The 72,089-nt window shown below is 36.6% G+C and overlaps 1 protein-coding gene across 1 annotated transcript; it reads left to right on the top strand.

Moving 5' to 3' along the window:
• The first annotated feature begins 29,378 nt into the window (after nucleotides 1-29,378).
• Nucleotides 29,379-38,307, top strand: LOC130614454 (uncharacterized). The gene is made up of 3 exons (XM_057435883.1): nucleotides 29,379-29,411; nucleotides 36,910-37,772; nucleotides 37,914-38,307. Exons 1-3 carry the CDS (start codon nucleotides 29,379-29,381, stop codon nucleotides 38,305-38,307), a joined length of 1,290 nt encoding a protein of 429 aa, XP_057291866.1.
• Nucleotides 38,308-72,089: the final 33,782 nt, after the last annotated feature.

The following is a 72,089-nucleotide window of genomic DNA, read 5'->3' as shown; positions in this document are numbered from 1 at the left end:
GCTGTGGTAGCGCTTTATATAAACGTTTAGATAAATAAGTCATTTTGTACTGTGGGAACAATCCTAGCCGTTAGCACGCGCTGAAGAAATAGAAACATTTTCAAAAACTACATTTCATTGACTTTCTAACGGTGTCAATCCGTTTGAGTTACAACAGTTGCGTCACGTATTCGTACCAACATGTACTTAGTGATTTTTTTCCGATACTACTAAGTTGTATCGCTTTTAACAATGAAACGATTGACTGTGGGACTTAATTGAAGTGATTCTGGACTGTGACCTTATAAATGTGATAAATGAGCGAATTGAACTCCAAGGAATAACATTCTTCTTAATTTGACATGATTGCCGGAACTCAGCGATTACACTGGGCGTTGTGGTAGCACTTCATTTAAAAATTTATTTAAAATAAGTTTTTTTTAATGTGGGCCCATTCCTGGCCGTTATCGCGCGCTAAAGAAATAGAGACAGTTTTAAAAACTACATTTCAATGACTTTCTAACGGTACCAATCCGCTTGAGTTACAACGGTTGCGTCACATATTCGTACCAACATGTATTTAGTGATTTTTTTCCGATATTACTAAGTTGTATCGCTTTTAACAGTGAAACGATTGACTCTGGGACTTAATTGAAGTAACTTTTGACTGTGACCTCATAAATGTGATAAGTGAGCCAAATGGACCCCAAGAAATAACATTCTTCTTAATTTGACATAATTGCCGGAACTCAGCGATTACACTGGGCGTTGTGGTAGCACTTCATTTAAAAATTTTTATAAAATAAGTCATTTTTTACTGTGGGACCAATCCCGGCCGTTATAGCACGCTAAAGAAATAGAGACAGTTTTAAAAGCTACATTTCAATGACTTTCTAACGGTATCAATCTGCTTGAGTTACAACGGTTGCGTCACATATTCGTACCAACATGTATAAAGTGATATTTTTCTGGTAACACTAGGTTGTATCGCTTTTAACAGTGAAACGATTGACTGTGGGACTTAATTGAACCGATTTTGGACTGTGACTTTATAAATGTGATAAGTGAGAAAATTGGACCCAAGAAATAACATTCTTCTTCATTCGACATGATTGCTGGAATTTACTGATTTCACTGGGCGCTGTGGTAGCGCTTTATATAAAAGTTTAGATAAATAAGTCATTTTGTACTGTGGGAACAATCCTAGCCGTTAGCACGCGCTGAAGAAATAGAAACATTTTCAAAAACTACATTTCATTGACTTTCTAACGGTGTCAATCCGTTTGAGTTACAACAGTTGCGTCACGTATTCGTACCAACATGTACTTAGTGATTTTTTTCCGATACTACTAAGTTGTATCGCTTTTAACAGTGAAACGATTGACTGTGGGACTTAATTGAAGTGATCCTGGACTGTGACCTTATAAATGTGATAAATGAGCGAATTGAACTCCAAGGAATAACATTCTTCTTAATTTGACATGATTGCCGGAACTCAGCGATTACACTGGGCGTTGTGGTAGCACTTCATTTAAAAATTTATTTAAAATAAGTCATTTTTTAATGTGGGACCAATCCTGGCCGTTATCGCGCGCTAAAGAAGTAGAGACAGTTTTAAAAACTACATTTCAATGACTTTCTAACGGTACCAATCCGCTTGAGTTACAACGGTTGCGTCACATATTCGTACCAACATGTATTTAGTGATTTTTTTCCGATATTACTAAGTTGTATCGCTTTTAACAGTGAAACGATTGACTCTGGGACTTAATTGAAGTAACTTTTGACTGTGACCTCATAAATGTGATAAGTGAGCCAAATGGACCCCAAGAAATAACATTCTTCTTAATTTGACATAATTGCCGGAACTCAGCGATTACACTGGGCGTTGTGGTAGCACTTCATTTAAAAATTTTTATAAAATAAGTCATTTTTTACTGTGTGACCAATTCCGGCCGGTAAAGCGCGCTAAAGAAATAGAGACAGTTTTAAAAGCTACATTTCAATGACTTTCTAACGGTATCAATCTGCTTGAGTTACAACAGTTGCGTCACATATTCGTACCAACATATATAAAGTGATATTTTTCTGGTAATACTAGGTTGTATCGCTTTTAATAGTGAAACGATTGACTGTGGGACTTAATTGAACTGATTTTTGACTGTGACTTTATAAATGTGATAAGTGAGACAATTGGACCCAAGAAATAACATTCTTTTTAATTAGACATGATTGCTGGAATTTACTGATTTCACTGGGCGCTGTGGTAGCGCTTTATTTAAAAGTTTAGATAAATAAGTCATTTCTTAATGTAGGACCAATCCTGGCCGTTAGCGCGCGTTGAAGAAATAGAAGCAGTTTCAAAAGCTACATTTCAATGACTTTCTAACGGTGTCAATCGGTTTGAGTTACAACAGTTGCGTCACGTATTCGTACCATCATGTACTTAGTGATTTTTTTCCGATATTACTAAGTTGTATCGCTTTTAACAGTGAAACGATTGACTGTGGGACTTAATTGAGGTGATTCTGGACTGTGATCTTATAAATGTGATAAATGAGCCAATTGAACTCCAAGAAATAACATTCTTCTTAATTTGACATGATTGCCGGAACTCAGCGATTACACTGGGCGTTGTGGTAGCACTTTATTTAAAAAATTATATAAAATAAGTCATTTTTTACTGTGGGACCAATCCTGGCCGTTATAGCGCGCTAAAGAAATAGAGACAGTTTTAAAAACTACATTTCAATGACTTTCTAACGGTATCAATCTCCTTGAGTTACAACTGTTGCGTCACATATATGTACCAACATGTATTTAGTGATTTTTTTCCGATATTACTAAGTTGTATCGCTTTTAACAGTGAAACGATTGACTCTGGGAATTAATTGAAGTAACTTTGGACTGTGATCTTATAAATGTGATAAGTGAGCCAAATTGATCCCAAGAAATAACATTCTTCTTAATTTGACGTGATTGCCGGAACTCAGCGATTACACTGGTCGCTGTTTGGAGCGCTTCATTTAAAAATTTAGATAAATAAGTCATTTCTTACTTCTTTGAAAATTTAGATGAAAAAGTAATTTTGTACTGTGGGATAAAATCCTAGCCGTTATCGCGCGCTGAAGAAATAGAGACAGTTTCAAAAACTCCATTTAATTGACTTTTTATCGGTATCAGTCCGTTTCAATTACAACAGTTCCCTCACATATTCGTACCATCATGAACTTAAAGATGTTTTTCCGATGTTACCAGGTTGCATCGCTTTTAACAGTAAAACGATTGACTGTGGGACTTTATTGAACTGATTTTTGACTCATTTTTACTGTGGGACAAATCCTAGCCGTTAGCGCGCGCCGGAGAAATAGAGACAGTTTCAAAAACTCCATTTTATTGACTTTCTAACGGTGTCAGTCCGTTTAAGTTACAACGGTTGGGTCACATTTTGGACCAACATGTATTTAGCGATATTTTTCTGATGTTACTAGGTTGCATCGCTTTTAACAGTGAAATGATTAAATGTGGGACTCAATTGATCTGATTTTTGACTTTGATCTGATAAATGGTATAAATGAGACAATTGGACTCCAAGAAAAAACATTCTTCTTCACTCGACATGATTCTCGGAACTCAGCGATTACACTGGACCCTGTGGTAGCGCTTCATTTGAAAACTTAGATAAATAAGTCAATTTTTACTGTGGGACCAATCGTAGCTGTCAGGACGCGCTGAAGAAATAGAGACAGTTTTAAAAACTACACTTCAATGACTTTCTAATAGTATCAGTTTGTTTGAGTAACAACGGTTACGTCACATAGTCGTACCAACATTTACCTAGCGACATTTTTCTGATATAACTTGGTTGCATTGCTTTTAACAGTAAAACGATTGACTGTGGGACTTAATTGAAGTGATTCTGGACTGTGACCTTATAAATGTGATAAATGAGCCAATTGAACTCCAAGAAATAACATTCCTCTTAATTTTACATGATTGCTTGAACTCAGCAGTTACACTGGGCGCTGTGGCAGCGCTTCATTTAAAAATTTAGATATAAAAGTCATTTTTGTACTGTGGGACCAATCCTAGCCGCTATCGCGCGCTGAAGAAATAGAGACAGTTTCAAAAACTGCATTTAATTGACTTTCGACGGTATCAGTCCGTTTCAACTACAACGGTTCCGTCACATATTCGTACGATCATGCACTTAACGATGTTTTTCCGGCGTTACCAGGTTGCATCGCTTTTAACAGTAAAACGATCGACTGTGGGACTTAACTGAACTGATTTTTGACTTTGATCTGGTAAATGTGATAATGCGACATTTTGACTCCAAGAAATAACATTCTTCTTAACTCGACATGATTGTCGCAACACAGCGATTTCATTGGCCCCGGTGGTAGCGCTTCATATAAAAATTTAGATAAAAATGTCATTTTTACTGTGGGACAAATCCTAGCCGTTAGCGCGCGCTGAAGAAATAGAGACAGTTTCAAAAACTCCATTTCATTGAATTTCTAACGGTGTTAATCCGTTTGAGTTACAACGGTTGCGTCACACATTCGTACAAACATGTATTTAGTGATTTCTTTCCGATGTTACTAAGTTGTATCGCTGTTAACAGTGAAACGATTGACTGTGGGACTTAATTGAAGTGATTTTGGACTTTGGCCTCCTTAATGTGATAAGTGAGACAATTGGACCCAAGAAATAACATTTTTCTTAATTTGACATGATTGCTGGAATTTACCGATTTCACTGGGCGCTGTGGTAGCGCTTTATTTAAAAGTTTAGATAAAAAAGTCATTTTGTACTGTGGGACTAATCCTAGCCGTTAGCACGCGCTGAAGAAATAGAAACATTTTTAAAAACTACATTTCATTGACTTTCTAACGGTGTCAATACGCCCAAGTTACATCGGTTGGGTCACGTATTCGTACCAACATGTACTTAGTGATTTTTTTCCGATATTACTAAGTTGTATTACTTTTGACAGTGAAACGATTGACTCTGGGAATTAATTGAAGTAACTTTGGACTGTGATCTTATAAATGTGATAAGTGAGCCAAATGGATCCCAAGAAATAACATTCTTCTTAATTTGACGTAATTGCCGGAACTCAGCGATTACACTGGTCGCTGTTTGGAGCGCTTCATTTAAAAATTTAGATAAATAAGTCATTTCTTACTGTCGGACCAATCCTGGCCGTTAGCGCGCGTTGAAGAAATAGAGGCAGTTTCAAAAACTACATTTTAATGTCTTTCTAACGGTATCAGTCCCTTTGAGTTACAACGGTTGCGTCACGTATTCGTACCAACATGTACTTAGTTATTTTTTTCCGATATTACTAAGTTGTATTACTTTTGACAGTGAAACGATTGACTGTGGGACTAAATTGAAGTGATTCTGTACTGTGACCTTATAAATGTGATAAATGAGCCAATTGGACTCCAAGGAATAACATTCTTCTTAATTTGACATGATTGCTTGAACTCAGCAGTTACACTGGGCGCTATGGCAGCGCTTTCTTTGAAAATTTAGATGAAAAATTAATTTTGTACTGTGGGATAAAATCCTAGCCGTTATCGCGCGCTGAAGAAATAGAGACAGTTTCAAAAACTCCATTTAATTGACTTTTTATCGGTATCAGTCCGTTTCAATTACAACAGTTCCCTCACATATTCGTACCATCATGAACTTAAAGATGTTTTTCCGATGTTACCAGGTTGCATCGCTTTTAACAGTAAAACGATTGACTGTGGGACTTTATTGAACTGATTTTTGACTTTGATCTGATAAATGTAATAAATGAGACAATTGGACTCCAAGAAAAAACATTCTTCTTAACTCGTCATGATTGTCGGAACTCAGCAATTACACTGAACCCTGTGGTAGCGCTTTATTAAAAAATTTAGATAAATAAGTCATTTTTACTGTGTGACAAATCCTAGCCGTTAGCGCGCGCCGGAGAAATAGAGACAGTTTCAAAAACTCCATTTTATTGACTTTCTAACGGTGTCAGTCCGTTTAAGTTACAACGGTTGGGTCACATATTTGGACCAACATGTATTTAGCGATATTTTTCTGATGTTACTAGGTTGCATCGCTTTTAACAGTGAAATGATTAAATGTGGGACTCAATTGATCTGATTTTTGACTTTGATCTGATAAATGGTATAAATGAGACAATTGGACTCCAAGAAAAAACATTCTTCTTCACTCGACATGATTGTCGGAACTCAGCGATTACACTGGACCCTGTGGTAGCGCTTCATTTGAAAACTTAGATAAATAAGTCAATTTTTACTGTGGGACCAATCGTAGCCGTCAGGACGCGCTGAAGAAATAGAGACAGTTTTAAAAACTACACTTCAATGACTTTCTAATAGTATCAGTTTGTTTGAGTAACAACGGTTACGTCACATAGTCGTACCAACATTTACCTAGCGACATTTTTCTGATATAACTTGGTTGCATTGCTTTTAACAGTGAAACGATTGTCTGTGGGACTTAATTGAAGTGATTCTGGACTGTGACCTTATAAATGTGATAAATGAGCCAATTGAACTCCAAGAAATAACATTTTTCTTAATTTGACATGATTGCTGGAATTTACCGATTTCACTGGGCGCTGTGGTAGCGCTTTATTTAAAAGTTTAGATAAAAAAGTCATTTTGTACTGTGGGACTAATCCTAGCCGTTAGCACGCGCTGAAGAAATAGAAACATTTTTAAAAACTACATTTCATTGACTTTCTAACGGTGTCAATACGCCCAAGTTACATCGGTTGGGTCACGTATTCGTACCAACATGTACTTAGTGATTTTTTTCCGATATTACTAAGTTGTATTACTTTTGACAGTGAAACGATTGACTCTGGGAATTAATTGAAGTAACTTTGGACTGTGATCTTATAAATGTGATAAGTGAGCCAAATGGATCCCAAGAAATAACATTCTTCTTAATTTGACGTAATTGCCGGAACTCAGCGATTACACTGGTCGCTGTTTGGAGCGCTTCATTTAAAAATTTAGATAAATAAGTCATTTCTTACTGTCGGACCAATCCTGGCCGTTAGCGCGCGTTGAAGAAATAGAGGCAGTTTCAAAAACTACATTTTAATGTCTTTCTAACGGTATCAGTCCCTTTGAGTTACAACGGTTGCGTCACGTATTCGTACCAACATGTACTTAGTTATTTTTTTCCGATATTACTAAGTTGTATTACTTTTGACAGTGAAACGATTGACTGTGGGACTAAATTGAAGTGATTCTGTACTGTGACCTTATAAATGTGATAAATGAGCCAATTGGACTCCAAGGAATAACATTCTTCTTAATTTGACATGATTGCTTGAACTCAGCAGTTACACTGGGCGCTATGGCAGCGCTTTCTTTGAAAATTTAGATGAAAAATTAATTTTGTACTGTGGGATAAAATCCTAGCCGTTATCGCGCGCTGAAGAAATAGAGACAGTTTCAAAAACTCCATTTAATTGACTTTTTATCGGTATCAGTCCGTTTCAATTACAACAGTTCCCTCACATATTCGTACCATCATGAACTTAAAGATGTTTTTCCGATGTTACCAGGTTGCATCGCTTTTAACAGTAAAACGATTGACTGTGGGACTTTATTGAACTGATTTTTGACTTTGATCTGATAAATGTAATAAATGAGACAATTGGACTCCAAGAAAAAACATTCTTCTTAACTCGTCATGATTGTCGGAACTCAGCAATTACACTGAACCCTGTGGTAGCGCTTTATTAAAAAATTTAGATAAATAAGTCATTTTTACTGTGTGACAAATCCTAGCCGTTAGCGCGCGCCGGAGAAATAGAGACAGTTTCAAAAACTCCATTTTATTGACTTTCTAACGGTGTCAGTCCGTTTAAGTTACAACGGTTGGGTCACATATTTGGACCAACATGTATTTAGCGATATTTTTCTGATGTTACTAGGTTGCATCGCTTTTAACAGTGAAATGATTAAATGTGGGACTCAATTGATCTGATTTTTGACTTTGATCTGATAAATGGTATAAATGAGACAATTGGACTCCAAGAAAAAACATTCTTCTTCACTCGACATGATTGTCGGAACTCAGCGATTACACTGGACCCTGTGGTAGCGCTTCATTTGAAAACTTAGATAAATAAGTCAATTTTTACTGTGGGACCAATCGTAGCCGTCAGGACGCGCTGAAGAAATAGAGACAGTTTTAAAAACTACACTTCAATGACTTTCTAATAGTATCAGTTTGTTTGAGTAACAACGGTTACGTCACATAGTCGTACCAACATTTACCTAGCGACATTTTTCTGATATAACTTGGTTGCATTGCTTTTAACAGTGAAACGATTGTCTGTGGGACTTAATTGAAGTGATTCTGGACTGTGACCTTATAAATGTGATAAATGAGCCAATTGAACTCCAAGAAATAACATTCCTCTTAATTTTACATGATTGCTTGAACTCAGCAGTTACACTGGGCGCTGTGGCAGCGCTTTATTTAAAAATTTAGATATAAAAGTCATTTTTGTACTGTGGGACCAATCCTAGCCGCTATCGCGCGCTGAAGAAATAGAGACAGTTTCAAAAACTGCATTTAATTGACTTTCGACGGTATCAGTCCGTTTCAACTACAACGGTTCCGTCACATATTCGTACGATCATGCACTTAACGATGTTTTTCCGGCGTTACCAGGTTGCATCGCTTTTAACAGTAAAACGATCGACTGTGGGACTTAACTGAACTGATTTTTGACTTTGATCTGGAAAATGTGATAATGCGACATTTTGACTCCAAGAAATAACATTCTTCTTAACTCGACATGATTGTCGCAACACAGCGATTTCATTGGCCCCGGTGGTAGCGCTTCATATAAAAATTTAGATAAAAATGTCATTTTTACTGTGGGACAAATCCTAGCCGTTAGCGCGCGCTGAAGAAAAAGAGACAGTTTCAAAAACTCCATTTCATTGAATTTCTAACGGTGTTAATCCGTTTGAGTTACAACGGTTGCGTCACACATTCGTACAAACATGTATTTAGTGATTTCTTTCCGATGTTACTAAGTTGTATCGCTGTTAACAGTGAAACGATTGACTGTGGGACTTAATTGAAGTGATTTTGGACTTTGACCTCCTTAATGTGATAAGTGAGACAATTGGACCCAAGAAATAACATTTTTCTTAATTTGACATGATTGCTGGAATTTACCGATTTCACTGGGCGCTGTGGTAGCGCTTTATTTAAAAGTTTAGATAAAAAAGTCATTTTGTACTGTGGGACTAATCCTAGCCGTTAGCACGCGCTGAAGAAATAGAAACATTTTTAAAAACTACATTTCATTGACTTTCTAACGGTGTCAATACGCCCAAGTTACATCGGTTGGGTCACGAATTCGTACCAACATGTACTTAGTGATTTTTTTCCGATATTACTAAGTTGTATTACTTTTGACAGTGAAACGATTGACTGTGGGACTAAATTGAAGTGATTCTGTACTGTGACCTTATAAATCTGATAAATGAGCCAATTGGACTCCAAGGAATAACATTCTTCTTAATTTGACATGATTGTTGGAATTTACCGATTTCACTGGGCGCTGTGGTAGTACTTCGTTTAAAAATTTAGATATATAAGTCATTTCTTACTGTGGGACCAATCCTGACCGTTAGCGCGCGTTGAAGAAATAGAGGCAGTTTGAAAAACTACATTTCAATGACTTTCTGACGGTATCAGTCCGCTTAAGTTACATCGGTTGCGCCACGTATTCCTACCAACATGTACATAGTGATTTTTTTCCGATATTACTAAGTTGTATTGCTTTTGACAGTGAAACGATTGACTGTGGGACTTAATTGAAGTGATTCTGAACTGTGACCTTATAAATGTGATAAATGAGCCAATTGGACTCCAAGGAATAACATTCTTCTTAGCTTGACATGATTGCTGGAATTCAGCGATTACACTCGGCCCTATGGTAGCGCTTCACTTAAAAATTTATATAAAATAAGTCATTTTCTACTGTGGGACCAATCCTGGCCGTTATCACGCGCTGAATAAATAGGAACAGTTTCAAAGACTACATTTCATTAACTTTCTGGCGGTATAAATCCGTTTGAGTTACAACGGTTGCGTCACATATTCGGACCAACATTTATTTAGCGGTAGAATTCGGATATTACTAGGCTGCATCGTTTTTAACAGTGAAACGATTGACGGTGGGACTTAATTGAACTGATTTTGGACTGTGACTTTCTAAATGTGATAAGTGAGACAATTGGACCCAGGAAATAACATTCTTCTTAATTTGACATGATTGCTGGAATTTACCGATTTCACTGGGCGCTGTGGTAGCGCTTTATTTAAAAGTTTAGATAAAAAAGTCATTTTGTACTGTGGGGCTAATCCTAGCCGTTAGCACGCGCTGAAGAAATAGAAATATTTTTAAAAACTACATTTTAATGACTTCCTAACGGTGTCAATCCGCTTAAGTTACATCGGTTGCGTCACGTATTCGTACCAACTTGTACTTAGTGATTTTTTTCCGATATTACTAAGTTGTATTACTTTTGACAGTGAAACGATTGACTGTGGGACTAAATTGAAGTGATTCTGTACTGTGACCTTATAAATGTGATAAATGAGCCAATTGGACTCCAAGGAATAACATTCTTCTTAATTTGATATGATTGTTGGAATTTACCGATTTCACTGGGCGCTGTGGTAGTACTTCATTTAAAAATTTAGATATATAAGTCATTTCTTACTGTGCGACCAATCCTGACCGTTAGCGCGCGTTGAAGAAATAGAGGCAGTTTGAAAAACTACATTTCAATGACTTTCTGACGGTATCAGTCCGCTTAAGTTACATCGTTTGCGTCACGTATTCGTACCAACATGTACTTAGTGATTTTTTTCCGATATTTCTAAGTTGTATTGCTTTTGACAGTGAAACGATTGACTGTGGGACTTAATTGAAGTGATTCTGCACTGTGACCTTATAAATGTGATAAATGAGCCAATTGGACTCCCAGGAATAACATTCTTCTTAGCTTGACATGATTGCTGGAATTCAGCGATTACACTCGGCCCTATGGTAGCGCTTCACTTAAAAATTTATATAAAATAAGTCATTTTTTACTGTGGGACCAATCCCGGCCGTTAGCACGCGCTGAATAAATAGGAACAGTTTGAAAAACTACATTTCAATGACTTTCTGACGGTATCAGTCCGCTTAAGTTACATCGTTTGCGTCACGTATTCGTACCAACATGTACTTAGTGATTTTTTCCGATATTACTAAGTTGTATTGCTTTTGCCAGTGAAACAATTGACTGTGGGACTTAATTGAAGTGATTCTGTACTGTGACCTTATAAATGTGATAAATGAGAAAATTGGACCCAAGAAATAACATTCTTCTTTATTCTACATGATTGCTGGAATTTACCGATTTCACTGGGCGCTGTGGTAGCGCTTTACATAAAAGTTTAGATAAATAATTCATTTTGTACTGTGGGACCAATCCTAGCCGTTAGCACGCGCTGAAGAAATAGAAACAATTTCAAAAACTACATTTCATTGACTTTCTAACGGTGTCAATCCGCTTAAGTTACATCGGTTGCGTCACGTATTCGTACCAACATGTATTTAGTGATTTATTTCCGATATTACTAAGTTCTATTGCTTTTGACAGTGAAACTATTTACTGTGGGACTTAATTGAAGTGATTCTGTACTGTGACCTTTAAATGTGATAAATGGGCCAAATGGACTCCAAGGAATAACATTCTTCTTAATTTGACATGATTGCTGGAATTCAGCGATTACACTCGGCCCTATGGTAGCGCTTCACTTAAAAATTTATACAAAATAAGTCAATTTTTACTGTGGGACCAATCCTGGCCGTTAGCACGCGTTGAAGAAATAGAAGCAGTTTCAAAAATTGCATTTCAATGACTTTCTAACGGTGTCAATCCGCTTAAGTTACATCGGTTGCGTCACGTATTCGTACCAACATGTATTTAGCGGTGGTATTCGGATATCACTAGGTTGCATCGCTTTTAACAGTGAAACGATTGACTGTGGAACTTAATTGAACTGATTTTGGACTGTGACTTTCTAAATGTGACAAGTGAGACAATTGGACCCAAGAAATAACATTCTTCTTAATTTGGCATGATTGCTGGATATTACCGATTTCACTAGGCGCTGTGGTAGCGCTTTATATAAAAGTTTAGATAAATAAGTCATTTCCTACTGTGGGACCAATCCTGGCCGTTAGCGCGCGTTGAAGAAATAGAAGCAGTTTCAAAAACGACATTTCAATGACTTTCTAACGGTGTCAATCCGTTTGAGTTACAACAGTTGCGTCACGTATTCGTACCATCATGTACTTAGTGATTTTTTTTCGATATTACTAAGTTGTATCGCTTTTAACAGTGAAACGATTGACTCTGGGAATTAATTGAACTGATTTTGGACTGTGACTTTATAAATGTGATAAGTGAGAGAATCGGACCCAAAGAATAACATTCTTCTTAATTTGACATGATTGCCGGAACTCAGCGATTACACTGGTCGCTGTTTGGAGCGCTTCATTTAAAAATTTTGATAAATAAGTCTTTTTTTACTGTGGGACCAATCCTTGCCGTTAGTGCGCCCTGAAGAAATAGAGACATTTTCAAATACTATATTTCATTGACTTTCTAACGGTATCAGTCCGTTTCAACTGCAACGGTTGCGTCACATATTCGTACCAACATGTACTTAGTGATTTTTTTCCGATATTACTAAGTTGTATCGCCTTTAACAGTTAAACGATTGACTGTGGGACTTAACTGAACTGATTTTGGACCGTGACCTTATAAATGTGATAAGTGAGACAATTGGACTGCAAGAAATAACATTCTTCTTAATTTGACATGATTGCAGGATCTCAGCAGTTACACTGGGCGCTGTGGTAGCACTTCATTTAAAAATTTAGATAAAAAAGTCATTTTTTACTGTAGGACCAATCCTAGATGTTATCGCGCGCTGAAGAAATAGAGACAGTTTAAAAAACTACATTTCAATGACTTTCTGACGGTATCAGTCCGTTAAGTTACATCGGTTGCGTCACGTATTCGTACCAACATATACTTAGTGATTTTTTTCCGATATTACTAAGTTGTATTGCTTTTGACAGTGAAACGATTGACTGTGGGACTTAATTGAAGTGATTCTGTACTGTGACCTTATAAATGTGATAAATGAGCCAATTGGACTCCAAGGAATAACATTCTTCTTAGCTTGACATGATTGCTGGAATTCAGCGATTACACTCGGCCCTATGGTAGCGCTTCACTTAAAAATTTATATAAAATAAGTCATTTTCTACTGTGGGACCAATCCTGGCCGTTAGCACGCGCTGAATAAGTAGGAACAGTTTCAAAGACTACATTTCATCAACTTTCTGGCGGTATAAATCCGTTTGAGTTACAACGGTTGCGTCACATATTCGGACCAACATGTATTTAGCGGTAGAATTCGGATATTACTAGGCTGCATCGTTTTTAACAGTGAAACGATTGACTGTGCGACTAAATTGAAGTGATTCTGTACTGTGATCTTATAAATGTGATAAATGAGCCAATTGGACTCCAAGGAATATCATTCTTCTTTATTTGACATGATTGTTGGAATTTACCGATTTCACTGGGCGCTGTGGTAGTACTTCATTTAAAAAATTATATATATAAGTCATTTCTTACTGTGGGACCAATCCTGACCGTTAGCGCGCGTTGAAGAAATAGAGGCAGTTTGAAAAACTACATTTTAATGACTTTCTGACGGTATCAGTCCGCTTAAGTTACATCTTTTGCGTCACGTATTCGTACCAACATGTACTTAGTGATTTTTTTCCGATATTACTAAGTTTATATTGCTTTTGACAGTGAAACGATTGACTGTGGGACTTAATTGAAGTGATTCTGTACTGTGACCTTATAAATATGATAAATGAGCCAATTGGACTCCAAGGAATAACATTTTTCTTAGCTTGACATGATTGCTGGAATTCAGCGATTACACTCGGCCCTATGGTAGCGCTTCACTTAAAAATTTATATAAAATAAGTCATTTTTTACTGTGGGACCAATCCCAGCCGTTAGCACGCGCTGAATAAATAGGAACAGTTTGAAAAACTACATTTCAATGACTTTCTGACGGTATCAGTCCGCTTAAGTTACATCGTTTGCGTCATGTATTCGTACCAACATGTACTTAGTGATTTTTTGCCGATATTACTAAGTTGTATTGCTTTTGACAGTGAAACAATTGACTGTGGGACTTAATTGAAGTGATTCTGTACTGTGACCTTTTAAATGTGATAAATGAGAAAATTGGACCCAAGAAATAACATTCTTCTTTATTCGACATGATTGCTGGAATTTACCGATTTCACTGGGCGCTGTGGTAGCGCTTTACATAAAAGTTTAGATAAATAATTCATTTTGTACTGTGGGACCAATCCTGGCCGTTAGTGCGCCCTGAAGAAATAGAGACATTTTCAAATACTATATTTCATTGACTTTCTAACGGTATCAGTCCGTTTCAACTGCAACGGTTGCGTCACATATTCGTACCAACATGTACTTAGTGATTTTTTTCCGATATTACTAAGTTGTATCGCCTTTAACAGTTAAACGATTGACTGTGGGACTTAACTGAACTGATTTTGGACCGTGACCTTATAAATGTGATAAGTGAGACAATTGGACTGCAAGAAATAACATTCTTCTTAATTTGACATGATTGCAGGATCTCAGCAGTTACACTGGGCGCTGTGGTAGCACTTCATTTAAAAATTTAGATAAAAAAGTCATTTTTTACTGTAGGACCAATCCTAGATGTTATCGCGCGCTGAAGAAATAGAGACAGTTTAAAAAACTACATTTCAATGACTTTCTGACGGTATCAGTCCGTTAAGTTACATCGGTTGCGTCACGTATTCGTACCAACATATACTTAGTGATTTTTTTCCGATATTACTAAGTTGTATTGCTTTTGACAGTGAAACGATTGACTGTGGGACTTAATTGAAGTGATTCTGTACTGTGACCTTATAAATGTGATAAATGAGCCAATTGGACTCCAAGGAATAACATTCTTCTTAGCTTGACATGATTGCTGGAATTCAGCGATTACACTCGGCCCTATGGTAGCGCTTCACTTAAAAATTTATATAAAATAAGTCATTTTCTACTGTGGGACCAATCCTGGCCGTTAGCACGCGCTGAATAAGTAGGAACAGTTTCAAAGACTACATTTCATCAACTTTCTGGCGGTATAAATCCGTTTGAGTTACAACGGTTGCGTCACATATTCGGACCAACATGTATTTAGCGGTAGAATTCGGATATTACTAGGCTGCATCGTTTTTAACAGTGAAACGATTGACTGTGCGACTAAATTGAAGTGATTCTGTACTGTGATCTTATAAATGTGATAAATGAGCCAATTGGACTCCAAGGAATATCATTCTTCTTTATTTGACATGATTGTTGGAATTTACCGATTTCACTGGGCGCTGTGGTAGTACTTCATTTAAAAAATTATATATATAAGTCATTTCTTACTGTGGGACCAATCCTGACCGTTAGCGCGCGTTGAAGAAATAGAGGCAGTTTGAAAAACTACATTTTAATGACTTTCTGACGGTATCAGTCCGCTTAAGTTACATCTTTTGCGTCACGTATTCGTACCAACATGTACTTAGTGATTTTTTTCCGATATTACTAAGTTTATATTGCTTTTGACAGTGAAACGATTGACTGTGGGACTTAATTGAAGTGATTCTGTACTGTGACCTTATAAATATGATAAATGAGCCAATTGGACTCCAAGGAATAACATTTTTCTTAGCTTGACATGATTGTTGGAATTTACCGATTTCACTGGGCGCTGTGGTAGCGCTTTACATAAAAGTTTAGATAAATAATTCATTTTGTACTGTGGGACCAATCCTGGCCGTTAGCGCGCGTTGAAGAAATAGAGGCAGTTTCAAAAACTACATTTTAATGTCTTTCTAACGGTATCAGTCCGTTTGAGTTACAACGGTTGCGTCACATATTCGTACTAACATGTATTAAGTGATTTTTTTCTGGTAATATTAGGTTGTATCGCTTTTAACAGTGAAACAATTGACTGTGGGACTTAATTGAAGTAACTTTGGACTGTGACCTTATAAATGTGATAAGTGAGCCAAATGGACCCCAAGAAATAACATTCTTCTTAATTTGACATGATTGCCGGAACTCAGCGATTGCACTGGTCGCTGTTTGGAGCGCTTCATTTAAAAATTTTGATAAATAAGTCTTTTTTACTGTGGGACCAATCCTGGCCGGTAGCGCGCGTTGAAGAAATAGAGGCAGTTTCAAAAACTACATTTCAATGACTTTCTAACGGTATCAGTCCGTTTGGCTTACAACGGTTGCGTCACATATTCGTACCAACATGTAATAAGTGATATTTTTCTGGTAATACTAGGTTGTATCGCTTTTAACAGTGAAACGATTGACTGTGGGACTTAATTGAACTGATTTTGGACTGTGACTTCATAAATGTGATAAGTGAGAAAATTGGACCCAAGAAATAACATTCTTCTTAATTTGACATGATTGCTGGAATTTACCTATTTCAGTGGGCGCTGTGGTAGCGCTTTATATAAAAGTTTAGATAAATAAGTCATTTGTACTGTGGGACCAATCCTAGCCGTTAGCACGCGCTGAAGAAATAGACACATTTTTAAAAACTACCTTTCATTGACTTTCTAACGCTGTCAATCCGCTTAAGTTACATCGGTTGCGTCACGTATTCGTACCAACATGTACTTAGTGATTTTTTCCGATATTAATAAGTTGCATCGCTTTCAACAGTGAAACGATTGATTGTGGGACTGAATTGAACTGATTCATGACTGTGACCTTATAAATGCGATAATTGAGCGAGTTGGACTCCAAGGAAAACCAATCTTCTTAATTTGAAATGATTGCTGGAATTCAGCGATTACACTGGGCGTTGTGGTAATGCTTTACTTAAAAATTTGGATAAATTAGTTATTTTTTATTGTGGGACCAATCCTGGCCGTTAGCACGCGCTGAATAAATTGGAACAGTTTCAAGAACTACATTTCATTGACTTTCTAGCGGTATAAATGCGTGTGAGTTACAACGGTTGCGTCACATATTCGTACCAACATGTATTTAGCCAGGTTATTCGGATATTACTAGGTTGTATCGCGTTTAACAGTAAAACGATTTACTGTGGGACTTAATATGACTGATTTTCGAGTTTGACTTTATTAATGTGATAAATGAGACAATTGGACTCCAAGAAAAAACATTCTTCTTAACTCGTCATGATTGTCGGAACTCAGCAATTACACTGGACCCTGTGGTAGCGCTTTATTAAAAAATTTAGATAAATAAGTCATTTTTACTGTGGGACAAATCCTAGCCGTTAGCGCGCGCCGGAGAAATAGAGACAGTTTCAAAAACTCCATTTTATTGACTTTCTAACGGTGTCAGTCCGTTTAAGTTACAACGGTTGGGTCACATATTTGGACCAACATGTATTTAGCGATATTTTTCTGATGTTACTAGGTTGCATCGCTTTTAACAGTGAAATGATTAACTGTGGGACTCAATTGATGTGATTCTGGACTGTGACCTTATAAATGTGATAAATGAGCCAATTGAACTCCAAGAAATTACATTCCTCTTAATTTTACATGATTGCTTGAACTCAGCAGTTACACTGGGCGCTGTGGCAGCGCTTTATTTAAAAATTTAGATATAAAAGTCATTTTTGTACTGTGGGACCAATCCTAGCCGTTATCGCGCGCTGAAGAAATAGAGACAGTTTCAAAAACTGCATTTAATTGACTTTCGAACGGTATCAGTCCGTTTCAACTACAACGGTTCCGTCACATATTCGTACGATCATGCACTTAACGATGTTTTTCCGGCGTTACCAGGTTGCATCGCTTTTAACAGTAAAACGATCGACTGTGGGACTTAACTGAACTGATTTTTGACTTTGATCTGGTAAATGTGATAATGTGACAATTTGACTCCAATAAATAACATTCTTCTTAACTCGACATGATTGTCGCAACACAGCGATTTCATTGGCCCCGGCGGTAGCGCTTCATATAAAAATTTAGATAAAAATGTCATTTTTACTGTGGGACAAATCCTAGCCGTTAGCGCGCGCTGAAGAAATAGAGACAGTTTCAAAACCTCCATTTCATTGAATTTCTAACGGTGTTAATCCGTTTGAGTTACAACGGTTGCGTCACACATTCGTACAAACATGTATTTAGTGATTTCTTTCCGATGTTACTAAGTTGTATCGCTGTTAACAGTGAAACGATTGACTGTGGGACTTAATTGAAGTGATTTTGGACTTTGACCTCCTTAATGTGATAAGTAAGATAATTGGACCCAAGAAATAACATTCTTCTTAATTTGATATGATTGCTGGAATTTACCGATTTCACTGGGCGCTGTGGTAGCGCTTTATTTAAAAGTTTAGATAAAAAAGTCATTTTGTTCTGTGGGACTAATCCTAGCCGTTAGCACGCGCTGAAGAAATAGAAACATTTTTAAAAACTACATTTCATTGACTTTCTAACGGTGTAAATACGCCCAAGTTACATCGGTTGCGTCACGTATTCGTACCAACATGTACTTAGTGATTTTTTTCCGATATTACTAAGTTGTATTACTTTTGACAGTGAAACGATTGACTGTGGGACTAAATTGAAGTGATTCTGTACTGTGACCTTATAAATGTGATAAATGAGCCAATTGGACTCCAAGGAATAACATTCTTCCTAATTTGACATGATTGCTTGAACTCAGCAGTTACACTGGGCGCTATGGCAGCGCTTTCTTTGAAAATTTAGATGAAAAAGTAATTTTTGTACTGTGGGATAAAATCCTAGCCGTTATCGCGCGCTGAAGAAATAGAGACAGTTTCAAAAACTCCATTTAATTGACTTTTTAACGGTATCAGTCCGTTTCAATTACAACAGTTCCCTCACATATTCGTACCATCATGAACTTAAAGATGTTTTTCCGATGTTACCAGGTTGCATCGCTTTTAACAGTAAAACGATTGACTGTGGGACTTTATTGAACTGATTTTTGACTTTGATCTGATAAATGTAATAAATGAGACAATTGGACTCCAAGAAAAAACATTCTTCTTAACTCGTCATGATTGTCGGAACTCAGCAATTACACTGAACCCTGTGGTAGCGCTTTATTAAAAAATTTAGATAAATAAGTCATTTTTACTGTGGGACAAATCCTAGCCGTTAGCGCGCGCCGGAGAAATAGAGACAGTTTCAAAAACTCCATTTTATTGACTTTCTGACGGTATCAGTCCGCTTAAGTTACATCGGTTGCGTCACGTATTCGTACCAACATGTACTTAGTGATTTTTTTCCGATATTACTAAGTTGTATTACTTTTGACAGTGAAACGATTGACTGTGCGACTAAATTGAAGTGATTCTGTACTGTGATCTTATAAATGTGATAAATGAGCCAATTGGACTCCAAGGAATAACATTCTTCTTTATTTGACATGATTGTTGGAATTTACCGATTTCACTGGGCGCTGTGGTAGTACTTCATTTAAAAATTTATATATATAAGTCATTTCTTACTGTGGGACCAATCCTGACCGTTAGCGCGCGTTGAAGAAATAGAGGCAGTTTGAAAAACTACATTTTAATGACTTTGTGACGGTATCAGTCCGCTTAAGTTACATCGTTTGCGTCACGTATTCGCACCAATATGTACTTAGTGATTTTTTTCCGATATTACTAAGTTGTATTGCTTTTGACAGTGAAACGATTGACTGTGGGACTTAATTGAAGTGATTCTGTACTGTGACCTTATAAATATGATAAATGAGCCAATTGGACTCCAAGGAATAACATTCTTCTTAGCTTGACATGATTGCTGGAATTCAGCGATTACACTCGGCCCTATGGTAGCGCTTCACTTAAAAATTTATATAAAATAAGTCATTTTTTACTGTGGGACCAATCCCAGCCGTTAGCACGCGCTGAATAAATAGGAAAAGTTTGAAAAACTACATTTCAATGACTTTCTGACGGTATCAGTCCGCTTAAGTTACATCGTTTGCGTCACGTATTCGCACCAATATGTACTTAGTGATTTTTTTCCGATATTACTAAGTTGTATTGCTTTTGACAGTGAAACGATTGACTGTGGGACTTAATTGAAGTGATTCTGTACTGTGACCTTTTAAATGTGATAAATGAGAAAATTGGACCCAAGAAATAACATTCTTCTTTATTCGACATGATTGCTGGAATTTACCGATTTCACTGGGCGCTGTGGTAGTGCTTTACAAAAAAGTTTAGATAAATAATTCATTTTGTACTGTGGGACCAATCCTGGCCGTTAGCACGCGTTGAAGAAATAAAAGCAGTTTCAAAAACTACATTTCAATGACTTTCTAACGGTGTCAATCCGCTTAAGTTACATCGGTTGCGTCACGTATTCGTACCAACATGTATTTAGCGGTAGTATTCGGATATCACTAGGTTGCATCGCTTTTAACAGTGAAACGATTGACTGTGGAACTTAATTGAACTGATTTTGGACTGTGACTTTCTAAATGTGATAAGTGAGACAATTGGACACAAGAAATAACATTCTTCTTAATTTGACATGATTGCTGGAATTTACCGATTTCACTGGGAGCTGTGGTAGCGCTTTATATAAAAGTTTAGATAAATAAGTCATTTCTTACTGTGGGACCAATCTTGGCCTTTAGCACGCGCTGAAGAAATAGAAACATTTTCAAAAACTACATTTCATTGACTTTCTAACGGTGACAATCCGCTTAAGTTACATCGGTTGCGTCACGTATTCGTACCATCATGTACTTAGTGATTTTTTTCCGATATTACTAAGTTGTATCGCTTTTAACAGTGAAACGATTGACTCTGGGAATTAATTGAAGTAACTTTGGACTGTGACCTTATAAATGTGCTAAGTGAGCCAAATGGATCCCAAGAAATAACATTCTTCTTAATTTGACGTGATTGCCGGAACTCAGCGATTACACTGGTCGCTGTTTGGAGCGCTTCATTTAAAAATTTTGATAAATAAGTCTTTTTTTATTGTGGGAACAATCCTGGCCGGTAGCGCACGTTGAAGAAATAAAGGCAGTTTCAAAAACTACATTTCAATGACTTTCTAACGGTGTCAATCCGCTTAAGTTACATCGGTTGCGTCACGTATTCGTACCAACATGTATTTAGCGGTAGTATTCGGATATCACTAGGTTGCATCGCTTTTAACAGTGAAACGATTGACTGTGGAACTTAATTGAACTGATTTTGGACTGTGACTTTCTAAATGTGATAAGTGAGACAATTGGACCCAAGAAATAACATTCTTCTTAATTTGACATGATTGCTGGAATTTACCGATTTCACTGGGAGCTGTGGTAGCGCTTTATATAAAAGTTTAGATAAATAAGTCATTTCTTACTGTGGGACCAATCTTGGCCTTTAGCACGCGCTGAAGAAATAGAAACATTTTCAAAAACTAAATTTCATTGACTTTCTAACGGTGACAATCCGCTTAAGTTACATCGGTTGCGTCACGTATTCGTACCATCATGTACTTAGTGATTTTTTTCCGATATTACTAAGTTGTATCGCTTTTAACAGTGAAACGATTGACTCTGGGAATTAATTGAAGTAACTTTGGACTGTGACCTTTTAAATGTGATAAATGAGAAAATTGGACCCAAGAAATAACATTCTTCTTTATTCGACATGATTGCTGGAATTTACCGATTTCACTGGGCGCTGTGGTAGTGCTTTACATAAAAGTTTAGATAAATAATTCATTTTGTACTGTGGGACCAATCCTGGCCGTTAGCACGCGTTGAAGAAATAAAAGCAGTTTCAAAAACTACATTTCAATGACTTTCTAACGGTGTCAATCCGCTTAAGTTACATCGGTTGCGTCACGTATTCGTACCAACATGTATTTAGCGGTAGTATTCGGATTCTTCTTCTTCTTCTTAATTTATTTAACGTCGGAGAAATAACTATGTACATATAGCTTCTTGATATAAAAAAATCAATAAATACATACTTATAAATATACAGGAAACTAATCAAATCCGACAAAAATTTGTTTATGGTTTTATGAAAAATGTATAAAAATTAAGAAAAAATATTTAAATAGACCGAGTGACTGAAATCATACTCCTTTAGTTTCGTTTTAAATTTTTTAAGGCTGTTACAACTTTTCAATTCGGAAGGTAAAGTATTCCAAATTTTAGGCCCCAATGAGCGAAGACATTTTTCCCCAAAATTTTTTGTATTAAAGTTCAATGTTTTAAGATTATTTAAATATTGACTTCGTACTGGCCTGTTTGTTTCGCTGCGTTGAAAGATGTCTAACATAAATGGCGGATTTAAATTATTAAGAGATTTAAAAATCTCTATACATAGATTTCGTATTCGCATAATTTTCATGTAGTTACTTTTGTTCTTGGTAGAAATGTACCTTTCTTTTCTCTCTGAATATCCGCTATCTACAAATTTTAGGGCTCGCTTATGGAGTTTTTCGACCCTAGAAAGTGATTTTGAAGATGAGAAATTCCAAATAAGTGGACAGTAGTTAAAGTTTGAATACACAAAACTTTCTGCTAAGACACTCTTAGCTTTAAAAGGAAGTATGTTTTTAAATCTATACAAAGCATTTAGTTGCGCAGATGCTTTCTTGCAAACCTCATTTAAGTGCTGATCAAATCTAAGGTTATTGTCAATTTTAACTCCTAACAGTTTGACTGTGTCTTGCGAATATATGTTTTTATCTCCGATTCTTATCAGTTTACTACTTGTGTTTTCTATCCTATCTTTGCTGATTATAATGCATTGAAATTTGTCAGGGTTAGCAATCATTTTATTTTCATGTAGCCATGCTAACGCCTGCTCAGACTCACCTTCTAAAATTTTAATGAGGTTTGGAATTGAATTGGAAAAGCTTGACAATGTATTATCATCAGCATAGTTGTGTAGGTCACTTCTGGTTATAAAAAGAAAAATATCGTTAAGAAAAATATTAAAAATTATCGGGCCTAAGATTGATCCTTGCGGCACGCCTGAAAGAATCATTTGGAAAAGACTGTAGTGTCCGTTTATACGAGTAGATTGTTCTCTATTTGTTAGGTATGACAGGACAAATTTCAGGGCATTAATTTCAAATCCATATGCCTCAAGTTTAGCGATTAGTAAATCATGTGGCACACAATCGAATGCTTTTGATAGATCCATTAAGACTGCACCAACCACGTAATTCTTATCAAGTTTTTTTTTCCATTCTTCTAGTAAACGAATTAAGACATGCTGTGTGTTATAGTTTTTCCGATAGGCTGACAAAAATATTGAAAGTTTCGATTCTATGAAAGACATGATTTGATCCTTCAGTATGTTTTCATAGAATTTTGAAAATACATTCAACACACTGACAGGTCTAAAATTTTTAATGCTATGTTTGTCTTTGCCTCCTTTGTCAAGAGGTGCTACCGTTGCACGTTTGGCTCCATCGGGAAAAATATTCAATTTTATGCTGCTGTTTATAGCATTTTTCAATGGGCCAATCAGATATTCACTAGCTAACTTCACAAGCTTTGGGGGTATTTTGTCTCTACCTGGAGAGGAATTTATGTTTAAATTAGTAAAAAGTTTTTTGATTGTGTTGTCATCTACCTCCTCAAAGTTAAAAAAATTTATATTTTCGTTGCAGGCTTTAATTTTGACAATACTCGGATGACTCTCGTATGTTTTAATTATCTCATTAATTAGTCTCTCTTTGTCTAAGGAATTTCGATAATCAATTGATATTGGCTTGGTTCCACTACTTTTTTCTACAATGTTAATATAGTGTTCATTAAATAATTCAGCAAGCTCACTGTCATTGGTTATCTGAGCACCATCTTTGATAATCATAATGTTATCATTGTTCAAACCACTTTTATTGGTTATAAACGGCTTAATAGTTTTCCAAAAAGTTTTATTTTCTACAATCCCAGAATCTATAACATTTTTAAAATACATTTTTATGGCTTTCTTTCTGAGTCCAACACACTTATTTCGTTGTTTTTTATAGTTAATCTTGTTTTCTTCAGTAGGATCTTTATTGTATCGGTTTTTAAATCTTGACCTGGTATAAATGGCTTGCCTAAGTTCTTTATTCATAAAAGGTGCTTCATTTCCCCTGAGCAGTTTCTGTTTTAACGGGGCATGCTTTTCAATAATAGAACTAAACGTTTTTGTCAAGTGGTCGTAATTTGAAGCAGGGTCATTTTCATTAAAATCAAAACGTGTATTCCTAACATCAGAAAGAAACTTTCTCTTATCAAACTTTCTGTTACTTCTATAAACAATTAGTTTTGGTTTCAATCTTACCAGATGAGATCTTAGGAAAGTTGTAATCATCAGATGATGGTCACTGAGTCCAGTCTCAGTAACCATAGTGTTTTGAAAAGACCTTTGTTTATTTGTTAAAATAACATCAATTGATGTTCCTTGTTCACTTGCAAAACATGTTTTGTCTTTGACTAAGTTTTTTAGGTCAAAAGTATCGCAAAGAGAAGTTATGTAATGATAATTTATTATTTCATTTTTATTATGAGTATCAATGTTTATGTCCCCCATCACAATGATGTTATCACAAAATGAGAGTGTTTTGTTTAGAATTTTCTCCAAATCTTCAAAGAAACTTTGAAGATTAGAATGACGTGGTGGACGATAAAGGGTGATAATAGTCCATTTTTTGTTTCTGACGTTTAGCTCAGAACATATAATTTCATTACTTGTAAGGTTAGCTATGTTTATTTGCTTACAAACCACTCCCTTTTTTACATACTCAATTAGCCCACCCCCATTTTTATCCCGATCTTTTCTAGATCTTAATTCATAATCATCAATAGTAAATTGACTATTTGGAAAAGTACTATCTAATTTTGTTTCAGATAATACAAAATAATCTGGAGCAAATTTCACAAAGATTTCCCTTAAGTCAATTATTTTTTTCCTTAAACTATTTATATTCAAATATCCTATCAATAGATTGAAAGGATTTTTGATTCTAATATCACAGACATTTTTCAGAGAATTTTGTAAATTATATGTAGAATCATGTGATTGGTCAGTCTCAAATTGATCATTTAATTCCTTATTGCATTCAGAAGAAGTAACCCCATATGGATGTGTTACACCCTGGGAGCAGGATGCCGTAAGTTCAGTGCTTATCCTATCAGAAATCAGTATACATTCGTTTCTATAAAATCCAGACCTAAAAAATTATTTATATAAAATAAGAAATTATTAGCTAACAAAACTTTACCACTTTCCATTAGATGTAATCCATCTTTCCATAAATTAGATTCCATAATATTACTATTGTCGATAAAAATATAGCCATATTTCTTTGCCTCGTTCTCAAGTATATGATTTAACGATTTGATAAACTCAAAATCAATACGAGTACAGATAATAACACTTGAAATAAAAACTTTTTCGACGCCATGATCGATGTATACGCGTGATAGTTTGATTATTTTTTCTGCAATTTCATTAACTGATGATTTATTTCTCTTTATATCCAGCAAGTCGTTTATTCCAACATGCACAACTACTATTTCTGGATTCTCATCTACTAAGGTTGGTAGAGAGTAATGACCCAAATTTTTAATATTTGAACCAGGAAAAACTTTAAATCTTGCATCACCGTTTCTCAAATGATTATTGAATTCTCGAGTATTTATGCCTTTTGCGATGCTATCACTGATAATTCTAATCTTCTTTTTATTTTTACGGGTTTCAGATGATTTGATGTTATGTTGTAAAAGATCTCTTTCTGGAGAAAGGTTAATAACGGGATTTGGTCTTCTTATAGATTTATTTGGTTGTGGTGGTGCGTAACTTTGATTATTCGTAAGTGGTTGTGCGTCATAGTGATTATTGTTGTTTTGTTCGTTCTGAAGTGTACTAAACCGATTTGAAAGACTGAATCTATTATTATATCGTTTCTCTATTTTTCCCGAGGGACCTTTCTTTACTTCGTTCCAATCATTGGTTTCTGATTTGTTTTTAATTTTTTCATAATTATTTATGTTTATGTCTTGTAACAAAACGTCCCTCAACAAACTTTGAGATTCTTTTATCTCGTTTTTTAAAAAATCGTTTTCTTCCTTCAAGTGAACAACCAAATCATTTACCATATTTCTTCTTAATTTACCGACTTCATACGAGACGTATTCTTTCAGGTCCGATACCATTTTAACTATTTCTTTTAAAACTTCAAAGTTTTTAACCTGTTGTAGTTCCTGAGCGAGAAGATCGAGGTGGTCTACTTTTTCATCTGGTTCTTGGATATCATCTTCTCCTTCTTCCCTATCAACACTCGTAATTTTGCCAGTAAAAATGTTTTTACTTATCCTATAGCTAGGTAATCCTCGTCTGTTTATGAGAAAAAGTTTATCAGTATCGCAAAGTCGTTGAACAGTATATTTTACCTTTTCTGGACTGAATTCTTTCGACTCAACAATAATACTGTCCATATCTGCACGTTTCTTTCTTCCATGAATATTTTTAATAGATTGCAAAACGCTTTCTTCTAATGTTTCCATATCCTCGGTGTAATTTACTAAGATATCTTTAGCCGCCATCTTTCAACCACAGTGGGATATCACTAGGTTGCATCGCTTTTAACAGTGAAACGATTGACTGTGGAACTTAATTTAACTGATTTTGGACTGTGACTTTCTAAATGTGATAAGTGAGACAATTGGACCCAAGAAATAACATTCTTCTTAATTTGACATGATTGCTGGAATTTACCGATTTCACTGGGAGCTGTGGTAGCGCTTTATATAAAAGTTTAGATAAATAAGTCATTTCTTACTGTGGGACCAATCTTGGCCTTTAGCACGCGCTGAAGAAATAGAAACATTTTCAAAAACTACATTTCATTGACTTTCTAACGGTGACAATCCGCTTAAGTTACATCGGTTGCGTCACGTATTCGTACCATCATGTACTTAGTGATTTTTTTCCGATATTACTAAGTTGTATCGCTTTTAACAGTGAAACGATTGACTCTGGGAATTAATTGAAGTAACTTTGGACTGTGACCTTATAAATGTGCTAAGTGAGCCAAATGGATCCCAAGAAATAACATTCTTCTTAATTTGACGTGATTGCCGGAACTCAGCGATTACACTGGTCGCTGTTTGGAGCGCTTCATTTAAAAATTTTGATAAATAAGTCTTTTTTTATTGTGGGAACAATCCTGGCCGGTAGCGCACGTTGAAGAAATAAAGGCAGTTTCAAAAACTACATTTCAGTGACTTTCTAACGGTATCAGTCCGTTTGAGTTACAACTGTTGCTTCACATATTCGTACCAACATGTATTTTGCGGTAGTATTCGGATAATACTAGGTTGCATCGCTTTTAACAGTGAAACGATTGACTGTGGGACTTAATTGAGCTGATTTTGGTCTTTGACCTCATAAATGTGATAAATGAGACAACTGGATCCAAGGACAACATTCTTCGTAATTTGGCATGATTGTTGGAATTTACCGATTTCACTGAGCGCTGTGGTGGTACTTCATTTAAAAATTTAGATAAATAAGTCATTTCTTACTGTGGGACCAATCCTGGCCGTTAGCGCGCGTTGAAGAAATAGAGGCAGTTTCAAAAACTACATTTTAATGTCTTTCTAACGGTATCAGTCCGTTTGAGTTACAACGGTTGCGTCATATATTCGTACCAACATGTATTAAGTGATTTTTTTCTGGTAATACTAGGTTGTATCGCTTTTAACAGTGAAACGATTGACTGTGGGACTTAATTGAAGTAACTTTGGACTGTGACCTTATAAATGTGATAAGTGAGCCAAATGGACCCCAAGAAATAACATTCTTCTTAATTTGACATGATTGCCGGAACTCAGCGATTACACTGATCGCTGTTTGGAGCGCTTCATTTAAAAATTTTGATAAATAAGTCTTTTTTACTGTGGGACCAATCCTGGCCGGTAGCGCGCGTTGAAGAAAGAGAGGTAGTTTCAAAAACTTCATTTCAATGACTTTCTAACGGTATCAGTCCGTTTGGCTTACAACGGTTGCGTCACATATTCGTACCAACATGTAATAAGTGATATTTTTCTGGTAATACTAGGTTGTATCGCTTTTAACAGTGAAACGATTGACTGTGGGACTTAATTGAACTGATTTTGGACTGTGACTTCATAAATGTGATAAGTGAGAAAATTGGACCCAAGAAATAACATTCTTCTTAATTTGACATGATTGCTGGAATTTACCTATTTCAGTGGGCGCTGTGGTAGCGCTTTATATAAAAGTTTAGATAAATAAGTCATTTTGTACTGTGGGATTAATCCTAGCCGTTAGCACGCGCTGAAGAAATAGACACATTTTTAAAAACTACCTTTCATTGACTTTCTAACGCTGTCAATCCGCTTAAGTTACATCGGTTGTGTCACGTATTCGTACCAACATGTACTTAGTGATTTTTTTCCGATATTACTAAGTTGTATTGCTTTTGACAGTGAAACGATTGACTGTGGGACTTAATTGAAGTGATTCTGTACTGTGACCTTATAAATGTGATAATTGAGCGAGTTGGACTCCAAGGAAAACCATTCTTCTTAATTTGAAATGATTGCTGGAATTCAGCGATTACACTGGGCGTTGTGGTAATGCTTTACTTAAAAATTTGGATAAATTAGTTATTTTTTACTGTGGGACCAATCCTGGCAGTTAGCACGGGCTGAATAAATAGGAACAGTTTCAAAAACTACATTTCATTGACTTTCTAGCGGTATAAATGCGTGTGAGTTACAACGGTTGCGTCACATATTCGTACCAACATGTATTTAGCCAGGTTATTCTGATGTTACTAGGTTGCATCGCTTTTAACAGTGAAATGATTAAATGTGGGACTAAATTGAAGTGATTCTGTACTGTGACCTTATAAATGTAATAAATGAGCCAATTGGACTCCAAGGAATAACATTCTTCTTAATTTGACATGATTACTTGAACTCAGCAGTTACACTGGGCGCTATGGCAGCGCTTTCTTTGAAAATTTAGATGAAAAAGTAATTTTTGTACTGTGGGATAAAATCCTAGCCGTTATCGCGCGCTGAAGAAATAGAGACAGTTTCAAAAACTCCATTTAATTGACTTTTTAACGGTATCAGTCCGTTTCAATTACAACAGTTCCCTCACATATTCGTACCATCATGAACTTAAAGATGTTTTTCCGATGTTACCAGGTTGCATCGCTTTTAACAGTAAAACGATTGACTGTGGGACTTTATTGAACTGATTTTTGACTTTGATCTGATAAATGTAATAAATGAGACAATTGGACTCCAAGAAAAAACATTCTTCTTAACTCGTCATGATTGTCGGAACTCAGCAATTACACTGAACCCTGTGGTAGCGCTTTATTAAAAAATTTAGATAAATAAGTCATTTTTACTGTGGGACAAATCCTAGCCGTTAGCGCGCGCCGGAGAAATAGAGACAGTTTCAAAAACTCCATTTTATTGACTTTCTGACGGTATCAGTCCGCTTAAGTTACATCGGTTGCGTCACGTATTCGTACCAACATGTACTTAGTGATTTTTTTCCGATATTACTAAGTTGTATTGCTTTTGACAGTGAAACGATTGACTGTGGGACTTAATTGAAGTGATTCTGTACTGTGACCTTATAAATGTGATAAATGAGCCAATTGGACTCCAAGGAATAACATTCTTCTTAGCTTGACATGATTGCTGGAATTCAGCGATTACACTCGGCCCTATGGTAGCGCTTCACTTAAAAATTTATATAAAATAAGTCATTTTCTACTGTGGGACCAATCCTGGCCGTTAGCACGCGCTGAATAAATAGAAACAGTTTCAAAGACTACATTTCATTAACTTTCTGGCGGTATAAATCCGTTTAAGTTACAACGGTTGCGTCACATATTCGGACCAACATGTATTTAGCAGTAGAATTCGGATATTACAAGGCTGCATTGTTTTTAACAGTGAAACGATTGACTGTGGGACTTAATTGAACTGATTTTAGACTGTGATGTTCTAAATGTGATAAGTGAGACAATTGGACCCAAGAAATAACATTCTTCTTAATTTGACATGATTGCTGGAATTTACCGATTTCACTGGGCGCTGTGGTAGCGCTTTATTTAAAAGTTTAGATAAAAAAGTCATTTTGTACTGTGGTACTAATCCTAGCCGTTAGCACGCGCTGAAGAAATAGAAACATTTTTAAAAACTACATTTTAATGACTTCCTAACGGTGTCAATCCGCTTAAGTTACATCGGTTGCGTCACGTATTCGTACCAACTTGTACTTAGTGATTTTTTTCCGATATTACTAAGTTGTATTACTTTTGACAGTGAAACGATTGACTGTGCGACTAAATTGAAGTGATTCTGTACTGTGATCTTATAAATGTGATAAATGAGCCAATTGGACTCCAAGGAATAAAATTCTTCTTTATTTGACATGATTGTTGGAATTTACCGATTTCACTGGGCGCTGTGGTAGTACTTCATTTAAAAATTTATATATATAAGTCATTTCGTACTGTGGGACCAATCCTCACCGTTAGCGCGCGTTGAAGAAATAGAGGCAGTTTGAAAAACTACATTTTAATGACTTTCTGACGGTATCAGTCCGCTTAAGTTACATCGTTTGCGTCACGTATTCGTACCAACATGTACTTAGTGATTTTTTTCCGATATTACTAAGTTGTGTTGCTTTTGACAGTGAAACGATTGACTGTGGGACTTAATTGAAGTGATTCTGTACTGTGACCTTATAAATATGATAAATGAGCCAATTGGACTCCAAGGAATAACATTCTTCTTAGCTTGACATGATTGTTGGAACTCAGCGATTACACTCGGCCCTATGGTAGCGCTTCACTTAAAAATTTATATAAAATAAGTCATTTTTTACTGTGGGACCAATCCCAGCCGTTAGCACGCGCTGAATAAATAGGAAAAGTTTAAAAACTACATTTCAATGACTTTCTGACGGTATCAGTCCGCTTAAGTTACATCGTTTGCGTCATGTATTCGTACCAACATGTACTTAGTGATTTTTTGCCGATATTACTAAGTTGTATTGCTTTTGACAGTGAAACAATTGACTGTGGGACTTAATTGAAGTGATTCTGTACTGTGACCTTTTAAATGTGATAAATGAGAAAATTGGACCCAAGAAATAACATTCTTCTTTATTCGACATGATTGCTGGAATTTACCGATTTCACTGGGCGCTGTGGTAGCGCTTTACATAAAAGTTTAGATAAATAATTCATTTTGTACTGTGGGACCAATCCTGGCCGTTAGCACGCGTTGAAGAAATAGAAGCAGTTTCAAAAACTACATTTCAATGACTTTCTAACGGTGTCTATCCGCTTAAGTTACATCGGTTGCGTCACGTATTCGTACCAACATGTATTTAGCGGTAGTATTCGGATAATACTAGGTTGCATCGCTTTTAACAGTGAAACGATTGACTGTGGGACTTAATTGAGCTGATTTTGGTCTTTGACCTCATAAATGTGATAAATGAGACAACTGGATCCAAGGACAACATTCTTCGTAATTTGACATGATTGTTGGAATTTACCGATTTCACTGAGCGCTGTGGTGGTACTTCATTTAAAAATTTAGATAAATAAGTCATTTCTTACTGTGGGACCAATCCTGGCCGTTAGCGCGCGTTGAAGAAATAGAGGCAGTTTCAAAAACTACATTTTAATGTCTTTCTAACGGTATCAGTCCGTTTGAGTTACAACGGTTGCGTCACATATTCGTACCAACATGTATTAAGTGATTTTTTTCTGGTAATACTAGGTTGTATCGCTTTTAACAGTGAAACGATTGACTGTGGGACTTAATTGAAGTAACTTTGGACTGTGACCTTATAAATGTGATAAGTGAGCCAAATGGACCCCAAGAAATAACATTCTTCTTAATTTGACATGATTGCCGGAACTCAGCGATTACACTGGTCGCTGTTTGGAGCACTTCATTTAAAAATTTTGATAAATAAGTCTTTTTTACTGTGGGACCAATCCTGGCCGGTAGCGCGCGTTGAAGAAATAGAGGCAGTTTCAAAAACTACATTTCAATGACTTTCTAACGGTATCAGTCCGTTTGGCTTACAACGGTTGCGTCACATATTCGTACCAACATGTAATAAGTGATATTTTTCTGGTAATACTAGGTTGTATCGCTTTTAACAGTGAAACGATTGACTGTGGGACTTAATTGAACTGATTTTGGACTGTGACTTCATAAATGTGATAAGTGAGAAAATTGGACCCAAGAAATAACATTCTTCTTAATTTGACATGATTGCTGGAATTTACCTATTTCAGTGGGCGCTGTGGTAGCGCTTTATATAAAAGTTTAGATAAATAAGTCATTTTGTACTGTGGGACCAATCCTAGCCGTTAGCACGCGCTGAAGAAATAGACACATTTTTAAAAACTACCTTTCATTGACTTTCTAACGCTGTCAATCCGCTTAAGTTACATCGGTTGCGTCACGTATTCGTACCAACATGTACTTAGTGATTTTTTCCGATATTACTAAGTTGCATCGCTTTCAACAGTGAAACGATTGATTGTGGGACTGAATTGAACTGATTCATGACTGTGACCTTATAAATGCGATAATTGAGCGAGTTGGACTCCAAGGAAAACCATTCTTCTTAATTTGAAATGATTTCTGGAATTCAGCGATTACACTGGGCGTTGTGGTAATGCTTTACTTAAAAATTTGGATAAATTAGTTATTTTTTACTGTGGGACCAATCCTGGCCGTTAGCACGCGCTGAATAAATAGGAACAGTTTCAAAAACTACATTTCATTGACTTTCTAGCGGTATAAATGCGTGTGAGTTACAACGGTTGCGTCACATATTCGTACCAACATGTATTTAGCCAGGTTATTCGGATATTACTAGGTTGTATCGCGTTTAACAGTAAAACGATTTACTGTGGGACTTAATATAACTGATTTTCGAGTTTGACTTTATGAATGTGATAAATGAGACAATTGGACTCCAAGAAAAAACATTCTTCTTAACTCGTCATGATTGTCGGAACTCAGCAATTACACTGGACCCTGTGGTAGCGCTTTATTAAAAAATTTAGATAAATAAGTCATTTTTACTGTGGGACAAATCCTAGCCGTTAGCGCGCGCCGGAGAAATAGAGACAGTTTCAAAAACTCCATTTTATTGACTTCCTAACGGTGTCAGTCCGTTTAAGTTACAACGGTTGGGTCACATATTTGGACCAACATGTATTTAGCGATATTTTTCTGATGTTACTAGGTTGCATCGCTTTTAACAGTGAAATGATTAAATGTGGGACTCAATTGAAGTGATTCTGGACTGTGACCTTATAAATGTGATAAATGAGCCAATTGAACTCCAAGAAATTACATTCCTCTTAGTTTTACATGATTGCTTGAACTCAGCAGTTACACTGGTCGCTGTTTGGAGCGCTTCATTTAAAAACTTAGATATAAAAGTCATTTTCGTACTGTGGGACCAATCCTAGCCGTTATCGCGCGCTGAAGAAATAGAGACAGTTTCAAAAACTGCGTTTAATTGACTTTCGAACGGTATTAGTCCGTTTCAACTACAACGGTTGCGTCACATATTCGTACGATCATGCACTTAACGATGTTTTTCCGGCGTTACCAGGTTGCATCGCTTTTAACAGTACAACGATCGACTGTGGAACTTAACTGAACTGATTTTTGACTTTGATCTGGTAAATGTGATAATGTGACAATTTGACTCCAGAAAATAACATTCTTCTTAACTCGACATGATTGTCGCAACACAGCGATTTCATTGGCCCCGGTGGTAGCGCTTCATATAAAAATTTAGATAAAAATGTCATTTTTACTGTGGGACAAATCCTAGCCGTTAGCGCGCGCTGAAGAAATAGAGACAGTTTCAAAACCTCCATTTCATTGAATTTCTAACGGTGTTAATCCGTTTGAGTTACAACGGTTGCGTCACACATTCGTACAAACATGTATTTAGTGATTTCTTTCCGATGTTACTAAGTTGTATCGCTGTTAACAGTGAAACGATTGACTGTGGGACATAATTGAAGTGATTTTGGACTTTGACCTCCTTAATGTGATAAGTAAGATAATTGGACCCAAGAAATAACATTCTTCTTAATTTGATATGATTGCTGGAATTTACCGATTTCACTGGGCGCTGTGGTAGCGCTTTATTTAAAAGTTTAGATAAAAAAGTCATTTTGTACTGTGGGACTAATCCTAGCCGTTAGCACGCGCTGAAGAAATAGAAACATTTTTAAAAACTACATTTCATTGACTTTCTAACGGTATCAATACGCCCAAGTTACATCGGTTGCGTCACGTATTCGTACCAACATGTACTTAGTGATTTTTTTCCGATATTACTAAGTTGTATTACTTTTGACAGTGAAACGATTGACTGTGGGACTAAATTGAAGTGATTCTGTACTGTGACCTTATAAATGTGATAAATGAGCCAATTGGACTCCAAGGGATAACATTCTTCTTAATTTGACATGATTGCTTGAACTCAGCAATTACACTGAACCCTGTGGTAGCGCTTTATTAAAAAATTTAGATAAATAAGTCATTTTTTCTGTGGGACAAATCCTAGCCGTTAGCGCGCGCCGGAGAAATAGAGACAGTTTCAAAAACTCCATTTTATTGACTTTCTAACGGTGTCAGTCCGTTTAAGTTACAACGGTTGGGTCACATATTTGGACCAACATGTATTTAGCGATATTTTTCTGATGTTACTAGGTTGCATCGCTTTTAACAGTGAAATGATTAAATGTGGGACTCAATTGATCTGATTTTTGACTTTGATCTGATAAATGGTATAAATGAGACAATTGGACTCCAAGAAAAAACATTCTTCTTCACTCGACATGATTGTCGGAACTCAGCGATTACACTGGACCCTGTGGTAGCGCTTCATTTGAAAACTTAGATAAATAAGTCAATTTTTACTGTGGGACCAATCGTAGCCGTCATGACGCGCTGAAGAAATAGAGACAGTTTTAAAAACTACACTTCAATGACTTTCTAATAGTATCAGTTTGTTTGAGTGACAACGGTTACGTCACATAGTCGTACCAACATTTACCTAGCGACATTTTTCTGATATAACTAGGTTGCATTGCTTTTCACAGTGAAACGATTGTCTGTGGGACTTAATTGAAGTGATTCTGGACTGTGACCTTATAAATGTGATAAATGAGCCAATTGAACTCCAAGAAATAACATTTCTCTTAATTTTACATGATTGCTTGAACTCAGCAGTTACACTGGGCGCTGTGGCAGCGCTTTATTTAAAAATTTAGATATAAAAGTCATTTTTGTACTGTGGGACCAATCCTAGCCGTTATCGCGCGCTGAAGAAATAGAGACAGTTTCAAAAACTCCATTTCATTGAATTTCTAACGGTGTTAATCCGTTTGAGTTACAACGGTTGCGTCACACATTCGTACAAACATGTATTTAGTGATTTCTTTCCGATGTTACTAAGTTGTATCGCTGTTAACAGTGAAACGATTGACTGTGGGACTTAATTGAAGTGATTTTGGACTTTGACTTTCTAAATGTGATAAGTGAGACAATTGGACCCAAGAAATAACATTCTTCTTAATTTGACATGATTGCTGGAATTTACCGATTTCACTGGGCGCTGTGGTAGCGCTTTATTTAAAAGTTTAGATAAAAAAGTCATTTTGAACTGTGGGGCTAATCCTAGCCGTTAGCACGCGCTGAAGAAATAGAAATATTTTTAAAAACTACATTTTAATGACTTCCTAACGGTGTCAATCCGCTTAAGTTACATCGGTTGCGTCACGTATTCGTACCAACTTGTACTTAGTGATTTTTTTCTGATATTACTAAGTTGTACTACTTTTGACAGTGAAACGATTGACTGTGGGACTAAATTGAAGTGATTCTGTACTGTGACCTTATAAATGTGATAAATGAGCCAATTGGACTCCAAGGAATAACATTCTTCTTAATTTGATATGATTGTTGGAATTTACCGATTTCACTGGGCGCTGTGGTAGTACTTCATTTAAAAATTTAGATATATAAGTCATTTCTTACTGTGGGACCAATCCCGGCCGTTAGCACGCGCTGAATAAATAGGAACAGTTTGAAAAACTACATTTCAATGACTTTCTGACGGTATCAGTCCGCTTAAGTTACATCGTTTGCGTCACGTATTCGTACCAACATGTACTTAATGATTTTTTCCGATATTACTAAGTTGTATTGCTTTTGCCAGTGAAACAATTGACTGTGGGACTTAATTGAAGTGATTCTGTACTGTGACCTTATAAATGTGATAAATGAGAAAATTGGACCCAAGAAATAACATTCTTCTTTATTCGACAAGATTGCTGGAATTTACCGATTTCACTGGGCGCTGTGGTAGCGCTTTACATAAAAGTTTAGATAAATAATTCATTTTGTTCTGTGGGACCAATCCTAGCCGTTAGCACGCGCTGAAGAAATAGAAACAATTTCAAAAACTACATTTCATTGACTTCCTAACGGTGTCAGTCCGCTTAAGTTACATCGGTTGCGTCACGTATTCGTACCAACATGTATTTAGTGATTTTTTCCCGATATTACTAACAAAGGAAATTCAGTTGTTCTTGTCGATAAAGATATATACGTAAACAAGATTAGTGATATTTTGAATGACACAGCGAAGTTTACAAAAGTTAAATGTGATAAAGAGAAGGAACTGAATTTTATCATCAATCAAGAGAAAAAAGTTACAGCAGTTTTGAAAACTTTGCTTGACAACGGTTCCTTGGAAAGAAGATTACATGAAAAACTCAAACCAACTGGGTCAAAGCTAGGAATATTATATGGTTTATGTAAAATTCACAAATCTATTGTTAACGGAAGTCCACCTTTTAGGCCCATTTTATCGGCTATCGATACACCCACCTACAATTTGGCTAAGTTTCTTGTACCACTTTTGGCACCCTTAACAGTTAATGAGTATACTGTTTTCAGCTCTTTTTCCTTTGCTGAAGAAATTAGTAAACAGGACAGTAGTTTGTTTATGGCTAGCCTAGATGTTGATTCTTTATTTACAAATATTCCTTTGCAAGAAACTATAGATATTTGTACTGATTCTTTATTTTCAGAGACTGACCCAGTCAGTAATTTTTGCAAAAGTGATTTTCGTAAACTCCTCTCTCTGGCCACAGAAAATTCTTATTTCACGTTTGACGGTCAACTATTCAAGCAAGTCGATGGGGTAGCTATGGGATCACCTCTTGGCCCCAGCCTTGCTAATGCTTTTCTTTCGCACCACGAAAAGACTTGGTTGGATAATTGTCCATCATCCTTTAAGCCAGTGTATTATAGAAGATATGTTGATGATGTTTTTGTGTTGTTCTCATCTCCTAGCCATTTGCCTCTATTTAAGGACTATCTTAATAGGCAACACATCAACATATCTTTCACGTCTGAGTGCGAGGCCGATAAAACTCTTCCGTTTCTTGACGTATCTGTTTCTCGCAATGAATCGAAGTTTGTTACATCTATCTATAGGAAGCTTACATTTAGTGGTGTTTAGACGAATTACAACAGCTTTTTGCCGGAAGAATATAAAACGGGTTTGATAATGACATTGATTTTTCGGATATTTAAGATTGTTTCTGATTTTTCTAGGTTTCACTTAGAAATGCAAGATCTTAGAAACATTCTGTTAAGAAATGGCTACCCGTCAAGTTTGATTGATCAATGCATTAAGTCTTTTCTCGACAGAATGTTTCAAGATAAGAAAGTTTTCAGTACCGTGCCTAAGTTAGAAGTTCTTATTATTTTGCCATATTTGGGTAATATATCGTTGAAACTGCGAACTCACTTAGTTAAAACATTTGATAAGCATCTTCCGTGCTGTAAGCTTAGGGTTATTTTCAAATCGGGTTGTAGAATTGGCAATTTTTTCCGGTTTAAGGACCGTGTTTCAAAGGCTCTGCGTTCAAAAGTCGTATATAAATATCAGTGTGATGGCTGCAATGCCATCTATTATGGGAAAACTATGCGACATTTGAAAGTTTGAGCCTGCGAACACATGGCCGTTTCTGCCTTGACTGGAAAATCCGTCAAATCTATTAACCCTAGTGCGGTTTTGGAGCATGTTGTTTTCTGTAAAAATAGACCATCTTTAGATAATTTTTCTATTATCTCCTCCGCATCTAATAATTTTGATTTGGAATTGAAGGAAAGCTTGTTAATCCGTAGGGATAAGCCAATTCTTAATAGAAATATTGCATCAATGCCATTATTTCTATTTTCAGATAATTGACTTGCCCCTACGGAATATTTGATCGTACGATGATATATCGTACGATATTTTGTATATAGTGTTGAATTTGTCAATTGTAAATAGCTATACTTGAAAATGGCCGTCGTACGGCCGAAACGTCGTTAAAGAGTTGTGTTCGTTTTTAGTTCCAAAAGTCTGAACATACACACCAATTCAATCAAGTTATGATTACTAAGTTGTATTGCTTTTGACAGTGAAACGATTGACTGTGGGACTTAATTGAAGTGATTCTGTACTGTGACCTTTAAATGTGATAAATGGGCCAAATGGACTCCAAGGAATAACATTCTTCTTAATTTGACATGATTGCTGGAATTCAGCGATTACACTCGGCCCTATGGTAGCGCTTCACTTTAAAATTTATACAAAATAAGTCATTTTTTACTGTGGGACCAATCCTGGCCGTTAGCACGCGTTGAAGAAATAGAAGCAGTTTCAAAAACTACATTTCAATGACTTTCTAACGGTGTCAATCCGCTTAAGTTACATCGGTTGAGTCACGTATTCGTACCAACATGTATTTAGCGGTAGTATTCGGATATCACTAGGTTGCATCGCTTTTAACAGTGAAACGATTGACTGTGGAACTTAATTGAACTGATTTTGGACTGTGACTTTCTAAATGTGATAAGTGAGACAATTGGACCCAAGAAATAACATTCTTCTTAATTTGACATGATTGCTGGAATTTACCGATTTCACTGGGCGCTGTGGTAGCGCTTTATATAAAAGTTTAGATAAATAAGTCATTTCTTACTGTGGGACCAATCCTGGCCGTTAGCGCGCGTTGAAGAAATAGAAGCAGTTTCAAAAACGACATTTCAATGACTTTCTAACGGTGTCAATCAGTTTGAGTTACAACAGTTGCGTCACGTGTTCGTACCATCATGTACTTAGTGATTTTTTTCCGATATTACTAAGTTGTATCGCTTTTAACAGTGAAACGATTGACTCTGGGAATTAATTAAAGTAACTTTGGACTGTGACCTTATAAATGTGATAAGTGAGCCAAATGGATCCCAAGAAATAACATTCTTCTTAATTTAACGTGATTGCCGGAACTCAGCGATTACACTGGTCGCTGTTTGGAGCGCTTCATTTAAAAATTTTGATAAATAAATCTTTTTTTACTGTGGGACCAATCCTGGCCGGTAGCGCACGTTGAAGCCATAGAGGCAGTTTCAAAAACTACATTTCAATGACTTTCTAACGGTATCAGTCCGTTTGAGTTACAGCTGTTGCGTCACATATTCGTACCAACATGTATTTAGCGGTAGTATTCGGATATTACTAGGTTGCATCGCTTTTAACAGTGAAACGATTGACTGTGGGACTTAATTGAACTGATTGTGGTCTTTGACCTCATAAATGTGATAAATGAGACAACTGGATCCAAGGATAACATTCTTCTTAATTTGACATGATTGTTGGAATTTACCGATTTCACTGGGCGCTGTGGTGGTACTTCATTTAAAAATTTAGATAAATAAGTCATTTCTTACTGTGGGACCAATCCTGGCCGTTAGCGCGCGTTGAAGAAATAGAGACAGTTTCAAAAACTACATTTTAATGTCTTTCTAACGGTATCAGTCCGTTTGAGTTACAACGGTTGCGTCACATATTCGTACCAACATGTATTAAGTGATTTCTTTCTGGTAATACTAGGTTGTATCGCTTTTAACAGTGAAACGATTGACTGTGGGACTTAATTGAACTGATTTTGGACTGTGACTTTATAAATGTGATAAGTGAGAGAATCGGACCCAAGGAATAACATTCTTCTTAATTTGACATGATTGCCGGAACTCAGCGATTACACTGGTCGCTGTTTGGAGCGCTTCATTTAAAAATTTTGATAAATAAGTCTTTTTTTACTGTGGGACCAATCCTAGCCGTTAGCGCGCCCGGAAGAAATAGAGACATTTTCAAATACTATATTTCATTGACTTTCTAACGGTATAAGTCCGTTTCAACTGCAACGGTTGCGTCACATATTCGTACCAACATGTACTTAGTGATTTTTTTCCGATATTACTAAGTTGTATCGCTTTTAACAGTTAAACGATTGACTGTGGGACTTAACTGAACTGATTTTGGACTGTGACCTTATAAATGTGATAAGTGAGACAATTGGACTGCAAGAAATAACATTCTTTTTAATTTGACATGATTGCAGGATCTCAGCAGTTACACTGGGCGCTGTGGTAGCACTTCATTTAAAAATTTAGATAAAAAAGTCATTTTTTACTGTAGGACCAATCCTAGACGTTATCGCGCGCTGAAGAAATAGAAACAGTTTGAAAAACTACATTTCAATGACTTTCTGCCGGTATCAGTCCGCTTAAGTTACATCGGTTGCGTCACGTATACGTACCAACATGTACTTAGTGATTTTTTTCCGATATTACTAAGTTGTATTGCTATTGACAGTGAAACGATTGACTGTGGGACTTAATTGAAGTGATTCTGTACTGTGACCTTATAAATGTGATAAATGAGCCAATTGGACTCCAAGGAATAACATTCTTCTTAGCTTGACATGATTGCTGGAATTCAGCGATTACACTCGGCCCTATGGTAGCGCTTCACTTAAAAATTTATATAAAATAAGTCATTTTCTACTGTGGGACCAATCCTGGCCGTTAGCACGCGCTGAATAAATAGGAACAGTTTCAAAGACTACATTTCATTAACTTTCTGGCGGTATAAATCCGTTTGAGTTACAACGGTTGCGTCACATATTCGGACCAACATGTATTTAGCGGTAGAATTCGGATATTACTAGGCTGCATCGTTTTTAACAGTGAAACGATTGACTGTGGGACTTAATTGAACTGATTTTGGACTGTGACGTTCTAAATGTGATAAATGAGACAACTGGATCCAAGGATAACATTCTTATTAATTTGACATGATTGTTGGAATTTACCGATTTCACTGAACGCTGTGGTGGTACTTCATTTAAAAATTTAGATAAATAAGTCATTTCTTACTGTGGGACCAATCCTGGCCGTTAGCGCGCGTTGAAGAAATAGAGGCAGTTTCAAAAACTACATTTTAATGTCATTCTAACGGTATCAGTCCCTTTGAGTTACAACGCTTGCGTCACATATTCGTACCAACATGTATTAAGTGATTTTTTTCTGGTAATACTAGGTTGTATCGCTTTTAACAGTGAAACGATTGACTGTGGGGCTTAATTGAACTGATTTTGGACTGTGACTTTATAAATGTGATAAGTGAGAGAATCGGACCCAAGGAATAACATTCTTCTTAATTTGACATAATTGCCGGAACTCAGCGATTACACTGGTCGCTGTTTGGAGCGCTTCATTTAAAAATTTTGATAAAAAAGTCATTTTTTACTGTAGGACCAATCCTAGACGTTATCGTGCGCTGAAGAAATAGAGACAGTTTGAAAAACTACATTTCAATGACTTTCTGACGGTATCAGTCCGCTTAAGTTACATCGGTTGCGTCACGTATTCGTACCAACATGTACTTAGTGATTTTTTTCCGATATTACTAAGTTGTATTGCTTTTGCCAGTGAAACAATTGACTGTGGGACTTAATTGAAGTGATTCTGTACTGTGATCTTATAAATGTGATAAATGAGCCAATTGGACTCCAAGGAATAACATTCTTCTTAGCTTGACATGATTGCTGGAATTCAGCGATTACACTCGGCCCTATGGTAGCGCTTCACTTAAAAATTTATATAAAATAAGTCATTTTCTACTGTGGGACCAATCCTGGCCGTTAGCACGCGCTGAATAAATAGGAACAGTTTCAAAGACTACATTTCATTAACTTTCTGGCGGTATAAATCCGTTTGAGTTACAACGGTTGCGTCACATATTCGGACCAACATGTATTTAGCGGTAGAATTCGGATATTACTAGGCTGCATCGTTTTTAACAGTGAAACGATTGACTGTGGGACTTAATTGAACTGATTTTGGACTGTGACGTTCTAAATGTGATAAATGAGACAACTGGATCCAAGGATAACATTCTTATTAATTTGACATGATTGTTGGAATTTACCGATTTCACTGAACGCTGTGGTGGTACTTCATTTAAAAATTTAGATAAATAAGTCATTTCTTACTGTGGGACCAATCCTGGCCGTTAGCGCGCGTTGAAGAAATAGAGGCAGTTTCAAAAACTACATTTTAATGTCATTCTAACGGTATCAGTCCCTTTGAGTTACAACGCTTGCGTCACATATTCGTACCAACATGTATTAAGTGATTTTTTTCAGGTAATACTAGGTTGTATCGCTTTTAACAGTGAAACGATTGACTGTGGGGCTTAATTGAACTGATTTTGGACTGTGACTTTATAAATGTGATAAGTGAGAGAATCGGACCCAAGGAATAACATTCTTCTTAATTTGACATAATTGCCGGAACTCAGCGATTACACTGGTCGCTGTTTGGAGCGCTTCATTTAAAAATTTTGATAAAAAAGTCATTTTTTACTGTAGGACCAATCCTAGACGTTATCGTGCGCTGAAGAAATAGAGACAGTTTGAAAAACTACATTTCAATGACTTTCTGACGGTATCAGTCCGCTTAAGTTACATCGGTTGCGTCACGTATTCGTACCAACATGTACTTAGTGATTTTTTTCCGATATTACTAAGTTGTATTGCTTTTGCCAGTGAAACAATTGACTGTGGGACTTAATTGAAGTGATTCTGTACTGTGATCTTATAAATGTGATAAGTGAGGCAAATGAACCCAAGAAATAACATTCTTCTTAATTTGACGTGATTGCTGGAATTTACCGAATTCACTTGGCGCTGTGGTAGTACTTCATTTAAAATTTAGATAAATATGTCATTTCTTACTCTGGGACCAATCCTGGCCGTTAGCACGCGCTGAATAAATAGGAACAGTTTCAAAGACTACATTTCATTAACTTTCTGGCGGTATAAATCCGTTTGAGTTACAACGGTTGCGTCACATATTCGGACCAACATGTATTTAGCGGTAGAATTCGGATATTACTAGGCTGCATCGTTTTTAACAGTGAAACGATTGACTGTGGGACTTAATTGAACTGATTTTAGACTGTGACGTTCTAAATGTGATAAGTGAGACAATTGGACCCAAGAAATAACATTCTTCTTAGCTTGACATGATTGCTGGAATTCAGCGATTACACTCGGCCCTATGGTAGCGCTTCACTTAAAAATTTATATAAAATAAGTCATTTTTTACTGTGGGACCAATCCCAGCCGTTAGCACGCGCTGAATAAATAGGAACAGTTTGAAAAACTACATTTCAATGACTTTCTGACGGTATCAGTCCGCTTAAGTTACATCGTTTGCGTCATGTATTCGTACCAACATGTACTTAGTTATTTTTTGCCGATATTACTAAGTTGTATTGCTTTTGACAGTGAAACAATTGACTGTGGGACTCAATTGAAGTGATTCTGTACTGTGACCTTTTAAATGTGATAAATGAGAAAATTGGACCCAAGAAATAACATTCTTCTTTATTCGACATGATTGCTGGAATTTACCGATTTCACTGGGCGCTGTGGTAGCGCTTTACATAAAAGTTTAGATAAATAATTCATTTTGTACTGTGGGACCAATCCTGGCCGTTAGCACACGTTGAAGAAATAGAAGCAGTTTCAAAAACTACATTTCAATGACTTTCTAACGGTGTCAATCCGCTTAAGTTACATCGGTTGCATCACGTATTCGTACCAATATGTATTTAGCGGTAGTATTCGGATATCACTAGGTTGCATCGCTTTTAACAGTGAAAGGATTGACTGTGGAACTTAATTGAACTGATTTTGGACCGTGACTTTCTAAATGTGATAAGTGAGACAATTGGACCCAAGAAATAACATTCTTCTTAATTTGACATGATTGCTGGAATTTACCGATTTCACTGGGCGCTGTGGTAGCGCTTTATTTAAAAGTTTAGATAAATAAGTCATTTCTTACTGTGGGACCAATCCTGGCCGTTAGCGCGCGTTGAAGAAATAGAGGCAGTTTCAAAAACTACATTTCATTGACTTTCTAACGGTGACAATCCGCTTAAGTTACAACAGTTGCGTCACGTATTCGTACCATCATGTACTTAGTGATTTTTTTCCGATATTACTAAGTTGTATCGCTTTTAACAGTGAAACGATTGACTCTGGGAATTAATTGAAGTAACTTTGGACTGTGACCTTATAAATGTGCTAAGTGAGCCAAATGGATCCCAAGAAATAACATTCTTCTTAATTTTACGTGATTGCCGGAACTCAGCGATTACACTGGTCGCTGTTTGGAGCGCTTCATTTAAAAATTTTAATAAATAAGTCTTTTTTTACTGTGGGACCAATCCTGGCCGGTAGTGCACGTTGAAGAAGAAGAGGCAGTTTCAAATACTCTATTTCATTGACTTTCTAACGGTATCAGTCCGTTTCAACTGCAACGGTTGTGTCACATATTCGTACCAACATGTACTTAGTGATTTTTTCCGATATTACTAAGTTGTATTGCTTTTGACAGTGAAACGATTGACTGTGGGACTTAATTGAAGTGATTCTGTACTGTGACCTTATAAATGTGATAAATGAGCCAATTGGACTCCAAGGAATAACATTCTTCTTAGCTTGACATGATTGCTGAAATTCAGCGATTACACTCGGCCCTATGGTAGCGCTTCACTTAAAAATTTATATAAAATAAGTCATTTTCTACTGTGGGACCAATCCTGGCCGTTAGCACGCGCTGAATAAATAGGAACAGTTTCAAAGACTACATTTCATTAACTTTCTGGCGGTATAAATCCGTTTGAGTTACAACGGTTGCGTCACATATTCGGACCAACATGTATTTAGCGGTAGAATTCGGATATTACTAGGCTGCATCGTTTTTAACAGTGAAACGATTGACTGTGGGACTTAATTGAACTGATTTTGGACTGTGACGTTCTAAATGTGATAAATGAGACAACTGGATCCAAGGATAACATTCTTCTTAATTTGACATGATTGTTGGAATTTACCGATTTCACTGGGCGCTGTGGTGGTACTTCATTTAAAAATTTAGATAAGTAAGTCATTTCTTACTGTGGGACCAATCCTGGCCGTTAGCGCGCGTTGAAGAAATAGAGGCAGTTTCAAAAACTACATTTTAACGTCATTCTAACGGTATCAATCCGTTTGAGTTACAACGCTTGCGTCACATATTCGTACCAACATGTATTAAGTGATTTTTTTCTGGTAATACTAGGTTGTATCGCTTTTAACAGTGAAACGATTGACTGTGGGACTTAATTGAACTGATTTTGGACTGTGACTTTATAAAAGTGATAAGTGAGAGAATCGGACCCAAGGAATAACATTCTTCTTAATTTGACATAATTGCCGAAACTCAGCGATTACACTGGTCGCTGTTTGGAGCGCTTCATTTAAAAATTTTGATAAATAAGTCTTTTTTTACTGTGGGACCAATCCTAGCCGTTAGCGCTCCATGAAGAAATAGAGACATTTTCAAATACCATATTTCATTGACTTTCTAACGGTATCAGTCCGCTTCATCTGCAACGGTTGCGTCACATATTCGTACCAACATGTACTTAGTGATTTTTTTCCGATATTACTAAGTTGTATCGCTTTTAACAGTTAAACGATTGACTGTGGGACTTAACTGAACTGATTTTGGACTGTGACCTTATAAATGTGATAAGTGAGACAATTGGACTGCAAGAAATAACATTCTTTTTAATTTGACATGATTGCAGGATCTCAGCAGTTACACTGGGCGCTGTGGTAGCACTTCATTTAAAAATTTAGATAAAAAAGTCATTTTTTACTGTAGGACCAATCCTAGACGTTATCGCGCGCTGAAGAAAAAGAGACAGTTTGAAAAACTACATTTAAATGACTTTCTGACGGTATCAGTCCGCTTAAGTTACATCGGTTGCGTCACGTATTCGTACCAACATGTACTTAGTGATTTTTTTCCGATATTACTAAGTTGTATTGCTTTTGACAGTGAAACGATTGACTGTGGGACTTAATTGAAGTGATTCTGTACTGTGACCTTATAAATGTGATAAATGAGCCAATTGGACTCCAAGGAATAACATTCTTCTTAGCTTGACATGATTGCTGGAATTCAGCGATTACACTCGGCCTTATGGTAGCGCTTCACTTAAAAATTTATATAAAATAAGTCATTTTCTACTGTGGGACCAATCCTGGCCGTTAGCACGCGCTGAATTAATAGGAACAGTTTCAAAGACTACATTTCATTAACTTTCTGGCGGTATAAATCCGTTTGAGTTACAACGGTTGCGTCACATATTCGGACCAACATGTATTTAGCGGTAGAATTCGGATATTACTAGGCTGCATCGTTTTTAACAGTGAAACGATTGACTGTGGAACTTAATTGAACTGATTTTAGACTGTGACGTTCTAAATGTGATAAGTGAGACAATTGGACCCAAGAAATAACATTCTTCTTAATTTGACATGATTGCTGGAATTTACCGATTTCACTGGGCGCTGTGGTAGCGCTTTATTTAAAAGTTTAGATAAAAAGTCATTTTGTACTGTGGGACTAATCCTAGCCGTTAGCACGCGCTGAAGAAATAGAAACATTTTTAAAAACTACATTTTAATGACTTCCTAACGGTGTCAATCCCCTTAAGTTACATCGGTTGCGTCACGTATTCGTACCAACTTGTACTTAGTGATTTTTTTCCGATATTACTAAGTTGTATTACTTTTGACAGTGAAACGATTGACTGTGCGACTAAATTGAAGTGATTCTGTACTGTGATCTTATAAATGTGATAAATGAGCCAATTGGACTCCAAGGAATAACATTCTTCTTTATTTGACATGATTGTTGGAATTTACCGATTTCACTGGGCGCTGTGGTAGTACTTCATTTAAAAATTTATATATATAAGTCATTTCTTACTGTGGGACCAATCCTGACCGTTAGCGCGCGTTGAAGAAATAGAGGCAGTTTGAAAAACTACATTTTAATGACTTTCTGACGGTATCAGTCCGCTTAAGTTACATCGTTTGCGTCACGTATTCGTACCAACATGTACTTAGTGATTTTTTTCCGATATTACTAAGTTGTATTGCTTTTGACAGTGAAACGATTGACTGTGGGACTTAATTGAAGTGATTCTGTACTGTGACCTTATAAATATGATAAATGAGCCAATTGGACTCCAAGGAATAACATTCTTCTTAGCTTGACATGATTGCTGGAATTCAGCGATTACACTCGGCCCTATGGTAGCGCTTCACTTAAAAATTTATATAAAATAAGTCATTTTTTACTGTGGGACCAATCCCAGCCGTTAGCACGCGCTGAATAAATAGGAACAGTTTGAAAAACTACATTTCAATGACTTTCTGACGGTATCAGTCCGCTTAAGTTACATCGTTTGCGTCATGTATTCGTACCAACATGTACTTAGTGATTTTTTGCCGATATTACTAAGTTGTATTGCTTTTGACAGTGAAACAATTGACTGTGGGACTTAATTGAAGTGATTCTGTACTGTGACCTTTTAAATGTGATAAATGAGAAAATTGGACCCAAGAAATAACATTCTTCTTTATTCGACATGATTGCTGGAATTTACCGATTTCACTGGGCGCTGTGGTAGCGCTTTACATAAAAGTTTAGATAAATAATTCATTTTGTACTGTGGGACCAATCCTGGCCGTTAGCACGCGTTGAAGAAATAGAAGCAGTTTCAAAAACTACATTTCAATGACTTTCTAACGGTGTCAATCCGCTTAAGTTACATCGGTTGCGTCGCGTATTCGTACCAACATGTATTAAGTGATTTTTTTCAGGTAATACTAGGTTGTATCGCTTTTAACAGTGAAACGATTGACTGTGGGGCTTAATTGAACTGATTTTGGACTGTGACTTTATAAATGTGATAAGTGAGAGAATCGGACCCAAGGAATAACATTCTTCTTAATTTGACATAATTGCCGGAACTCAGCGATTACACTGGTCGCTGTTTGGAGCGCTTCATTTAAAAATTTTGATAAAAAAGTCATTTTTTACTGTAGGACCAATCCTAGACGTTATCGTGCGCTGAAGAAATAGAGACAGTTTGAAAAACTACATTTCAATGACTTTCTGACGGTATCAGTCCGCTTAAGTTACATCGGTTGCGTCACGTATTCGTACCAACATGTACTTAGTGATTTTTTTCCGATATTACTAAGTTGTATTGCTTTTGCCAGTGAAACAATTGACTGTGGGACTTAATTGAAGTGATTCTGTACTGTGATCTTATAAATGTGATAAGTGAGGCAAATGAACCCAAGAAATAACATTCTTCTTAATTTGACGTGATTGCTGGAATTTACCGAATTCACTTGGCGCTGTGGTAGTACTTCATTTAAAATTTAGATAAATATGTCATTTCTTACTCTGGGACCAATCCTGGCCGTTAGCACGCGCTGAATAAATAGGAACAGTTTCAAAGACTACATTTCATTAACTTTCTGGCGGTATAAATCCGTTTGAGTTACAACGGTTGCGTCACATATTCGGACCAACATGTATTTAGCGGTAGAATTCGGATATTACTAGGCTGCATCGTTTTTAACAGTGAAACGATTGACTGTGGGACTTAATTGAACTGATTTTAGACTGTGACGTTCTAAATGTGATAAGTGAGACAATTGGACCCAAGAAATAACATTCTTCTTAGCTTGACATGATTGCTGGAATTCAGCGATTACACTCGGCCCTATGGTAGCGCTTCACTTAAAAATTTATATAAAATAAGTCATTTTTTACTGTGGGACCAATCCCAGCCGTTAGCACGCGCTGAATAAATAGGAACAGTTTGAAAAACTACATTTCAATGACTTTCTGACGGTATCAGTCCGCTTAAGTTACATCGTTTGCGTCATGTATTCGTACCAACATGTACTTAGTTATTTTTTGCCGATATTACTAAGTTGTATTGCTTTTGACAGTGAAACAATTGACTGTGGGACTCAATTGAAGTGATTCTGTACTGTGACCTTTTAAATGTGATAAATGAGAAAATTGGACCCAAGAAATAACATTCTTCTTTATTCGACATGATTGCTGGAATTTACCGATTTCACTGGGCGCTGTGGTAGCGCTTTACATAAAAGTTTAGATAAATAATTCATTTTGTACTGTGGGACCAATCCTGGCCGTTAGCACACGTTGAAGAAATAGAAGCAGTTTCAAAAACTACATTTCAATGACTTTCTAACGGTGTCAATCCGCTTAAGTTACATCGGTTGCATCACGTATTCGTACCAATATGTATTTAGCGGTAGTATTCGGATATCACTAGGTTGCATCGCTTTTAACAGTGAAAGGATTGACTGTGGAACTTAATTGAACTGATTTTGGACCGTGACTTTCTAAATGTGATAAGTGAGACAATTGGACCCAAGAAATAACATTCTTCTTAATTTGACATGATTGCTGGAATTTACCGATTTCACTGGGCGCTGTGGTAGCGCTTTATTTAAAAGTTTAGATAAATAAGTCATTTCTTACTGTGGGACCAATCCTGGCCGTTAGCGCGCGTTGAAGAAATAGAGGCAGTTTCAAAAACTACATTTCATTGACTTTCTAACGGTGACAATCCGCTTAAGTTACAACAGTTGCGTCACGTATTCGTACCATCATGTACTTAGTGATTTTTTTCCGATATTACTAAGTTGTATCGCTTTTAACAGTGAAACGATTGACTCTGGGAATTAATTGAAGTAACTTTGGACTGTGACCTTATAAATGTGCTAAGTGAGCCAAATGGATCCCAAGAAATAACATTCTTCTTAATTTTACGTGATTGCCGGAACTCAGCGATTACACTGGTCGCTGTTTGGAGCGCTTCATTTAAAAATTTTAATAAATAAGTCTTTTTTTACTGTGGGACCAATCCTGGCCGGTAGTGCACGTTGAAGAAGAAGAGGCAGTTTCAAATACTCTATTTCATTGACTTTCTAACGGTATCAGTCCGTTTCAACTGCAACGGTTGTGTCACATATTCGTACCAACATGTACTTAGTGATTTTTTCCGATATTACTAAGTTGTATTGCTTTTGACAGTGAAACGATTGACTGTGGGACTTAATTGAAGTGATTCTGTACTGTGACCTTATAAATGTGATAAATGAGCCAATTGGACTCCAAGGAATAACATTCTTCTTAGCTTGACATGATTGCTGAAATTCAGCGATTACACTCGGCCCTATGGTAGCGCTTCACTTAAAAATTTATATAAAATAAGTCATTTTCTACTGTGGGACCAATCCTGGCCGTTAGCACGCGCTGAATAAATAGGAACAGTTTCAAAGACTACATTTCATTAACTTTCTGGCGGTATAAATCCGTTTGAGTTACAACGGTTGCGTCACATATTCGGACCAACATGTATTTAGCGGTAGAATTCGGATATTACTAGGCTGCATCGTTTTTAACAGTGAAACGATTGACTGTGGGACTTAATTGAACTGATTTTGGACTGTGACGTTCTAAATGTGATAAATGAGACAACTGGATCCAAGGATAACATTCTTCTTAATTTGACATGATTGTTGGAATTTACCGATTTCACTGGGCGCTGTGGTGGTACTTCATTTAAAAATTTAGATAAGTAAGTCATTTCTTACTGTGGGACCAATCCTGGCCGTTAGCGCGCGTTGAAGAAATAGAGGCAGTTTCAAAAACTACATTTTAACGTCATTCTAACGGTATCAATCCGTTTGAGTTACAACGCTTGCGTCACATATTCGTACCAACATGTATTAAGTGATTTTTTTCTGGTAATACTAGGTTGTATCGCTTTTAACAGTGAAACGATTGACTGTGGGACTTAATTGAACTGATTTTGGACTGTGACTTTATAAAAGTGATAAGTGAGAGAATCGGACCCAAGGAATAACATTCTTCTTAATTTGACATAATTGCCGAAACTCAGCGATTACACTGGTCGCTGTTTGGAGCGCTTCATTTAAAAATTTTGATAAATAAGTCTTTTTTTACTGTGGGACCAATCCTAGCCGTTAGCGCTCCATGAAGAAATAGAGACATTTTCAAATACCATATTTCATTGACTTTCTAACGGTATCAGTCCGCTTCATCTGCAACGGTTGCGTCACATATTCGTACCAACATGTACTTAGTGATTTTTTTCCGATATTACTAAGTTGTATCGCTTTTAACAGTTAAACGATTGACTGTGGGACTTAACTGAACTGATTTTGGACTGTGACCTTATAAATGTGATAAGTGAGACAATTGGACTGCAAGAAATAACATTCTTTTTAATTTGACATGATTGCAGGATCTCAGCAGTTACACTGGGCGCTGTGGTAGCACTTCATTTAAAAATTTAGATAAAAAAGTCATTTTTTACTGTAGGACCAATCCTAGACGTTATCGCGCGCTGAAGAAAAAGAGACAGTTTGAAAAACTACATTTAAATGACTTTCTGACGGTATCAGTCCGCTTAAGTTACATCGGTTGCGTCACGTATTCGTACCAACATGTACTTAGTGATTTTTTTCCGATATTACTAAGTTGTATTGCTTTTGACAGTGAAACGATTGACTGTGGGACTTAATTGAAGTGATTCTGTACTGTGACCTTATAAATGTGATAAATGAGCCAATTGGACTCCAAGGAATAACATTCTTCTTAGCTTGACATGATTGCTGGAATTCAGCGATTACACTCGGCCTTATGGTAGCGCTTCACTTAAAAATTTATATAAAATAAGTCATTTTCTACTGTGGGACCAATCCTGGCCGTTAGCACGCGCTGAATTAATAGGAACAGTTTCAAAGACTACATTTCATTAACTTTCTGGCGGTATAAATCCGTTTGAGTTACAACGGTTGCGTCACATATTCGGACCAACATGTATTTAGCGGTAGAATTCGGATATTACTAGGCTGCATCGTTTTTAACAGTGAAACGATTGACTGTGGAACTTAATTGAACTGATTTTAGACTGTGACGTTCTAAATGTGATAAGTGAGACAATTGGACCCAAGAAATAACATTCTTCTTAATTTGACATGATTGCTGGAATTTACCGATTTCACTGGGCGCTGTGGTAGCGCTTTATTTAAAAGTTTAGATAAAAAGTCATTTTGTACTGTGGGACTAATCCTAGCCGTTAGCACGCGCTGAAGAAATAGAAACATTTTTAAAAACTACATTTTAATGACTTCCTAACGGTGTCAATCCCCTTAAGTTACATCGGTTGCGTCACGTATTCGTACCAACTTGTACTTAGTGATTTTTTTCCGATATTACTAAGTTGTATTACTTTTGACAGTGAAACGATTGACTGTGCGACTAAATTGAAGTGATTCTGTACTGTGATCTTATAAATGTGATAAATGAGCCAATTGGACTCCAAGGAATAACATTCTTCTTTATTTGACATGATTGTTGGAATTTACCGATTTCACTGGGCGCTGTGGTAGTACTTCATTTAAAAATTTATATATATAAGTCATTTCTTACTGTGGGACCAATCCTGACCGTTAGCGCGCGTTGAAGAAATAGAGGCAGTTTGAAAAACTACATTTTAATGACTTTCTGACGGTATCAGTCCGCTTAAGTTACATCGTTTGCGTCACGTATTCGTACCAACATGTACTTAGTGATTTTTTTCCGATATTACTAAGTTGTATTGCTTTTGACAGTGAAACGATTGACTGTGGGACTTAATTGAAGTGATTCTGTACTGTGACCTTATAAATATGATAAATGAGCCAATTGGACTCCAAGGAATAACATTCTTCTTAGCTTGACATGATTGCTGGAATTCAGCGATTACACTCGGCCCTATGGTAGCGCTTCACTTAAAAATTTATATAAAATAAGTCATTTTTTACTGTGGGACCAATCCCAGCCGTTAGCACGCGCTGAATAAATAGGAACAGTTTGAAAAACTACATTTCAATGACTTTCTGACGGTATCAGTCCGCTTAAGTTACATCGTTTGCGTCATGTATTCGTACCAACATGTACTTAGTGATTTTTTGCCGATATTACTAAGTTGTATTGCTTTTGACAGTGAAACAATTGACTGTGGGACTTAATTGAAGTGATTCTGTACTGTGACCTTTTAAATGTGATAAATGAGAAAATTGGACCCAAGAAATAACATTCTTCTTTATTCGACATGATTGCTGGAATTTACCGATTTCACTGGGCGCTGTGGTAGCGCTTTACATAAAAGTTTAGATAAATAATTCATTTTGTACTGTGGGACCAATCCTGGCCGTTAGCACGCGTTGAAGAAATAGAAGCAGTTTCAAAAACTACATTTCAATGACTTTCTAACGGTGTCAATCCGCTTAAGTTACATCGGTTGCGTCGCGTATTCGTACCAACATGTATTTAGCGGTAGTATTCGGATATCACTAGGTTGCATCGCTTTTAACAGTGAGACGATTGACTGTGGAACTTAATTGAACTGATTTTGGACTGTGACTTTCTAAATGTGATAAGTGAGACAATTGGACCCAAGAAATAACATTCTTCTTAATTTGACATGATTGCTGGAATTTACCGATTTCACTGGGCGCTGTGGTAGCGCTTTATATAAAAGTTTAGATAAATAAGTCATTTCTTACTGTGGGACCAATCCTGGCCTTTAGCGCGCGTTGAAGAAATAGAAGCAGTTTCAAAAACGACATTTCAATGACTTTCTAACGGTGTCAATCCGTTTCAACTGCAACGGTTGTGTCACATATTCGTACCAACATGTACTTAGTGATTTTTTCCCGATATTACTAGGTTGCATCGCTTTTAACAGTGAAACGATTGACTGTGGGACTTAACTGAACTGATTTTGGACTGTGACCTTATAAATGTGATAAGTGAGACAACTGGATCCAAGGATAACATTCTTCTTAATTTGACATGATTGTTGGAATTTACCGATTTTATGGGCGCTGTGGTGGTACTTCATTTAAAAATTTAGATAAATAAGTCATTTCTTACTGTGGGACCAATCCTGGCTGTTAGCGCGCGTTGAAGAAATAGAGGCAGTTTCAAAAACTACATTTTAATGACTTCCTAACGGTGTCATTCAGCTTAAGTTACATCGGTTGCGTCACGTATTCGTACCAACATGTATTTAGCGGTAGTATTCGGATATCACTAGGTTGCATCGTTTTTAACAGTGAAACGATTGACTGTGGGACTTAATTGAACTGATTTTGGACTGTGACGTTCTAAATGTGATAAGTGAGACAATTGGACCCAAGAAATAACATTCTTCTTAATTTGACATGATTGCTGGAATTTACCGATTTCACTGGGCGCTGTGGTAGCGCTTTATTTAAAGTTTAGATAAAAAAGTCATTTTGTACTGTGGGACTATTCCTAGCCGTTAGCACGCGCTGAAGAAATAGAAACATTTTTAAAAACTACATTTTAATGACTTCCTAACGGTGTCAATCCGCTTAAGTTACATCGGTTGCGTCACGTATTCGTACCAACTTGTACTTAGTGATTTTTTTCCGATATTTCTAAGTTGTATTACTTTTGACAGTAAAACGATTGACTGTGCGACTAAATTGAAGTGATTCTGTACTGTGATCTTATAAATGTGATAAATGAGCCAATTGGACTCCAAGGAATAACATTCTTCTTTATTTGACATGATTGTTGGAATTTACCGATTTCACTGGGCGCTGTGGTAGTACTTCATTTAAAAATTTATATATATAAGTCATTTCTTACTGTGGGACCAATCCTGACCGTTAGCGCGCGTTGAAGAAATAGAGGCAGTTTGAAAAACTACATTTTAATGACTTTCTGACGGTATCAGTCCGCTTAAGTTACATCGTTTGCGTCACGTATTCGTACCAACATGTACTTAGTGATTTTTTTCCGATATTACTAAGTTGTATTGCTTTTGACAGTGAAACGATTGACTGTGGAACTTAATTGAAGTGATTCTGTACTGTGACCTTATAAATATGATAAATGAGCCAATTGGACTCCAAGGAATAACATTCTTCTTAGCTTGACATGATTGCTGGAATTCAGCGATTACACTCGGCCCTATGGTAGCGCTTCACTTAAAAATTTATATAAAATAAGTCATTTTTTACTGTGGGACCAATCCCAGCCGTTAGCACGCGCTGAATAAATAGAAACAGTTTGAAAAACTACATTTCAATGACTTTCTGACGGTATCAGTCCGCTTAAGTTACATCGTTTGCGTCATGTATTCGTACCAACATGTACTTAATGATTTTTTGCCGATATTACTAAGTTGTATTGCTTTTGACAGTGAGACAATTGACTGTGGGACTTAATTGAAGTGATTCTGTACTGTGACCTTTTAAATGTGATAAATGAGAAAATTGGACCCAAGAAATAACATTCTTCTTTATTCGACATGATTGCTGGAATTTACCGATTTCACTGGGCGCTGTGGTAGCGCTTTACATAAAAGTTTAGATAAATAATTCATTTTGTACTGTGGGACCAATCCTAGCCGTTAGCACGCGCTGAAGAAATAGAAACATTTTCAAAAACTACATTTCATTGACTTTCTAACGGTGTCAATCCGCTTAAGTTACATCGGTTGCGTATTGTATTCGTACCAACATGTATTTAGTGATTTTTTTCCGATATTACTAAGTTGTATTGCTTTTGACAGTGAAACGATTGACTGTGGGACTTAATTGAAGTGATTCTGTACTGTGACCTTTAAATGTGATAAATGAGACAACTGGATCCAAGGATAACAATCTTCTTAATTTGACATGATTGTTGGAATTTACCGATTTTACTGGGCGCTGTGGTGGTACTTCATTAAAAAATTTAGATAAATAAGTCATTTCTTACTGTGGGACCAATCCTGGCCGTTAGCGCGCGTTGAAGAAATAGAGACAGTTTCAAAAACTACATTTTAATGTCTTTCTAACGGTATCAGTCCGTTTGAGTTACAACAGTTGCGTCACATATTCGTACCAACATGTATTAAGTGATTTTTTTCTGGTAATACTAGGTTGTATCGCTTTTAACAGTGAAACGATTGACTGTGGGATTTAATTGAACTGATTTTGGACTGTGACTTTATAAATGTGATAAGTGAGACAATTGGACCCAAGGAATAACCTTCTTCTTAATTTGACATGATTGCCGGAACTCAGCGATTACACTGGTCGCTGTTTGGAGCGCTTCATTTAAAAATTTTGATAAATAAGTTTTTTTTACTGTGGGACCAATCCTGGCCGGTAGCGCACGTTGAAGAAATAGAGGCAGTTTCAAATACTCTATTTCATTGACTTACTAACGGTATCAGTCCGTTTCAACTGCAACGGTTGTGTCACATATTCGTACCAACATGTACTTAGTGATTTTTTCCCGATATTACTAGGTTGCATCGCTTTTAACAGTGAAACGATTGACTGTGGGACTTAATTGAACTGATTTTGGACTGTGACGTTCTAAATGTGATAAGTGAGACAATTGGACCCAAGAAATAACATTCTTCTTAATTTGACATGATTGCTGGAATTTACCGATTTCACTGGGCGCTGTGGTAGCGCTTTATTTAAAGTTTAGATAAAAAAGTCATTTTGTACTGTGGGACTAATCCTAGCCGTTAGCACGCGCTGAAGAAATAGAAACATTTTTAAAAACTACATTTTAATGACTTCCTAACGGTGTCAATCCGCTTAAGTTACATCGGTTGCGTCACGTATTCGTACCAACTTGTACTTAGTGATTTTTTTCCGATATTACTAAGTTGTATTACTTTTGACAGTAAAACGATTGACTGTGCGACTAAATTGAAGTGATTCTGTACTGTGATCTTATAAATGTGATAAATGAGCCAATTGGACTCCAAGGAATAACATTCTTCTTTATTTGACATGATTGTTGGAATTTACCGATTTCACTGGGCGCTGTGGTAGTACTTCATTTAAAAATTTATATATATAAGTCATTTCTTACTGTGGGACCAATCCTGACCGTTAGCGCGCGTTGAAGAAATAGAGGCAGTTTGAAAAACTACATTTTAATGACTTTCTGACGGTATCAGTCCGCTTAAGTTACATCGTTTGCGTCACGTATTCGTACCAACATGTACTTAGTGATTTTTTTCCGATATTACTTAGTTGTATTGCTTTTGACAGTGAAACGATTGACTGTGGAACTTAATTGAAGTGATTCTGTACTGTGACCTTATAAATATGATAAATGAGCCAATTGGACTCCAAGGAATAACATTCTTCTTAGCTTGACATGATTGCTGGAATTCAGCGATTACACTCGGCCCTATGGTAGCGCTTCACTTAAAAATTTATATAAAATAAGTCATTTTTTACTGTGGGACCAATCCCAGCCGTTAGCACGCGCTGAATAAATAGGAACAGTTTGAAAAACTACATTTCAATGACTTTCTGACGGTATCAGTCCGCTTAAGTTACATCGTTTGCGTCATGTATTCGTACCAACATGTACTTAATGATTTTTTGCCGATATTACTAAGTTGTATTGCTTTTGACAGTGAGACAATTGACTGTGGGACTTAATTGAAGTGATTCTGTACTGTGACCTTTTAAATGTGATAAATGAGAAAATTGGACCCAAGAAATAACATTCTTCTTTATTCGACATGATTGCTGGAATTTACCGATTTCACTGGGCGCTGTGGTAGCGCTTTACATAAAAGTTTAGATAAATAATTCATTTTGTACTGTGGGACCAATCCTAGCCGTTAGCACGCGCTGAAGAAATAGAAACATTTTCAAAAACTACATTTCATTGACTTTCTAACGGTGTCAATCCGCTTAAGTTACATCGGTTGCGTATCGTATTCGTACCAACATGTATTTAGTGATTTTTTTCCGATATTACTAAGTTGTATTGCTTTTGACAGTGAAACGATTGACTGTGGGACTTAATTGAAGTGATTCTGTACTGTGACCTTTAAATGTGATAAATGAGCCAATTGGACTCCAAGGAATAACATTCTTCTTAATTTGACATGATTGCTGGAATTCAGCGATTACACTCGGCCCTATGGTAGCGCTTCACTTAAAAATTTATACAAAATAAGTCATTTTTTACTGTGGGACCAATCCTGGCCGTTAGCACGCGTTGAAGAAATAACAGCAGTTTTAAAAACTACATTTCAATGACTTTCTAACGGTGTCAATCCGCTTAAGTTACATCGGTTGCGTCACGTATTCGTACCAACATGTATTTAGCGGTAGTATTCGGATATCACTAGGTTGCATTGCTTTTAACAGTGAAACGATTGACTGTGGAACTTAATTGAACTGATTTTGGACTGTGACTTTCTAAATCTGATAAGTGAGACAATTGGACCCAAGAAATAACATTCTTCTTAATTTGACATGGTTGCTGGAATTTACCGATTTCACTGGGCGCTGTGGTAGCGCTTTATTTAAAAGTTTAGATAAATAAGTCATTTCTTACTGTGGGACCAATCCTGGCCGTTAGCGCACGTTGAAGAAATAGAAGCAGTTTCAAAAACTACATTTCAATGACTTTCTAACGGTTTCAGTCCGTTTGAGTTACAACTGTTGCGTCACATATTCATACCAACATGTATTTAGCGGTAGTATTCGGATATTACTGGGTTGCATCGCTTTTAACAGTGAAACGATTGACTGTGGGACTTAATTGAACTGATTTTGGTCTTTGATCTCATAAATGGGATAAATGAGACAACTGGATCCAAGGATAACATTCTTCTTAATTTGACATGATTGTTGGAATTTACCGATTTTACTGGGCGCTGTGGTGGTACTTCATTTAAAAATTTAGATGAATAAGTCATTTCTTACTGTGGGACCAATCCTGGCTGTTAGCGCGCGTTGAAGAAATAGAGCCAGTTTCAAAAACTACATTTTAATGTCTTTCTAACGGTATCAGTCCGTTTGAGTTACAACGGTTGCGTCACATATTTGTACCAACATGTATTAAGTGATTTTTTTCTGGTAATACTAGGTTATATCGCTTTTAACAGTGAAACGATTGACTGTGGGACTTAATTGAACTGATTTTGGGCTGTGACTTTATAAATGTGATAAGTGAGACAATTGGACCCAAGGAATAACATTCTTCTTAATTTGACATGATTGCCGGAACTCAGCGATTACACTGGTCGCTGTTTGGAGCGCTTCATTTAAAAATTTTGATAAATAAGTCTTTTTTTACTGTGGGACCAATCCTGGCCGTTAGCACGCGTTGAAGAAATAGAAGCAGTTTTTAAAACTACATTTCAATGACTTTTTAACGGTGTCAATCCGCTTAAGTTACATCGGTTGCGTCACATATTCGTACCAACATGTATTTAGCGGTAGTATTTGGATATCACTAGGTTGCATCGCTTTTAACAGTGAAACGATTGACTGTGGAACTTAATTGAACTGATTTTGGACTGTGACTTTCTAAATGTGATAAGTGAGACAATTGGACCCAAGAAATAACATTCTTCTTAATTTGACATGGTTGCTGGAATTTATCGATTTCACTGGGCGCTGTGGTAGCGCTTTATTTAAAAGTTTAGATAAATAAGTCATTTCTTACTGTGGGACCAATCCTGGCCGTTAGCGCGCGTTGAAGAAATAGAGGCAGTTTCAAAAACTACATTTTAATGTCTTTCTAACGGTATCAGTCCGTTTGAGTTACAACGGTTGTGTCACATATTCGTACCAACATGTATTAAGTGATTTTTTTCGGGTAATACTAGGTTATATCGCTTTTAACAGTGAAACGATTGACTGTGGGACTTAATTGAACTGATTTTGGGCTGTGACTTTATAAATGTGATAAGTGAGACAATTGGACCCAAGGAATAACATTCTTCTTAATTTGACATGATTGCCGGAACTCAGCGATTACACTGGTCGCTGTTTGGAGCGCTTCATTTAAAAATTTTGATAAATAACTCTTTTTTTACTGTGGGACCAATCCTGGCCGGTAGCGCGCGTTGAAGAAATAGAGGCAGTTTCAAAAACTACATTTCAATGACTTTCTAACGGTATCAGTCCGTTTGGCTTACAACTGTTGCGTCACATATTCGTACCAACATGTATTAAGTGATATTTTTCTGGCAATACTAGGTTGTATCGCTTTTAACAGTAAAACGATTGACTGTGGGACTTAATTGAACTGATTTTGGACTGTGACTTTATAAATGTGATAAGTGAGAAAATTGGACCCAAGAAATAACATTCTTCTTAATTTGACATGATTGCCGGAACTCAGCGATTACACTGGTCGCTGTTTGGAGCGTTTCATTTAAAAATTTAGATAAATAAGTCATTTCTTACTGTGGGACCAATCCTGGCTGTTAGCGCGCGTTGAAGAAATAGAGGCAGTTTCAAAAACTACATTTTAATGTCTTTCTAACAGTATCAGTCCGTTTGAGTTACAACGGTTGCGTCACATATTCGTACCAACATGTATTAAGTGATTTTTTTCTGGTAATACTAGGTTATATCGCTTTTAACAGTGAAACGATTGACTGTGGGACTTAATTGAACTGATTTTGGGCTGTGACTTTATAAATGTGATAAGTGAGACAATTGGACCCAAGGAATAACATTGTTCTTAAGTTGACATGATTGCCGGAACTCAGCGATTACACTGGTCGCTGTTTGGAGCGCTTCATTTAAAAATTTTGATAAATAAGTCTTTTTTTACTGTGGGACCAATCCTGGCCGTTAGCACGCGTTGAAGAAATAGAAACAGTTTTAAAAACTACATTTCAATGACTTTCTAACGGTGTCAATCCGCTTAAGTTACATCGGTTGCGTCACGTATTCGTACCAACATGTATTTAGCGGTAGTATTCGGATATCACTAGGTTGCATCGCTTTTAACAGTGAAACGATTGACTGTGGAACTTAATTGAACTGATTTTGGACTGTGACTTTCTAAATGTGATAAGTGAGACAATTGGACCCAAGAAATAACATTCTTCTTAATTTGACATGGTTGCTGGAATTTACCGATTTCACTGGGCGCTGTGGTAGCGCTTTATTTAAAAGTTTAGATAAATAAGTCATTTCTTACTGTGGGACCAATCCTGGCCGTTAGCGCACGTTGAAGAAATAGAAGCAGTTTCAAAAACTACATTTCAATGACTTTCTAACGGTTTCAGTCCGTTTGAGTTACAACTGTTGCGTCACATATTCGTACCAACATGTATTTAGCGGTAGTATTCGGATATCACTAGGTTGCATCGCTTTTAACAGTGAAACGATTGACTGTGGAACTTAATTGAACTGATTTTGGACTGTGACTTTCTAAATGTGATAAGTGAGACAATTGGACCCAAGAAACAACATTCTTCTTAATTTGACATGATTGCTGGAATTTACCGATTTCACTGGGCGCTGTGGTAGCGCTTTATTTAAAAGTTTAGATAAAAAAGTCATTTTGTACTGTGGGACTAATCCTAGCCGTTAGCACGCGCTGAAGAAATAGAAACATTTTTAAAAACTACATTTTAATGACTTCCTAACGGTGTCAATCCGCTTAAGTTACATCGGTTGCGTCACGTATTCGTACCAACTTGTACTTAGTGATTTTTTTCCGATATTACTAAGTTGTATTGCTTTTGACAGTGAAACGATTGACTGTGGGACTTAATTGAAGTGATTCTGTACTGTGACCTTATAAATATGATAAATGAGCCAATTGGACTCCAAGGAATAACATTCTTCTTAGCTTGACATGATTGCTGGAATTCAGCGATTACACTCGGCCCTATGGTAGCGCTTCACTTAAAAATTTATATAAAATAAGTCATTTTTTACTGTGGGACCAATCCCAGCCGTTAGCACGCGCTGAATAAATAGGAACAGTTTTAAAAACTACATTTCAATGACTTTCTGACGGTATCAGTCCGCTTAAGTTACATCGTTTGCGTCATGTATTCGTACCAACATGTACTTAGTGATTTTTTGCCGATATTACTAAGTTGTATTGCTTTTGACAGTGAAACAATTGACTCTGGGAATTAATTGAAGTAAATTTGGACTGTGACCTTATAAATGTGCTAAGTGAGCCAAATGGATCCTAAGAAATAACATTCTTCTTAATTTGACGTGATTGCCGGAACTCAGCGATTACACTGGTCGCTGTTTGGAGCGCTTCATTTAAAAATTTTGATAAATAAGTCTTTTTTTACTGTGGGACCAATCCTGGCCGGTAGCGCACGTTGAAGAAATAGAGGCAGTTTCAAATACTCTATTTCATTGACTTTCTAACGGTATCAGTCCGTTTCAACTGCAACAGTTGTGTCACATATTCGTACCAACATGTACTTAGTGATTTTTTCCCGATATTTCTAGGTTGCATCGCTTTTAACAGTGAAACGATTGACTGTGGGACTTAACTGAACTGATTTTGGACTGTGACCTTATAAATGTGATAAGTGAGACAATTGGCCTGCAAGAAATAACATTCTTTTTAATTTGACATGATTGCAGGATCTCAGCAGTTACACTGGGCGCTGTGGTAGCACTTCATTTAAAAATTTAGATAAAAAAGTCATTTTATACTGTAGGACCAATCCTAGACGTTATCGCGCGCTGAAGAAATAGAGACAGTTTGAAAAACTACATTTCAATGACTTTCTGACGGTATCAGTCCGCTTAAGTTACATCGGTTGCGTCACGTATTCGTACCAACATGTACTTAGTGATTTTTTTCCGATATTACTAAGTTGTATTGCTTTTGACAGTGAAACGATTGACTGTGGGACTTAATTGAAGTGATTCTGTACTGTGACCTTATAAATGTGATAAATGAGCCAATTGGACTCCAAGGAATAACATTCTTCTTAGCTTGACATGACTGCTGGAATTCAGCGATTACACTCGGCCCTATGGTAGCGCTTCACTTAAAAATTTATATAAAATAAGTCATTTTCTACTGTGGGACCAATCCTGGCCGTTAGCACGCGCTGAATAAATAGGAACAGTTTCAAAGACTACATTTCATTAACTTTCTGGCGGTATAAATCCGTTTGAGTTACAACGGTTGCGTCACATATTCGGACCAACATGTATTTAGCGGTAGACTTCGGATATTACAAGGCTGCATCGTTTTTAACAGTGAAACGATTGACTGTGGGACTTAATTGAACTGATTTTGGACTGTGACGTTCTAAATGTAATTTGACATGATTTCTGGAATTTACCGATTTCACTGGGCGCTGTGGTAGCGCTTTATTTAAAAGTTTAGATAAAAAAGTCATTTTGTACTGTGGGACTAATCCTAGCCGTTAGCACGCGCTGAAGAAATAGAAACATTTTTAAAAACTACATTTTAATGACTTCCTAACGGTGTCAATCCGCTTAAGTTACATCGGTTGCGTCACGTATTCGTACCAACTTGTACTTAGTGATTTTTTTCCGATATTACTAAGTTGTATTACTTTTGACAGTGAAACGATTGACTGTGCGATTAAATTGAAGTGATTCTGTACTGTGATCTTATAAATCTTTAAGTCATTTTTTACTGTGGGACCAATCCCAGCCGTTAGCACGCGCTGAATAAATAGGAACAGTTTGAAATACTACATTTCAATGACTTTCTGACGGTATCAGTCCACTTAAGTTACATCGTTTGCGTCATGTATTCGTACCAACATGTACTTAGTGATTTTTTGCCGATATTACTAAGTTGTATTGCTTTTGACAGTGAGACAATTGACTGTGGGACTTAATTGAAGTGATTCTGTACTGTGACCTTTTAAATGTGATAAATGAGAAAATTGGACCCAAGAAATAACATTCTTCTTTATTCGACATGATTGCTGGAATTTACCGATTTCACTGGGCGCTGTGGTAGCGCTTTACATAAAAGTTTAGATAAATAATTCATTTTGTACTGTGGGACCAATCCTAGCCGTTAGCACGCGCTGAAGAAATAGAAACTTTTTCAAAAACTACATTTGATTGACTTTCTAACCGTGTCAATCCGCTTAAGTTACATCGGTTGCGTCACGTATTCGTACCAACATGTATTTAGTGATTTTTTTCCGATATTACTAAGTTGTATTGCTTTTGACAGTGAAACGATTGACTGTGGGACTTAATTGAAGTGATTCTGTACTGTGACCTTTAAATGTGATCAATGAGCCAATTGGACTCCAAGGAATAACATTCTTCTTAATTTGACATGATTGCTGGAATTCAGCGATTACACTCGGCCCTATGGTAGCGCTTCACTTAAAAATTTATATAAAATAAGTCATTTTCTACTGTGGGACCAATCCTGGCCGTTAGCACGCGCTGAATAAATAGGAACAGTTTCAAAGACTACATTTCATTAACTTTCTGGCCGTATAAATCCGTTTGAGTTACAACGGTTGCGTCACATATTCGGACCAACATGTATTTAGCGGTAGACTTCGGATATTACAAGGCTGCATCGTTTTTAACAGTGAAACGATTGACTGTGGGACTTAATTGAACTGATTTTGGACTGTGACGTTCTAAATGTAATTTGACATGATTTCTGGAATTTACCGATTTCACTGGGCGCTGTGGTAGCGCTTTATTTAAAAGTTTAGATAAAAAAGTCATTTTGTACTGTGGGACTAATCCTAGCCGTTAGCACGCGCTGAAGAAATAGAAACATTTTTAAAAACTACATTTTAATGACTTCCTAACGGTGTCAATCCGCTTAAGTTACATCGGTTGCGTCACGTATTCGTACCAACTTGTACTTAGTGATTTTTTTCCGATATTACTAAGTTGTATTACTTTTGACAGTGAAACGATTGACTGTGCGATTAAATTGAAGTGATTCTGTACTGTGATCTTATAAATCTTTAAGTCATTTTTTACTGTGGGACCAATCCCAGCCGTTAGCACGCGCTGAATAAATAGGAACAGTTTGAAAAACTACATTTCAATGACTTTCTGACGGTATCAATCCGCTTAAGTTACATCGTTTGCGTCATGTATTCGTACCAACATGTACTTAGTGATTTTTTGCCGATATTACTAAGTTGTATTGCTTTTGACAGTGAGACAATTGACTGTGGGACTTAATTGAAATGATTCTGTACTGTGACCTTTAAATGTGATAAATGAGCCAATTGGACTCCAAGGAATAACATTCTTCTTAATTTGACATGATTGCTGGAATTCAGCCATTACACTCGGCCCTATGGTAGCGCTTCACTTAAAAATTTATACAAAATAAGTCATTTTTTACTGTGGGACCAATCCTGGCCGTTAGCACGCGTTGAAGAAATAGAAGCAGTTTTAAAAACTACATTTCAATGACTTTCTAACGGTGTCAATCCGCTTAAGTTACATCGTTTGCGTCATGTATTCGTACCAACATGTACTTAGTGATTTTTTGCCGATATTACTAAGTTGTATTGCTTTTGACAGTGAGACAATTGACTGTGGGACTTAATTGAAGTGATTCTGTACTGTGACCTTTTAAATGTGATAAATGAGAAAATTGGACCCAAGAAATAACATTCTTCTTTATTCGACATGATTGCTGGAATTTACCGATTTCACTGGGCGCTGTGGTAGCGCTTTACATAAAAGTTTAGATAAATAATTCATTTTGTACTGTGGGACCAATCCTAGCCGTTAGCACGCGCTGAAGAAATAGAAACTTTTTCAAAAACTACATTTGATTGACTTTCTAACGGTGTCAATCCGCTTAAGTTACATCGGTTGCGTCACGTATTCGTACCAACATGTATTTAGTGATTTTTTTCCGATATTACTAAGTTGTATTGCTTTTGACAGTGAAACGATTGACTGTGGGACTTAATTGAAATGATTCTGTACTGTGACCTTTAAATGTGATAAATGAGCCAATTGGACTCCAAGGAATAACATTCTTCTTAATTTGACATGATTGCTGGAATTCAGCGATTACACTCGGCCCTATGGTAGCGCTTCACTTAAAAATTTATACAAAATAAGTCATTTTTTACTGTGGGACCAATCCTGGCCGTTAGCACGCGTTGAAGAAATAGAAGCAGTTTTAAAAACTACATTTCAATGACTTTCTAACGGTGTCAATCCGCTTAAGTTACATCGTTTGCGTCATGTATTCGTACCAACATGTACTTAGTGATTTTTTGCCGATATTACTAAGTTGTATTGCTTTTGACAGTGAGACAATTGACTGTGGGACTTAATTGAAGTGATTCTGTACTGTGACCTTTTAAATGTGATAAATGAGAAAATTGGACCCAAGAAATAACATTCTTCTTTATTCGACATGATTGCTGGAATTTACCGATTTCACTGGGCGCTGTGGTAGCGCTTTACATAAAAGTTTAGATAAATAATTCATTTTGTACTGTGGGACCAATCCTAGCCGTTAGCACGCGCTGAAGAAATAGAAACTTTTTCAAAAACTACATTTGATTGACTTTCTAACGGTGTCAATCCGCTTAAGTTACATCGGTTGCGTCACGTATTCGTACCAACATGTATTTAGTGATTTTTTTCCGATATTACTAAGTTGTATTGCTTTTGACAGTGAAACGATTGACTGTGGGACTTAATTGAAGTGATTCTGTACTGTGACCTTTAAATGTGATAAATGAGCCAATTGGACTCCAAGGAATAACATTCTTCTTAATTTGACATGATTGCTGGAATTCAGCGATTACACTCGGCCCTTTGGTAGCGCTTCACTTAAAAATTTATACAAAATAAGTCATTTTTTACTGTGGGACCAATCCTGGCCGTTAGCACGCGTTGAAGAAATAGAAGCAGTTTCAAAAACTACATTTCAATGACTTTCTAACGGTTTCAGTCCGTTTGAGTTACAACTGTTGCGTCACATATTCACACCAACATGTATTTAGCGGTAGTATTCGGATATTACTGGGTTGCATCGCTTTTAACAGTGAAACGATTGACTGTGGGACTTAATTGAACTGATTTTGGTCTTTGATCTCATAAATGGGATAAATGAGACAACTGGATCCAAGAAATAACATTCTTCTTAATTTGACATGGTTGCTGGAATTTACCGAGTTCACTGGGCGCTGTGGTAGCGCTTTATTTAAAAGTTTAGATAAATAAGTCATTTCTTACTGTGGGACCAATCCTGGCCGTTAGCGCACGTTGAAGAAATTGAAGCAGTTTCAAAAACTACATTTCAATGACTTTCTAACGGTTTCAGTCCGTTTGAGTTACAACTGTTGCGTCACATATTCGTACCAACATGTATTTAGCGGTAGTATTCGGATATTACTGGGTTGCATCCTTTTTAACAGTGAAACGATTGACTGTGGGACTTAATTGAACTGATTTTGGTCTTTGATCTCATAAATGGGATAAATGAGACAACTGGATCCAAGGATAACATTCTTCTTAATTTGACATGATTGTTGGAATTTACCGATTTCACTGAACGCTGTGGTGGTACTTCATTTAAAAATTTAGATAAATAAGTCATTTCTTACTGTGGGACCAATCCTGGCTGTTAGCGCGCGTTGAAGAAAGAGAGGCAGTTTCAAAAACTACATTTTAATGTCTTTCTAACGGTATCAGTCCGTTTGAGTTACAACGGTTGCGTCACATATTCGTACCAACATGTATTAAGTGATTTTTTTCTGGGAATACTAGGTTATATCGCTTTTAACAGTGAAACGATTGACTGTGGGACTTAATTGAACTGATTTTGGGCTGTGACTTTATAAATGTGATAAGTTAGACAATTGGACCCAAGGAATAACATTCTTCTTAATTTGACATGATTGCCGGAACTCAGCGATTACACTTGGTCGCTGTTTGGAGCGCTTCATTTAAAATTTTTGATAAATAAGTCATTTTGTACTGTGGGACCAATCCTAGCCGTTAGCACGCGCTGAAGAAATAGAAACATTTTTAAAAACTACCTTTCATTGACTTTCTAACGGTGTCAATCCGCTTAAGTTACATCGGTTGCGTCACGTATTCGTACCAACATGTACTTAAGTGAACTGATTTTTGTACTGTGGGACCAATCCTAGCCGTTAGCACGCGCTGAAGAAATAGAAACATTTTCAAAAACTACATTTCATTGACTTTCTAACGGTGTCAATCCGCTTAAGTTACATCGGTTGCGTCACGTATTCGTACCAACATGTATTTAGTGATTTTTTTCCGATATTACTAAGTTGTATTGCTTTTGACAGTGAAACGATTGACTGTGGGACTTAATTGAAGTGATTCTGTACTGTGGCCTTTAAATGTGATAAATGAGCCAATTGGACTCCAAGGAATAACATTCTTCTTAATTTGACATGATTGCTGGAATTCAGCGATTACACTCGGCCCTATGGTAGCGCTTTATATAATAGTTTAGATAAATAAGTCATTTCTTACTGTGGGACCAATCCTGGCCGTTAGCGCACGTTGAAGAAATAGAAGCAGTTTCAAAAACTACATTTCAATGACTTTCTAACGGTTTCAGTCCGTTTGAGTTGCAACTGTTGCGTCACATATTCGTACCAACATGTATTTAGCGGTAGTATTCGGATATTACTGGGTTGCATCGCTTTTAACAGTGAAACGATTGACTGTGGGACTTAATTGAACTGATTTTGGACTTTGACCTCATAAATGAGATAAATGAGACAACTGGATCCAAGGATAACATTCTTCTTAATTTGACATGATTGTTGGAATTTACCGATTTCACTGGGCGCTGTGGTGGTACTTCATCTAAAAATTTAGATAAATAAGTCATTTCTTACTGTGGGACCAATCCTGGCCGTTAGCGCGCGTTGAAGAAATAGAGGCAGTTTCAAAAACTACATTTTAATGTCTTTCTAACGGTATCAGTCCGTTTGAGTTACAACGGTTGCGTCACATATTCGTACCAACATGTATTAAGTGATTTTTTTCTGGTAATACTAGGTTGTATCGCTTTTAACAGTGAAACGATTGACTGTGGGACTTAATTGAACTGATTTTGGACTGTGACTTTATAAATGTGATAAGTGAGACAATTGGACCCAAGGAATAACATTCTTCTTAATTTGACATGATTGCCGGAACTCAGCGATTACACTGGTCGCTGTTTGGAGCGCTTCATTTAAATATTTTGATAAATAAGTCTTTTTTTACTGTGGGACCAATCCTGGCCGGTAGTGCGCGTTGAAGAAATAGAGGCAGTTTTAAAAACTACATTTCAATGACTTTCTAACGGTATCAGTCCGTTTGGCTTACAACTGTTGCGTCACATATTCGTACCAACATGTATTAAGTGATATTTTTCTGGTAATACTAGGTTGTATCGCTTTTAACAGTAAAACGATTGACTGTGGGACTTAATTGAACTGATTTTGGACTTTGACCTCATAAATGAGATAAATGAGACAACTGGATCCAAGGATAACATTCTTCTTAATTTGACATGATTGTTGGAATTTACCGATTTCACTGGGCGCTGTGGTGGTACTTCATTTAAAAATTTAGATAAATAAGTCATTTCTTACTGTGGGACCAATCCTGGCCGTTAGCGCGCGTTGAAGAAATAGAGGCAGTTTCAAAAACTACATTTTAATGTCTTTCTAACGGTATCAGTCCGTTTGAGTTACAACGGTTGCGTCACATATTCGTACCAGCATGTATTAAGTGATTTGTTTCTGGTAATACTAGGTTGTATCGCTTTTAACAGTTAAACGATTGACTGTGGGACTTAATTGAACTGATTTTGGACTGTGACTTTATAAATGTGATAAGTGAGACAATTGGACCCAAGGAATAACATTCTTCTTAATTTGACATGATTGCCGGAACTCAGCGATTACACTGGTCGCTGTTTGGAGCGCTTCATTTAAAAATTTTGATAAATAAGTCTTTTTTTACTGTGGGACCAATCCGGGCCGGTAGCGCGCGTTGAAGAAATAGAGGCAGTTTCAAAAACTACATTTCAATGACTTTCTAACGGTATCAGTCCGTTTGGCTTACAAATGTTGCGTCACATATTCGTACCAACATGTATTAAGTGATATTTTTCTGGTAATACTAGGTTGCATCGCTTTTAACAGTAAAACGATTGACTGTGGGACTTAATTGAACTGATTTTGGACTGTGACTTCATAAATGTGATAACTGAGAAAATTGGACCCAAGAAATAACATTCTTCTTAATTTGACATGATTGCTGGAATTTACCTATCTCAGTGGGCGCTGTGGTAGCGTTTTATATAAAAGTTTAGATAAATAAGTCATTTTGTACTGTGGGACCAATCCTAGCCGTTAGCACGCGCTGAAGAAATAGAAACATTTTTAAAAACTACCTTTCATTGACTTTCTAACGGTGTCAATCCGCTTAAGTTACATCGGTTGCGTCACGTATTCGTACCAACATGTACTTAGTGATTTTTTCCGATATTACTAAGTTGCATCGCTTTCAACAGTGAAACGATTGATTGTGGGACTGAATTGAACTGATTCATGACTGTGACCTTATAAATGTGATAAGTGAGACAATTGGACCCAAGGAATAACATTCTTCTTAATTTGACATGATTGCCGGAACTCAGCGATTACACTGGTCGCTGTTTGGAGCGCTTCATTTAAATATTTTGATAAATAAGTCTTTTTTTACTGTGGGACCAATCCTGGTTGGTAGTGCGCGTTGAAGAAATAGAGGCAGTTTCAAAAACTACATTTCAATAACTTTCTAACGGTATCAGTCCGTTTGGCTTACAACTGTTGCGTCACATATTCGTACCAACATGTATTAAGTGATATTTTTCTGGTAATACTAGGTTGTATCGCTTTTAACAGTAAAACGATTGACTGTGGGACTTAATTGAACTGATTTTGGACTTTGACCTCATAAATGAGATAAATGAGACAACTGCATCCAAGGATAACATTCTTCTTAATTTGACATGATTGTTGGAATTTACCGATTTCACTGGGCGCTGTGGTGGTACTTCATTTAAAAATTTAGATAAATAAGTCATTTCTTACTGTGGGAACAATCCTGGCCGTTAGCGCGCGTTGAAGAAATAGAGGCAGTTTCAAAAACTAAATTTTAATGTCTTTCTAACGGTATCAGTCCGTTTGAGTTACAACGGTTGCGTCACATATTCGTACCAACATGTATTAAGTGATTTTTTTCTGGTAATACTAGGTTGTATCGCTTTTAACAGTGAAACGATTGACTGTGGGACTTAATTGAACTGATTTTGGACTGTGACTTTATAAGTGTGATAAGTGAGACAATTGGACCCAAGGAATAACATTCTTCTTAATTTGACATGATTGCCGGAACTCAGCGATTACACTGGTCGCTGTTTGCAGCGCTTCATTTAAAAATTTTGATAAATAAGTCTTTTTTTACTGTGGGACCAATCCTGGCCGGTAGCGCGCGTTGAAGAAATAGAGGCAGTTTCAAAAACTACATTTCAATGACTTTCTAACGGTATCAGTCTGTTTGGCTTACAACTGTTGCGTCACATATTCGTACCAACATGTAT

The sequence above is a fragment of the Hydractinia symbiolongicarpus genome, chromosome 11 (assembly GCF_029227915.1).
Source record: "Hydractinia symbiolongicarpus strain clone_291-10 chromosome 11, HSymV2.1, whole genome shotgun sequence".
Classification (NCBI taxonomy): domain Eukaryota; kingdom Metazoa; phylum Cnidaria; class Hydrozoa; order Anthoathecata; family Hydractiniidae; genus Hydractinia; species Hydractinia symbiolongicarpus.
The sequence above is the reverse complement of the archived record's forward strand: the minus strand, read 5'-3'. Positions and strand labels throughout refer to the sequence as shown.

Excerpts from the sequence above, each read along its gene's own strand:
- LOC130614454 (XM_057435883.1), top strand. The coding sequence starts at position 29,379 with ATGAACTTAAAGATGTTTTTCCGATGTTACCAG. Across the intron at positions 29,412-36,909 it reads TGTTTTTCCGATGTTACCAG|ATTAGTGATATTTTGAATGA; the intron begins GTTGCATCGCTT and ends TACGTAAACAAG. Across the intron at positions 37,773-37,913 it reads GTTTCTCGCAATGAATCGAA|GTTTCACTTAGAAATGCAAG; the intron begins GTTTGTTACATC and ends TGATTTTTCTAG.